The sequence below is a fragment of the Gossypium hirsutum genome, chromosome A11 (assembly GCF_007990345.1).
Source record: "Gossypium hirsutum isolate 1008001.06 chromosome A11, Gossypium_hirsutum_v2.1, whole genome shotgun sequence".
NCBI lineage: Eukaryota > Viridiplantae > Streptophyta > Magnoliopsida > Malvales > Malvaceae > Gossypium > Gossypium hirsutum.
This window is the reverse complement of record NC_053434.1, coordinates 122,863,149-122,935,237: the sequence shown is the minus strand read 5'-3', so window position 1 is coordinate 122,935,237 and position 72,089 is coordinate 122,863,149. Positions and strand designations below refer to the sequence as shown.

General features: G+C 34.3%; 5 protein-coding genes and 1 long non-coding RNA gene across 12 annotated transcripts; 4 read left to right on the top strand and 2 right to left on the bottom strand.

The window, feature by feature from the left end:
- The first annotated feature begins 20,383 nt into the window (after positions 1-20,383).
- LOC107935777 (putative disease resistance protein RGA3) lies at positions 20,384-25,234 on the top strand. 2 transcript variants are annotated; one of them, XM_016868397.2, is made up of 4 exons: positions 20,385-24,011; positions 24,174-24,229; positions 24,468-24,594; positions 24,781-25,234. In XM_016868397.2, exon 1 carries the CDS (start codon positions 20,720-20,722, stop codon positions 24,005-24,007), a length of 3,288 nt encoding a protein of 1,095 aa, XP_016723886.2. In that variant the 5' UTR covers positions 20,385-20,719; the 3' UTR covers positions 24,008-24,011; positions 24,174-24,229; positions 24,468-24,594; positions 24,781-25,234. The 2 variants fall into 2 exon arrangements, with proteins under 2 accessions (XP_016723887.2, XP_016723886.2); XM_016868398.2 differs by lacking the exon at positions 24,174-24,229 and having other exon boundaries at positions 20,384-24,011.
- Positions 25,235-25,597: 363 nt separating this feature from the next.
- On the bottom strand, positions 25,598-28,622 carry LOC121209511 (secreted RxLR effector protein 161-like). The gene is made up of 2 exons (XM_041080288.1): positions 28,293-28,622; positions 25,598-26,949 (listed from the first exon to the last, which is right to left on the bottom strand). The coding sequence occupies exon 2, from the start codon at positions 26,670-26,672 to the stop codon at positions 25,908-25,910; it is 765 nt and encodes a 254-aa protein (XP_040936222.1). The 5' UTR covers positions 26,673-26,949; positions 28,293-28,622; the 3' UTR covers positions 25,598-25,907.
- A 7,618-nt stretch (positions 28,623-36,240) lies between these two features.
- On the top strand, positions 36,241-44,714 carry LOC107935744 (putative disease resistance protein RGA3). The gene is made up of 3 exons (XM_041082238.1): positions 36,241-37,789; positions 42,872-44,253; positions 44,325-44,714. The coding sequence occupies exons 1-3, from the start codon at positions 36,241-36,243 to the stop codon at positions 44,712-44,714; spliced, it is 3,321 nt and encodes a 1,106-aa protein (XP_040938172.1).
- A 550-nt stretch (positions 44,715-45,264) lies between these two features.
- LOC121209512 (uncharacterized) lies at positions 45,265-48,170 on the bottom strand. The gene is made up of 6 exons (XR_005904634.1): positions 47,839-48,170; positions 47,592-47,644; positions 47,453-47,503; positions 47,298-47,347; positions 47,144-47,209; positions 45,265-47,053 (listed from the first exon to the last, which is right to left on the bottom strand). It is a non-coding gene; the product is annotated as an uncharacterized lncRNA (long non-coding RNA).
- Positions 48,171-52,491: 4,321 nt separating this feature from the next.
- On the top strand, positions 52,492-57,698 carry LOC107935765 (putative disease resistance protein RGA3). 5 transcript variants are annotated; one of them, XM_041080287.1, is made up of 7 exons: positions 52,492-56,232; positions 56,305-56,381; positions 56,477-56,544; positions 56,638-56,746; positions 56,830-56,879; positions 57,089-57,185; positions 57,269-57,698. In XM_041080287.1, exon 1 carries the CDS (start codon positions 52,801-52,803, stop codon positions 55,705-55,707), a length of 2,907 nt encoding a protein of 968 aa, XP_040936221.1. In that variant the 5' UTR covers positions 52,492-52,800; the 3' UTR covers positions 55,708-56,232; positions 56,305-56,381; positions 56,477-56,544; positions 56,638-56,746; positions 56,830-56,879; positions 57,089-57,185; positions 57,269-57,698. The 5 variants fall into 5 exon arrangements, with proteins under 5 accessions (XP_040936221.1, XP_016723866.2, XP_040936220.1 ...); XM_016868377.2 differs by having other exon boundaries at positions 56,999-57,185; XM_041080286.1 differs by having other exon boundaries at positions 56,968-57,185.
- A 3,906-nt stretch (positions 57,699-61,604) lies between these two features.
- Positions 61,605-66,798, top strand: LOC107935764 (putative disease resistance protein RGA1). 2 transcript variants are annotated; one of them, XM_016868372.2, is made up of 5 exons: positions 61,605-65,392; positions 65,466-65,539; positions 65,638-65,700; positions 65,797-66,290; positions 66,374-66,798. In XM_016868372.2, the coding sequence occupies exons 1-2, from the start codon at positions 61,957-61,959 to the stop codon at positions 65,495-65,497; spliced, it is 3,468 nt and encodes a 1,155-aa protein (XP_016723861.2). In that variant the 5' UTR covers positions 61,605-61,956; the 3' UTR covers positions 65,498-65,539; positions 65,638-65,700; positions 65,797-66,290; positions 66,374-66,798. The 2 variants fall into 2 exon arrangements, with proteins under 2 accessions (XP_016723861.2, XP_016723862.2); XM_016868373.2 differs by having other exon boundaries at positions 65,466-65,542.
- Positions 66,799-72,089: the final 5,291 nt, after the last annotated feature.

The window sequence follows — 72,089 nt, the reverse complement described above, 5'->3', positions numbered from 1 at the left end:
TGTGGGGGTTTTCATTTTGTAACCAACGGAAAGTTGGCAGTAGCTGAATCAAGCCTGACCTAAATTCAAAATCAGTATCCATAGTAGGATACGCGATGCATAGTGGCGGTTGTTCTGTCGGTGCTTCGGCCAATTGCCGAATTGTCTGAGCCATAAGTTGAGGTGTTAAATTAGGGTTTTCGTCAACCCTAGTGTTCAGCACTTCTTCAGGGGAATCGACTTTTTCTTCTTTACTTTCTAACTTTTGAGTAGGGTTTTCGTTAACCCTAGACTCTACTTCGTCGTCGATTCTAATTTCTGGCTGTGGATTGCTTTGAGTTCCAATCACCACTGACTGCTTTTTCCTTAGTTTTGTTTCCTTTCGATTAGCTTTCGCGGTCTTTTCGATTTCTGAGTCGAACGCAATAGTACCTGGAGCAGATCTGGTCATAGAAAACAAAAAAAACAAGATTAGTATGTTGCCGATCCCCGGCAACGGCGCCAAAATTTGATGCGGTCGTTGAGAGCACCAAAAATATCCTATTCCCTGTAAAATAATGAAAAAGAAATAGTAAAGGGGAAATAGGGTCGAATCCTCAGGGACCGGATTATACGAATGCTTGTCTCTCGAAATCCTGGGCAGAATCGTGCCCAAGAAAACCTGTGTTCCTGGAAAAAAAATAAAAAACAGAATTTAAGAATTGATTTTGGAAGCGAAAATAAAAACAGAATTTAAAGTTTACTGAAATTATGATTACGAAAATAATAAAAAAAATAAAGAGAGTTTTAAGAGAAAAGAAATTCTTATGGGAAAGTTCCAGCCTCCGGTTGTCTCATTCCACATTGGGCTCAATCCTTGGCTTTTGGATGATCCTTCTCGACTCAAGTAAGCCAGTTATAGTGGAAGAGGACGCCTACGACCACCAGCTCCAAAGATTAGATTTACGATTTTTAGGGAACCTGACTCTAGCCAGTAATCTATGCTAGATCAACGCTTCTCAATGGCGAATCCCATGCCATTTTGTCTCTTTGGCTCGCCAACCTCTGACGCAGTAAGTTAACGAACCGACTATGCAGTCCTTCCAAAACATACAAAGCGGCCGCCTTTGCATATGCTGAAAAGCTTACTTCTTAAGGGCCATGGACGGAAGCGTCAGCCCGTAGTGCGGAGAAACGATGAATACTTGGCGAGAAGGCTAAGTACGGATTCTAGGCCTCAAGAACCCTTTTTGGGGAAATATTGACAACTTTTGGCTAGAAGGGTTTTTTAGTGGCTCATGATAATGGAGGGAAAGCAAATAAATAAAAATATGGAAAAAGAAATTTTATTGAAAAGAAATATGAAAGAAAAAAAGACTTTTGGGGGAGAGTGTTTACAGAAAAAGATGCCCCCAAATAGAGTCACTTCACCCCTATTTATAGTGCTAGGAAGATAGTCTAATTGAACTTAAATTCTAAAAAGATAAATACATTTAATTAAAGATAAACAAAGATAATTAAAATAAAATCCTAAATTTGAATAATCCTAATAATTATCTTAATATTAATTATCCTAATAGAATAAAATAAAATAGAGTCTTCCAAAATAAAATCTCTTCTATTTGCTTTAAAGTCCTTGTGCCTTCCATGTTCGCACTTTTAGCACCATATTTGTCCCACGTTGCATATTGGCCCATTTAATCTCCAAATTGAAGCTTTTTCCCTTGAATTTACTTTTCGCCTCCAATTTAGTCCCTAAAAGATAAAAAGACATAAATAGCTCAAATTAGTAAGCTCAAGCTCAAAATAAACACATGATTAATATATAAAAACACGTCATTTTAGAGTATTATCATCTTTCAAAGAAACTGAAAATGAGTGGCTTTCTTTTAAAGATAATGAACTTGCTAGAATATCTCAGAACGAAGGTGAGATTTTACCTACACTTAGGTTGAGTTATGATCATCTCCCAACCCATTTGAAGCATTGTTTTGCTTATTGTTGACTATATCCAAAAGATCATCAAATTGATATACAAACGCTTGTTCAATTTTGGATTGCACAAGGTTTCTTAAAGCAATTGAATCCAAGTCAATCTCTTGAGGAGATTGGATTTGGATATTTTAAAGATTTAGTTGAAAGAAGTTTCTTTCAAGAGGTAGTAGAATATGAAATTTGGGGTATGAGATGCAAAACGCATGATTTAATGCATGATCTAGCTGAATCAGTAGTAGGAATGGAGAGTAGTATTATAGATTCAAATAAAATTGCAAGTGATGTTGGTGAAAAATGTCGACACATATCAATTAATCCTTCATTAATTCCTTTGTTTAAGGGAAAAAAGTTGCGAACCTTGTTACAGTCTCCAAACATGGGAACTCAAAATTTGAGCGAAGAAACTTGGGATTTTATAATTGCAAATTGTAGATGCTTGCGTGTATTGGAACTGAATAATTTAAATCTTAAGACAATTTCACCTTCCATTTACAAGTTGAAACATTTGAGGTACCTTGATCTTTCTTACAATTGCGATCTTAAGATTCTCCCAAAGAGTATTTGCAAGATTCAGAATTTGCTAGCGCTGAAACTTGATAGGTGTTATCCGCTTCAAGAATTGCCAAAGAAGATTGAAAATTTGGTGAATCTGACCCATATTGGGTGTGAAGATTGTTTTGGTTTAACTCATATGCCAAGTGGAATAGGGAAGCTAACTTCACTTGAGACGTTAAGCGCGTTTGTAGTGGATAAAGATGGGTCCCATGGCGGTGCAGATCTAAGTGAATTGAGACTGCTTAACAACTTAAGGGGACAGCTTAGAATAGAAAATCTGAGATTCGTAAAAAATGCAAAAGAGAAGTTTATGGCTGCTAATTTGAAAGAGAAGCAACATTTGAGATCGTTGGTTTTAGAATAGGATGCTGATAACGGTGATGATAATGATGAGAAGTCACTTGAAGACCTCCAGCCTCATCGTAATCTCAAGGAGCTCTGGATTGGAGGATGGAGGGGTGATGCCAAGTTTCCAAGTTGGCTTTCTTTGCTCACAAAGCTCGTCAAAATTACTATACGTGATAGTAATTTCAAACATGTCCCGTTTTTTGCTCAATTGCCTTGCCTTAAAAAGCTAGATATATCTAATTTAACTGAGCTGGAGTACATGGATGATAATAGCCCAAAAGGAAGTCAAGGAGAACCACAATCATTCTTCCCATCACTTAAGCATCTTTGGCTCTATAATTGCCGGAATATGGAGAGTTGGTGGAGGACGACAAAACCAATCGATGATGATTCCAACGAGGACGACACAACAATTACAGGAACATCGACTATGGCATTTCCTTGTCTTTCCTCTTTAACAATTTTATACTGCCCTTTGACTTCAATGCCGTTGTATCCTTCACTCGATGAAAAGCTAGTGTTGGTAAATACCAGTTCAAGGCCGTTAAAGCAGACCATGAAGATGAACATCACTAGTGCGACCCCATCGTTCAACCCCTTCTCTTCCTCTCTCCAAATTGAAATCTTTCATTATACGCAACATTGAGGGATTGGACACTTACACGCTAGATGACTCCCTGCAACATGTCATCAGCCTCAAAGATTTAAGAATTATAGATTGCAAGGAGGTTGATTTAGAGAGCTTACAATGGGAATCCATTAAGAGCCTCTCTTATTTGGAGATTGATAAGATCCCGCAGCTGGTGTCTCTCCCCCGTGGGCTTCAACATCTTGTTCAATTGAAAATATTAAAAATTCATGAATGCCATGGATTGAGGTCACTTTTTCCTGTGTTCCAGCATCTCACTTCCCTTGAAGACTTTTCAGTAAGCAACTGCAAGGAGCTAGAGTTATCTGCAGCTGGCATTCAAATATTCCAAAATTATACAAGCCTATGCTCTCTATCGCTGGAAAATATTCCAGAGTGTCGGCATCTTCCGGAGTGGCTTCAACATCTAACAAATCTGCAAAAGCTTGATCTCATTGATTTTCCCAACTTAAAATCGCTTCCGGACGAGATGCGTTGCCTAACCAATTTGCAAATTTTAGAAATAGTAAGAGTTCTTTAGTTGGAAGAAAGATGTCGGAAGGACATTGGCGCTGATTGGCATAAGATTGCTCACATCCCCGAGATTCTGTTGATTCAGGTTGGTCCGTCCTTGTTATTTATTTATTTTTCTGACCATATCTTTTTTTGAAGAAAAATAAGAGTGGTATATAGAATCTCCAAGACAGGGGTTTGATGCCATTTTTCATTGAAGTTGGATACTGTTAATTTCCTTGTTAAAATATTATTCATTTTGAAATCCCTTTGTTTTAATCCTACTTTTTACTTATCATCTTTCATAATATTTTGCTGATTTGTGCAGTAGTAAGGCATTGGAGAAAGGCATTTGTGAACTTCAATAATTTTATATGCATAAAAGAGGTGCTAATTTATCTATTTGCTTTTTACTTTTAAATCATAATAATAACTTGACAATTGCAATTTAATTCTAAAAAATCATTGATGTGGAGAGAGAGGCCTATGAAGCTTGCATGCGACCCTTCAAAATGGTTGTGCTATATGCTCTGCTTTGTTCGTTTAAGCACTTATCTATGCTATTGAAGGCATTCAAATTACAATATTCATTGATGCATGGCACTCTTTTAGCCGTTTGATTTATTTTATGGGTGATGTGTGAATTTAAAGAAGCACACATGTTCATAGAAGGAACTATTATTGAGTGACATTGTTATACACCACCATCTGAATGTCGAATGTTGATTGTCACTTGCATAGTTCATAGTGTATTCATTTTTGGGCAAAACCTCGCAGACGTAGGACAAGTTCCGAACTGCGTAAACATCTTGATTGTACTCTTTATTTTCTTTATTGCATAATACGTGTCAATTCAGGAAAAACCCCATTTATGTTCTTTTAGTGCTCCAAACAGTATTCAAATGAAGGGATGACAATTGATTAGGACTTGTGTGTTGATGCTTATGTTGGCACACATCAAATTACAAGTTGAATAACACACCTTGTAATTTGTTCCTGTCGTTTAAACAAAACATAAGGCTTTTCCTTTGGAATATTGATGCAACGAGATACTAATGGACCCATTTCGTACAAACAACAAGATTGATCCAATGATTATCATCACGATGCACCAATTCTACACATCTACATTTAGTAAGGCTGCTTTTTCAATTTTGATATGTAAAACACTAATGACTAATTAAGCAACTCAGATAAAGAAAAGGATGTTGTTAATGTGCATATATAACTAGATTAGATGGACTAGAATTCCGATGCCGATACTTTCTATTTCTACAACTAAACCTATCCTTCATCATCAATTAGACTTATTTCAAAAGAAGGGAGTAACACCTGACTAGGTAAACATCAATCGGGCCCATTGTGCTTCGAAGGGTTATCTTGTATCTCCTTTGTCGATAATCAACATCCTGTAATATATAGGAGCAATGCCACAATGCGTTTAAATTATGAAAGTGGAAAATGGTACTAACTCATTAAAATTGAAATAATATACTAGTAATTACATGATAGCCACCATTTTCAAAAGAGAATTTTTGAACTCACCGGAGATCTCACAACAATTGCTTCAACTTCTTGATCTGCAACGGTTCCATGACTATTACTGGATGAAAATCTGTGATAATCATCGAGATGAACAAATCGTGGCTTTGTCGAAGCGAAGGCCAGGTGACGATGTATTGGCGGAACAACCAGAGGAACCGTCGAAGCTGGTGCTATTGAAGCCGTAGGAGGAGGTTGAAACAGCAGCGTGGGACCATAAGAGGCTCGAGCACCACCGGATAAATGTGGAGGGAAGCATTTTGTATATAGTTACAAGTTAATGAGCTAATTCCATTTGTTTTTACCTTTTTCAATTGTTCAATTTCATCCCGAAATTACGATTCAAATACATATAAGGGTGAAAGTGTCTGTATTATAGGGACTGCATCAAATTAGCCACTCTATTATTAAATGATCAATTTAGTTCATGTACTATTAAAAATGATCAAATAAGGTCAAATTATAACAGAGTTAACATTTATTGTATTAAAAATATATTAAAAATTGTTCTATGTTAATGTTAAATTTGTTACAGTAAATGTTAACTTCGTTATAATTTGACCTTATTTGGTTCTTTTTAATAGTACAGGAACAAATTTGATCCATTTCATAACAGAAAGATTAATTTAGTTAGGGTACAATTCAAATAAGGCATTCCTAAATACAGAGAGAATATTTTTCAATTTATATCTAAATAAGTTTTTACCTTTTTACTTGTGTTTAGATAGGCCTATGACTTTCTTTAGATGGACAATTCGATCAACACTAGTGAAATTAAAAATAGCAGCGCCGGTGGGATTAGTTGTTGTAATAGTGAGCTTGAATACCATAGTGATGTGATTGAAATTAGTGTTGGATATCTGTTTGGATTCAATAACAGTTGTAGTAGTGAGGTGAGGTTAAAAATGGGAAAAAACACCTATTCTGTTCCTCTCAAATTCAACATTATGCAAATTGGTCCCTCTAAAAAAAGAGTAATTTAATCCCTATCAATTTTGGAAGTGAACTAAGGACAATTAATCACAATGTTAATATTTTTTATTACTCGTACATAATTCTGATTGGTATAATAACAAATCGAGCTCATACATAATATGTAAACGTTGCGAGCTAATTTTGTTAAACTAGAATCAAATTGACAAAATGTGTAAATATTATGGGCTAAATTTATTAAATCAAAACTAAATTATCAGAATATGTAAACTTTGAGTGCACTGGAAAAGCATAGACAATGGGTTTGTGGTAAGCCACCATTTATGCACATGATATAAACTTGCGTTTAGTAACCGTAAGTGTTTCTACATAGGTCCAGTGATATTGCATTTGAAAATTTTGTTATTTCATTCTACATGGAGTTTATGTAAAGCTTGATCTATCTTGGAGTTTAAATATAGATGATTTGTTTCGTGGATGATGTGTGAATTTAAAGGAGTACATTTGTTTATAATGAGGAATTATTATTGATTGTCATTGTTATACACCTTTCGAGTGTTAATTTTCAATTGCATAGCTAAAATGAATTTGGAGAGAGTTTACTTCATTGTACAAAGGTGAGGTCACACCAAATGTTTGAGGGGTTGGGCATAAATCATTTCTTTGTACAGTAAAGTATATAGTGGATTTATCTCTAAACAAAGAGCTGCAAATGTAGAACAAGTTTCAAACTACATAAACATCTTGGTTGTATTCTTTAGTTTTACTTATGTATGTGTCCACTCAGGGAAAAAAATATTTTTCTCTTTCGATGTTTCAAATAGCATTCATTCACAAGAAAGCACAACTAAATATCAAGCAATTTTATGTACATTATGTAGACTATCATTTAATGAAAGGGCTTCACGCAAGAACCATTAAGCAATTTCAAGATTGAGTTGTACTAACTTGAAGACATTCCTAGATTGAGTAATGAATCCCATATCTTCATCTTATGATTGGTTGAATGCTTAGCTTCACTCCAGTCGATTATCAAATATTGAGGATATAAGAATGTGGAAGCCCTGCAGCAATTACGACCCTTTTTAGCTTGTTACAAAACAACTATACTTATATCCAATGTCTTATTTTATCTTCCACTAATTTTAATATTTTTAAAATTTTATTTTCTTTGTGCATTAATTTCTATATTGAAGAAGAAAATTTTGCATGAAATTAATATTTTATAAGAATAAATTAGCTCAATAGCTTAAATTTGCATGGAAATCAGATGTTTACACACATTTAATTTTGGTTTCGTGAGGTATTTTCAATTTTTTTTATACAATATAATTTAGAACTCACACACTAGCATACACATCCACCTTAACCATAACATAGGCAAAGCTTACAAATCTATCTCATGACTTAGGGAATGGGATGAATATCTTTGGCTAATGAATCATAGGTCAAAGTCGACTAGCGCGAGGTAATTTGTAGGAAAATACACTTACAGTACATAATCGAGGTCTGACTTTTGATGTAGTAAGTGTTGAAAGGTCAACAAAGGTAGGAAGCAACTTGTTAAAAAGGTTGAGCAAGTTGCACCGAATGTTGAAAAGTTGAATGGCATAATTGCAATTTTGGTCCCTAATTTTTTAGGCCATTTGCAAGTTAGTCCCTGAACTTCAACTATAAATAGGCCTTTTCATTTTTCATTTCAACCATCCCAACCAATCTTTCTCTCTTAGTTTTCTCTCTTCTCCCATTTTTTAAGGAATTATATTTGTTTGTAATACTTTGAAGATAGTAAAGTTATCATCTGGTGTTAGTGCCCGAGGACGTAGGTATAATTTACCGAACCTCGTTAAAACTCTTGTGTTCTTTCTTGTCCTATTTTTCTTTCAATATTTGAGGGTATAATAGTAGTATTTAATTGTGCTATTAAATTACTATAGAAGGGATATTCTGTCTAAGGAAAGACTTGGTATTTAAGAGATCCATGTGATCCACCTCTCTTTCCTGGGAATTGAACTTTGTGTGATTTTTTAGTACAATAATTTACACGCTTTCGACCCTATTGGAACAACAAGTGGTATTAAGAGTCGAAGGTTAATCGTAGTATGCTCTGTGGTTGCAGTTTAAACTGATCTTCCACATCAGAAAAGATTTCCTTAGGTATATTGAAAGATTATGGAGAAAACGGTCGGTGTAGGAGCTTCAACATCGTCCATGTGGACAAGACCGACAATTGCAAATGCAATATTGGCCGTGGAGATCTTTGATGGCACGGGCCATTTTGGTATGTGGCAAAGTGAGGTTCTAGATGCCCTTTTTCAGCAGGGTCTAGACATTGCCATTGATGAAGAGAAACCAGATGATGTACAGGAGAAAGATTGGAAGGCGATCAATCGGTTGGCATGTGGCACAATTCGATCATGCCTTTCTCGAGAGTAGAGGTATGCTTTTTCAAAGGAGACTTCTGCAAATAAGTTGTGGGTGGCACTTGAAGAAAATTTTTTGAAGAAAAACAGTCAAAATAAGCTCCACTTGTAGAAAAGACTGTTTCGCTTCACATACGTCCCAAGTACCACAATGAATGATCACATCACCAAATTTAATCAGTTAGTCACTGATTTGCTGAATATGGATGAGACATTCAAAGATGAAGATTTGGCTTTGACGCTGTTGGGGTCACTTCCTAAGGAGTTTGAGTTCCTAGAAACTACTCTACTTCATGGCAGGAGTGATATATCTCTGAGCGAAGTCTGTGCGGCCTTATGCAGTTATGAACAGAGAAAGAAGGACAAACAGAAAAACTCAATCAGAGATACAGAAGCTTTAGTAGTCCGAGGTCGTTCATACACTCGGAAGAAAACTCAAAAGGGGAGATCAAAGTCAAAGTCCAGACTCGGGAAAGATGAATGTGCTTTTTATCATGAGAAAGGCCACTGGAAGAAAAATTGTCCAAAGCTGAAGAATAAGGGAAAAGCTATTGTAGATGCTTGTGTTGCTAAGCATGATACTAGTGACTCTGAACTATCACTGGTTGCATCATCATTGTCGTTCCATTCAGATGAGTGGATATTGGATTCGGGTTGTACCTATCATATGTCCCCTAACCGGGAGTGGTTCTCTGATTTAGTAGAACTAAATGGAGGAGTTGTTTATATGGGCAATGACAATGCCTGTAAAACTGTTGGGATAGGTTCAATCCAATTAAAGAATCAAGATGGATCAACCAGAGTTTTGACTGATGTTCGGTACGTGCCCAGTTTGAAGAAAAATCTCATCTCATTGGGAGCCTTGGAATCCAATGGTTCAGTTGTTACTATGAGAGATGGGATTTTGAAAGTGACATCTGGCGCACTTGTGATATTGAAGGGCATCAGGAAAAATAACTTGTATTACTACCAAGGTAGTACAGTTATTGGAGCAGTTGCTACAGCTTCCGGTAACAAAGAATTGGACTCAATGCAGTTGTGGCATATGAAGTTGGGACATGCCAGCGAAAAATCCTTGCAAATTCTGGCAAAGCAAGGATTGTTGAAAGGTGCAAAGGCTTACAAATTAAAATTTTGCGAGCATTGTGTTCTAGGAAAGCAAAAGAGAGTGAAATTCGGTACTGCTATCCATAATACAAAAGGTATTTTGGAATATGTTCACTCAGATGTGTGGGGGCCTTCCAAGACACCTTCATTGGGAGGAAAACACTACTTTGTTACTTTTGTTGATGACTTTTCCAAAAGAGTTTGGGTGTATACCATGAGAACTAAGGATGAAGTGCTTAGATTTTTTCTTAAATGGAAAACTATGATTGAAAACCAGACTGGCAAGAAAATCAAGCGGCTTAGGACGGACAATGGAGGGGAATATAAAAGTGATCCGTTCTTCGATGTGTGCCAAGAGTATGGTATTGTTCGACACTTCATAGTTAGGGATACACCACAGCAGAATGGATTGGCAGAGCGTATGAATCGAACATTGCTGGAGAAAGTTCGATGTATGTTGTCCAATGCTGGGTTGGGCAAGCAATTTTGGGCTGAGGCTGTGACATACGCTGGCCATCTTGTTAATCGTTTGCCATCATCTGCATTAGAAAGAAAAACTCCTATGGAGGTATGGTCTGGAAAACCGGCTACAGATTATGATTCCTTACATGTGTTTGGATCCACTGCATATTACCATGTGAAGGAGTCAAAGTTAGATCCGAGGGCAAAGAAAGCTCTCTTTATGGGAATCACTTCTGGAGTGAAGGGATTTTGTCTTTGGTGCTTAAGCACAAAGAAAATGATCTGTAGCAGAGATGTTACCTTTGATGAATCTGCCACATTGAAAAAGGTAGCAGATAAAGATATTCAAACGAGCAATACTCCACAACAGGTGGAGTGTACTCCAAAACAGGTGGAGTTTGAGCAGATGGGGATTTGCCCAGTTAATAAGTCTAATTCTCCAGCCACAATGGAGGAATTAGAGGTTGAAGAGGTTCTGACCCAAGAAGCACTAAGTACACCAGAACCAGTTGCAGTTGCAAGGCCACGGAGAGAAATTCGTAAACCTGCTCGATTTACTGATATGGTGGCCTACGCCCTTCCCATTGTTGATGATATTCCTATCACTTATCAAGAAGCAATGCAAAGCTTAGAAAGTGATAAATGGAAAAGCGCCATGGATGAAGAAATGCAGTCTCTCCTGAAGAATAATACTTGGGAATTGGCGCAATTACCGAAAGGTAAAAGGGCAATCGGATGCAAGTGGGTATTCGCAAAGAAAGATGGATCTCCTAGCAAGAAGGATATTCGCTACAAGGCAAGATTGGTAGCTAAAGGCTACGCTCAGAAGGAGGGAATTGACTACAATGATGTATTTTCCCCTGTTGTGAAGCATTCATCCATTAGAATTTTGTTGGCCTTGGTAGCACAGTTGAATTTGGAGCTAGCTCAACTTGATGTTAAGACGGCTTTCTTGCATGGTGAGTTAGAAGAGGAGATCTATATGACTCAGCTCGAAGGATACACAGATGCTGGTGGTAGAAATTGGGTTTGTAAGCTGAACAAATCGCTATATGGATTGAAGCAATCCCCGAGGCAGTGGTACAAGCGATTTGATAGCTTTATGAGAAGGCAGAAGTACACAAGAAACAAATATGACAATTGTGTGTATTTGCAGAAGCTGCATGACGGATCTTTCATTTATCTACTCTTGTATGTTGATGATATGTTAATCGCTTCGAAGAGCCAAAAAGAGATAGATAAGCTGAAGGCTCAGTTGAATCAAGAGTTCGAGATGAAAGATCTAGGTGAGGCCAAGAAGATTCTCGGCATGGAGATAAGTAGAGATAGACAAAGAGGCAAGCTTTGTTTGAATCAGAAGCAATATCTGAAAAAGGTATTACAATGTTTTGGTGTAAATGAAAACACAAAACATGTAAGTACCCCACTTGCTTCTCATTTGAAACTTAATGCTCAATTATCTCCGAAAACTGAAGAAGAAAGAGAATATATGGAAAAAGTCCCATATGCTAATGCAGTTGGGAGTTTGATGTATGCGATGGTGTGTACGAGGCCTGACATTTCACAAGCTGTTGGAGTTGTGAGTAGGTATATGCATGATCCTGGAAAAGGACATTGGCAAGCTGTGAAATGGATTCTACGGTATCTTCGAAAAACCGTAGATGTTGGTTTAATTTTTGAACAGGATGAAGCACTTGGTCAGTTTGTAGTTGGATATGTTGATTCCGACTTTGCTGGTGATTTAGATAAACGTCGTTCAACTACGGGGTATCTGTTTACTCTTGCAAAAGCCCCAGTGAGTTGGAAGTCTACCTTACAGTCTACAGTAGCTGTGTCTACTACAGAGGCAGAATATATGGCAGTTACAGAAGCTGTTAAGGAGGCTATTTGGCTTAATGGATTATTGAAAGACTTGGGAGTTGTTCAAAGTCACATTAGTCTATATTGTGACAGTCAGAGTGCTATTCATTTAGCGAAAAATCAAGTCTATCATTCAAGAACCAAGCATATCGACGTAAAATATCACTTTGTGCGGGAAGTCTTTGAAAAAGGAAAAATTCTACTTCAGACGATTCCGACAGCAGATAATCCCGCAGATATGATGACCAAAGTGGTAACAACAATCAAGTTTAATCATTGTTTGAACTTGATTAACATCCTGAGAATTTGAGCACCTATAGGTGTATGGCGCTCGAGAGCGCATTTAGAGGCACTACAAAAGATAACTTTATCGAATTTGGGGAGTTGAAGGAAGTGTGTGAAGATGTGATTATCCTAATCAAATCTTCAAGGTGGAGATTGTTGAAAGGTCAACAAAGGTAGGAAGCAACTTGTTAAAAAGGTTGAGCAAGTTGCACCGAATGTTGAAAAGTTGAATGGCATAATTGCAATTTTGGTCCCTAATTTTTTAGGCCATTTGCAAGTTAGTCCCTGAACTTCAACTATAAATAGGTCTTTTCATTTTTCATTTCAACCATCCCAACCAATCTTTCTCTCTTAGTTTTCTCTCTTCTCCCATTTGAGAATTCTTAAGGAATTCTATTTGTTTGTAATACTTTGAAGATAGTAAAGTTATCATCTGGTGTTAGTGCCCGAGGACGTAGGTATAATTTACCGAACCTCGTTAAAACTCTTGTGTTCTTTCTTGTCCTATTTTTCTTTCAATATTTGAGGGTATAATAGTAGTATTTAATTGTGCTATTAAATTACTATAGAAGGGATATTCTGTCTAAGGAAAGACTTGGTATTTAAGAGATCCATGTGATCCACCTCTCTTTCCTGGGAATTGAACTTTGTGTGATTTTTTAGTACAATAATTTGCACGCTTCCGACCCTATTGGAACAACAGTAAGCAGCTCAATTGCGAACAAGCATAATCAAAGATAAATTATGACTTTTATTGAAGCATACAATATTCTTTTAAACAAGTTCTAACAAAGTAGAATAACATATTCAATGTATGAAAATAATTAGAAATCAGATTCTATTAACATTTTAGATGCTTCAAAATTTAGATTTATTAAATAAACAATATTAAACAAACAAGAAACTAAATTTACATATTGATGTTGTTCTGGTCAAGGTTTTTAAAGCCAGATTGATTGTCCAACCAGTCATATCAAATGATTTCCGGTTAAATTTGTTGGTCCAATTCAATTAAAATGATTTAATTTTATTTAATTTAAGATTTTTAGATATGAAATTTATATTATAATGATTGAAATTTGGAATTCTTTTATAGACTTTTATATTTCATATATTAATTTATTTAAAATGTTTTTAAACTTAACTAATCATAATTAGACACGTATCATGTATTAATAGAAATTGTTAACTCAGATCTTAATTGTCCTTATTTATTCAGCTTAGCAAAGAGTACATGGTCTCCTTTAATCTGTTTACCTTGGAGAGGGACTAATTTGTTGACTTTCAAAAAGTACAGGGACTTTAAGGGGCATTTACACCAAAAAAGAGTTTGCATTGGTTGTCAAAGTTTACAGTATAAATTACCAAATAAAAGACATTTAAAGGTGTCTAAATTAATAAAGAAAGACCATCCCTCAAACCTTGTCTATTTTTTTTTCCCCAAGAAGACAATAATATGTTAGCTCTGACATGTACTATATAATAAGCTAATGATACCCATGAAATTTGTTTACATCTAAGAGTTTTATTCATTTTTAATTCTGAAATTTCCTTCAGTTTTGACTGCTGTGTAATTGGGTTTGCTTTTTTTTTAATTAAAAATATATGAAATTTTCTATAAAAGAAATATTTTTATACTTTTCTGTATTGGCATTATAATTTGCAGGTTCATTTTTGCTACAAAGAGAAAATTGATGGGCTACAATCCTCCTTGGAGACCTACATTTCCATAGCTCGCTAAGAAACACCCTGCCATTGCCCGAGTTCCTTCTTTCTTTCTTTTTTTTCATTCATCTGTATTAAGTGCCATTGTTATACACCATCTGAGTTTTGAGAGTTGAATTCACTTGCATAGCTAAAATTAGTTGGGAGAGAGTCGACATATGTGCAGATATAAGGCTGGTGATGGTGTCCATTTTAATGAAAAAATTAAATTACTTTTGCAGAAGGTTTTGAGGTGTAAACAGTATTACAGATGATGCCCAATGTTTGGCCCTTTCTTAAACTTGCACTGGAAAAGCATAGACAGTGGCTCAGTGGTTGGCCACCACTCATGCACAGAATATGAAATTACGTTTAGTAACGGTAAGTATTTTTACATTAGGACATTGCTCAGTCTAAATGACATAAATTTTAACATAATGTGTTTTGACATTTATTATTTACAGGTTCATTGTTACTATACAGAGAAAATTGATGGCCTAGAATCCACCTTGGAAACCTTGATATCCTTAGCTCGCTAAGAAACACCCTGCCATTACCTAAATTCTGCCTTTCTTTCTTTCGAGGATTGCAATGTCTCATCGCATTGAGATTCCACAAGAAATGCTTGTGTAAAAAAGATTGTGAGTGATGTGTGAGTAACTATTATCGAGTGCCACCTTTCGGGTGTTGATTTTCACTTGCGTAGTCAAAATGAGTTGGGAAGGAGTTTACTTAATTGTACAAAGGTGAGGTTGCAACAAATGTTTTGAGGGGTTGGGCATAAATCATTTCTTTCAACCGTGAAGTATATAATTGGATTCATCTCTAGTTAAGGTTCCGCAGATGTAAGATAAGTTCCAAACTGCGTAAACAACTTGAATGTGTGAGTAATTTTTTTCATGTTCATTACCCAATAACATGAGTCATACTGTAGTTTGAAATTTCTTTTGAACTCTTTCACTCAAGAGTAGTCAGATAAATCTTCGTCAAAAGTTGAGGTATCGAAAGCTTTTCCTAAGCTCTCTTCAAAATTAAGTGATAAAATCTTGAGGGTGCCTCTCTGTTCAGTACAAGGACAGCAAAAAAAGGCTAATTCTTGGTTTGTGAGTGATGTTTCGTGCACTAACAAGCGTATAAAATTTATTTATTTATATATATTGTGTTGTGTTTTAATTATTTTTTAGTACTGTCTTGTTGAGATTAAAATTACTAAATCTATTAAGACTAGTTGGAAGATTGTAATTCACATTGAAGATTTCCATCTTAGAGATCTTCAACAAAAACCCATAACTCTACCTACATCGATTGTTTTCTTTACGTTCCATTAACATTAGAATAAAGAGTCTGGGAAGATGTTGTTATAAGAAAATCTGGTAAACATGGACAATTTCGACAGTGGGAGCCAGTTCTGACCCTATAATGGATCCATATGTTGTGCCTGTTGTTGGGGTCGTATTGCTTGCCCATTTTTAAGTGTAGGATAAAAATCGTACGGTTAAAAAGAAAATCATGTTATGATACAAATGGAACAAAGTTTTTCATTCTTAATATAATTTTTTCAGCGATTCTAATATACCAAACAGAAAAAAGATTTCACAATAAATTTACACATTAATATATATTTGATACATTGTTTTTTAGACTCTACAAGTAAAATTAAAGTGATAAATGATAATAAATGTTTCATAGACATGGTGATCATTTTTTAAGGGAAAAAGACAGAGTGAAATTAAATTACCAAAGCTTGATCACAAGGTGGGAATGGTTCCATGCCTTTTATTTTTATCTTTTAACAAAAACGATGAGCCTTTTCAGTTCGTGACGTATTATTAAAACATTTAGAAGAAAACAATCATCAACCTTAAAAAATGTTGCATATTATTAAAGAAAACGCTACTTGAGAAATTTGAAGTATTCAAAATTTTATTTGTGAAGCTAAAACAGCATAAATTAAGTTCCAATATTGGTCAAAGTGTGTTAATTGCTGCCATGGTTGGATTGTTTTGTTTTGAAATTTTTGTTTATGATTGTGGACTCGACGAAAATATATAATTTAACTTACTGAAGTCAAATAAAAAAATTTAGATCTATTTTTTTTCATAGTACGAGTTAAACTGTAGTTTGATTCTCTTTAACCCTTTTACTTGATTATAACTTTAACATCTATAAGTGTTGAAATCTATTTTTTTTAGGCCATTAATTTTTAGTCATTAATTTTTAGGTCATTTGCAAAGTTGGTCCTTAAACCTCAACTATAAATAGGCTTAACTATTTCACTTCCAAACCATCCAAAAATCATTCTTTCTCAAGTCATTCTACTACTAGGAAATTTTAGAGAGTTTTTAAATATTTGTTTCTCCTTTTTATCGAGAGAGAATTTTTAATTGTTTTCTCCTTGTTAAATTGAGAGAGGTTGTAACTCCTAATTTTCTTATAGTGAAATTCTTCTATCTTTGCCCGTGATTTTTTACTCTATATTAGTTAGGGGTTTTTTACGTAAAAAAATCTGAGTCTTCTTTATCTTCATTATTATTTTCTCAAATTATTAGTTGCAATTCTGCTCTATTCGCCAACCGCATTCCGCAATAGAAGAAACTCTTAGAAGCTTGAGAAAATTTGTGAAAGCTTACCCTTTAAATTTATAGAAGAAAAAATGACCATAAAAATATCTACAATTTTTAAGTTTACACCAATGAAAATTATTGATACGAGCTTCACTCTCTAGCTTCTTTTTTTCTCAGCCTGAATCTCTAGTTGCAGCTAACCATATTGAATGAACAAGAAACTAAATTCACATATTGATGTTGTCTCCATCAAGGTTGTCAAAATTAGATCGATGGTTGAACCAATCATATCAATTATTTTTCGGTCTAATTTATTTGTTCAATTCAATTGGATTAATTTAATTTAATTTAGGGTTTTAGATATGAAAGATTTATATTAAAATATTTAAATTTTGGAATTTTTATAGATTTTTTATATCATATATGTAGCGACATAAAAATTTTAGCTTGGTCACTAATTAGGGTGTTTGATTGAAAATTTAAAGACCAAGGTTTGATTTTAAAAAAAAGGGAAGTCGCCACCGATCTTTTTCTAGGTGTGATCTGACACCTATTAGATTTCTTTTTAAAACAAAAAAAGAGAAGGCCGGGTTTAGGTCTACGTCAAAAGCCAAATAAAAATTAGGATTCGGGAGTCAGTTGCGCACGAGGAAGGTATTAGCACCCTTGCGACGCCCAAAATTGGTATCTTATAAAAACGTGTTGTCTTGATTTTCAAAAATACGAGTTCAATGTAAGATTTAACCGTGATCCAATTGAAAAGACGAGAAATTTTAATTTTTATGTTTTTGAGAAGGACATACCGTTTTAACACGAGTCACTTGAGATTCACCCAACATAGCGATAAAATCGATGACATAGTGTTTAAATCGGTATGTTGCCTTGCTTATTGAAATAAATAAAGACACGAATCAACATTTTAAAATAATGAACAACGAGGTAATATATAAAAATGGGCGGGAAGCGAAAGATAATAGTTGGAAATGCATCAAGGCACATAATACATATGACAATAATATTAAAGACAATGACAATGCACGCGATATTAAATGTAACAATAGTATCAAATACGAGAACACAATGAGAACACAATGAATATACATATGTAAAAAAAAATGACATTAAGAGTATGTACATAATATATACTTATACATATATATATAATTAGTAATAATGTTGGAAATATACTACATATAATATTTGAAATATACATGAAGTGATAAAAAATATACATAACTATTAATGTTAAAGTATATACATATGAAAAATGAATGTACATAGGGATGAAAGATATTTACATAATAATACTAAATATAGGTACTGATATATATATACATGTACATAATATATTTAAAATGAACATATACAATATACATATATAATAAAATACATGAATACTATGATATTTTAAAAGAATATATATATGTAACACGTATAATAAAAATAATAATATACATAATATAAGAATACAGGAGTATTAAAAATATAAATAAAATAATGAAGAAATGAATAAAAATAATATGCACAATAATATAATAAGAAAATATTATAATAAGTATTAAGAAATATTTATATATATACATGTATAATAATGAATAATATGATATACGAAAATAATACTAATAAAAAGTATATATATACGTGTAATAAAATATATGTACTAATATTAATAATAAATATAAATAATATATACATAGTATGGTATTAAAAAACATAGATATATAAAACATAATACTAAAATATACATATAATATGTAAGAATATATATATGTAATAAAGTATTAAAAATTTGTACATGATATATATAATATGATGTTAAGAGTATACATATGAAATATGATATTAAAAGTATGTATACGTAGTATAAAGAATGTATATATATAATATAGTATTAAAATATATGCATAATATATTAAAGAATAATAATGTTATAAACAACTAGTAATGATACTTCATAAATATATATACATACTAAAAATATACATAATAATAATATAGACATACAAAGTACACTAATATTTAAAAATAATAATAGTAAATATAATATTAATATTAAATAAAATTAATATTACAAATTTAATTTGAGAGCAAAAATGACAAAAAGGACTAAATTCGAATTAAAAACAAAGTTTAGGGAAAATCTGAAATAAAAAAAAGAAAAGAGAACAACCTATTTCAACGTGCACAAATAGTGGGGGGACTAAAAACGAAATAAACCCCTTCGATCAAAATGCACAGTATTATTGGGACTAAATTGAAAACCATGGAAAATTATGGGGCCGAATTAAAAAATAACAAAAGACTTAATTGCAAAACGTTTAAAAAGCGGAGGGGTTAAACGCGAAAATAACCCCTCCCTTAAAAAACACGCGGATCCTGCTCGGAGCGGGTCGGGTCGACCCGACCCGGGGTCAAAACGACGTCGTTTTTGTTTAAAGGGGGGACCAAAACGGTGCGTTTTGGTCCCCTATAAAAGATAAAAAATTTTGAAAAAAATTCATTTGGAAGGGGAGAAAGAAAAAAAAGAGAGAAAGAAGAGAGAAGGGAGGGGGAGGGGATTCCCGGCCAGGGGGCCGGTCACCGGCCAATCGTCGGCCGCTGTCTGTCGCCGAAGCCGGCCATCGTACACGGTGGTCGAAAAGGTAAAAAAATTTAATTTTTTTTGGTATTTTTATTATATTTTCTTTTATATGTTTTTTTAGTATAGATAGGAGAGAAAATAGATTTAAAACGAAACTAAAATAAGAGAAAAAAAAAAAAAAGAAATCACCTTAGATTTTAGCTTTCGATTTTTGTTATTTCTGATCTTCTGATTTGGTATTATCTATGTTTTGATATCACTGGAATTTATTGTGTGAGATGGCCGAATCTGTTGTTTCATTTATCAAAAATTCATCCCCCTATTTTACAACTTTGATTCGGGTTTTCTACCATTTCTCATCTAATTTCCTATTGATTCTATCTTGTCTCTTTGCAGGGGATGGGCACGATGGAGGTGACAGAGGCATGGGGTGCAGAGGGCAGGTGGCCGGTGCTGTAGGGTTGGTGGCGCAAGTGGGGGTAGGTTCGGCTGAACTTAGGGGACTAGGGTTTGGTGGGATTTGGGCTGTTAGTTGATGGGTTTGGGCTTCTATTGGGTTAGATTTTAGGGTAGTATTGGACTTGGGGTATTTGGGTTTTGTAATGGGTTTTGGGTAAGGGTTATTGTTTGGGTTTGTGGGTTAGTGGGGTTTAGGTAGTTGGTATTAGTTTGTTTCTGATTTGTGTAATGGGATGTTAGTTTAGTGGGCTGGTGGGCTGGTGGGTTTTGGGTTTAGTGTAATGTAAGTGGTTCAAATTGGCCTATAACAATATATATTAATTTATTTAAAGTGTTTTCAAATTTAATAGTTAGACACGTATCATGTATTAGTAGAAAATTGTTAACATGGATCTTAATTGTCCTTATTTTTTTCACCTCTGAAGAAAAGCTGAAGCACATGATGGCAGGCAGTGATTCCAATGCATCGTCTCGTTTTTTTCTAGTACAAAAAATAAAGTGTAAATTGAAAAGTGCGCACCACTTGTGCTTCTTTATTCATTGCATCATGTGCTATGCTCATTATCAAGACAATATTTATTTAATTATTTCTTAATCAGTGGGTGGTGAGACCCTATATGTATGTATACATTAACACCTGCCTGCCTTTCATCTTCTTCCAATCCTCCTCTTTCACTGATCAAACACTTTTCGACTGAACCAACAATGCCCGAAGCAATTGCTTTCGACTTTGCCAAACTGCTCATTACTAAGTCGAGCTGTCCTGCTCTCTCTCAAATTGGACTGTGGTGGAATCTCAAACATGACATCCACGACCTCAAACGCAGTCTGTCAAATCAAAGCTGTGCTTCTTGACGCAGAAGAGCGATCCGTGAACGACAATCTCGTCAAAAATTGGCTTGAAGAGCTGAAAGATGTACTCTATGATGCTGATGACTTGCTCGATGATTTCTCCACTGAAGCTTTGCGGAAAGATGTTTTGGGCGGGAACAAGCTGACGAAAGAGGTACGCCTTTTCTTCTCAAGCTCAAACCAATTTGCTTATGGTCTCAAAATGGGTCGGAAAATTAAGGCCATTAAGGCGAGATTAGCTTCAATTGAAAGTGAGGCCAACACTTTCCGCTTCATTCCGCGTGATCGCACCGCGGAAACCTCTTTCATGACTAAAAAGAGGCAGCAAACGCACTCTTTTGAGCGTGAAGATGACATAATAGGGACGGATGATGATAAAGCAGCTCTTCTAAAACTCGTGATAGAGTTTCAAAGTGAAGAGAATGTTTATATCATTCCAATTGTGGGGTTTGGAGGCTTAGGGAAGACTGCTTTGGCCCAACTCGTCTATAACCATGAAATGGTCAAAAATCATTTTGACTTAACGATGTTTGCCTGTGTTTCAAATGATTTTGATGTGAAAGTTATTGTAGCAAACATTATCAAATCTGATCAAAATCTTGAAATGGATGAATTGCAAAAACAACTTCGACATAAAATTGATGGGAAAAAATATTTGCTTGTTTTGGATGACATTTGGAATGAGGACCCAGGAAAGTGGTCTAGTCTAAAGAAGTTATTGATGGGTGGGGCTAAAGGGAGTAGGATAATAGTAACTACTCGATCTCTAAAGGTAGCGGAGATTGCTAATAAATGTGAATCCCATGTCTTGAAACTAAAAGGCTTGTCTGATGATGATGCTTGGTCTTTGTTCAAAAAGATAGCATTTGAGCAAAGATATGCAGACTCAACAAATTTAGCCTTTGTGGAAGTAGGGAAACTGATTTCGAAAAGGTGTGGTGGTGTTCCCCTAGCCATAAGGACGATAGCTGGTACGTTATCTTTGAAAAAAACTGCAAAGGAGTGTCATTCTTTCAATGATAATGAACTTGTTAAAATATCACAAATTGAAGGAGATATTCTACCTACACTTAAGTTGAGTTATGATCATCTCCCGTCCCATTTGAAGCATTGCTTTGCTTATTGCCGATTGTATCCAAAAGATTATGAAATTACTGTAAAAACGCTTGTTCAATTTTGGATTGCACAAGGTTTTGTAAAGCAATTGAATCCAAATCAATCTCTTGAGGAGATTGGGTTTGGGTATTTTAATGATTTAGTTGAAAGAAGTTTCTTCCAAGAAGTAGAAGACAAATTTTTGTGGGACGGACTAGCATGTAAAATGCATGATTTAATGCATGATCTAGCTGAATTAGTAGCAGGGATGGAGAGTAGTATTGTAGATTCAAATGAAATTGCAAGTAAGTTTGGTGAAAAATGTCGCCACATATCAATTACACCTTCATTAATTCCTTTGTTAAAGGGAAAGAAGTTGCGAACCTTATTACATTTTCAAGATAGAAGAAATCAAAGTTTCAACTATGAAACTTGGGATTTGATAATTGCAAATTATAGATGCTTACGTGTATTGAAATTGAATAGTTTAGATATTCAGAAGGTTTCACCCTCCATTTATAAGTTAAAACATCTGAGGTACCTTGATCTTTCTGGGAATGAGGATGTTGAGATTCTCCCAAAGAGTATTTGCAGGATTCAGAATTTGCTAGCGCTGAAACTTGATTGGTTTTTTCGGCTTCAAAAATTGCCAAAGAAGATTGAAAAATTGGTGAATCTTACCCATCTTGCGTGTCATAATTGTAATCGCTTAACTCATATGCCTCGTGGAATAGGAAAGCTGAGTTCCCTTGAGACGCTAAGCATGTTTGTAGTGGATAAAGATGGGTCCCATGACGGTGCAGATCTAAGTGAATTGAGAGGGCTTAACAACTTAAGGGGACACCTAAGAATAAGAAATTTGGGATTCGTAAAAAATGCAAAAGAGAAGTTTAAGGCTGCTAATTTGAAAGAGAAGCAACATTTGAGATCGTTGGCTTTAGAATGGTGTGATGATGATGATGATGATGATGATGATGATGATGGTCATGTTGATGATAAATCACTTGAAGACCTCCGGCCCCATCCTAATCTCAAGGAGCTCCGTATTGGAGGATGGAGGGGTGATGCCAAGTTTCCAAGTTGGCTTTCTTTGCTCACAAATCTCGTTTCTATTAGTATACATCGGGGCAATTTCAAACAAATCCCATCCTTCGTGCAATTTGCTTGTCTTAAATGGCTGGTGATTTCAAATTTAACTGAGCTGGAGTACATGGATGATAATAGCCCAAAAGGAAGTCAAGGAGAACCACAATCATTCTTCCCATCGCTCAAGTATCTTTACTTACGAGATTGCCCCAATATGAAGAGTTGGTGGAGGACGACAAAACTAATCGGTGATGATTCCAACGAGGACAACACAACAGTTATGGGAACATCAACCATGGCATTTCCTTGTCTTTCCACTTTAAAAATTAAAAATTGCCCTTTGACTTCAATGCCGTTGTATCCTTCACTAGATGATGAGCTAGAGTTGGTGAATACCAGTTCAAGGCCCTTAAAGCAGACTACCAAGATGAACATCAATGCTAAGACCCCATCAAGTTCAACCTCTTCTCTTCCACTCTCCAAATTGAAATCTTTCCATGTAAACAATATTGAGGGATTGGACACTCACACGCTAGACGATTGCCTGCAACATCTCACCAGTCTCAAAGATTTAACAATATGGGATTGCAAGGAGGTTGATTTAGAGGGCATGCAATGGGAAGCCCTTAAGAATCTCTCTGGTTTGGTTATTAATAATATTCCACAACTGGTGTCTCTCCCCCTTGGGCTTCAACATCTTGTTCAATTGAAAACATTAGTAATCAGAAAATGCAGTGGATTGAGGTCACTCTTTCCTGTGTTCCAACATCTCACTTCCCTTGAAGAGTTTGATGTAAAGGACTGCAAGAAGCTGGAGCTAGCAGCAGCTGGCTTCCAAATATCCCAAGATTATACAAGCCTACGCTATCTAACAAATCTGCAAAAGCTTCATCTCATTGATTTGCCCAATTTATCATCGCTTCCAGACGAGATGTGTTGCCTAACCAATTTGCAAATTTTACAAATAGCAAGAATTCCTCAGTTCGGGGAAAGATGTCGGAAGGACATTGGCGCTGATTGGCATAAGATTGCTCACATCCCCAACATTCGGTTGTAAACAGGTTTGTTAACTCTGGTCTCTCATGCCAATTTTCATTCTAATATCATTCAAGTTGGATACTCACTGCTAGTTTCTTTGTTAAAATATTTTTAATTTGAAATTCCTTTGTTTTAATCCTACTTTTTACTTACCATCTTTCATAATATTTTGCTAACTTGTGCAGTAACCCATTGGGGAAAGGCATTTGTCAACTTCAATCATATATATGCATAAAAAGAGGTCCTAATTTATCTAATTGCTTTATACTTTAAAATCATAATAATTTCACAATTGGTTAGCGCTTCTTTTCATATCTGTCATTTCATAGACTTCAATTGAAGGACTTCTAGTAATTGAATTCTAAAAAATGGTAATATATGTCATGAATTTTATTCAAATTTTATTGATCTCATAAAGATTATATTAATACTGCATTCTAAGAGTTGTAATATATATGTCAACTGATTGCTATTCACAGGCTATTGGAGGCGGTCAAATTCACAATATTCATTGACGCTGGGCACCCTTTTAGCTGTTTGGAATCAGCCAAATTTTGAATGAAGTTCCAAACAAGAAAAAAGGAAGTTGGTTCAGAATATTTGGAGGTGAGGTTGACAAAATGTTTTATTGTTTATATATGAACAGCGACACACATATTTGCAAATATAAGGCTGATAATGGTGAGCATTTTAGTAAAAAAAAACAATTAAATCTCTTTTGCAAAAGGTTTTGAGGTGTAAATAAATAATGGGGATTGTAACGTATTCTATGTTGGCATTTATAATTTTCAGGTTCATTGTTGCTTTTGGAAGAGTCGTTGTTCAAGCATGACAATTGCCAGACATATTGCATTTGGAAATGTATTATTCCACTTTACATGGAGCTTATGAATAGCTTGACTGAACCTGAAACTTATATATAGATGATTTATTTCATGGGTGATGTGTGAATTTAAAAAACACACATGTTCATAGTAGGAACCATTATTGAGTGCCATTGTTATACACCATCTAAGCGTTGAATGTTGATTTTCACTTGCATAGCTAAAATGAGTTGGGAGAAAGTTTACTTCATTGTACAAAAGGCACATTGCATCAAGTGTTCAAGGGATTAAGCTTAAATCATTTTTCTTTGTACTATGAAGTTAACAGTGTATTCATCTTTGGGCAAGGCCCCATAGATGTAGGTCGAGTTCCAAACTGTGTAAATATCTTGATTATGATATTTATTTTTCTTGTTGTATAATACGTGCCAACTCAAGAAAAAATACATTTATGGTTTTTTAGTATTCCAAACAATATTCAAGTGCAGGGATGCACAATTAATTATGAGACAACAATTTCTTTTAGACAGTATTCCAAGGCAATGTTCAATTAAATGTCGATTTCCTTGCTGTATATACAAATGACTGGTGTGTTGATGCTTCTGTTGGCACACATTAAACTACAAGTTTTTTTTGTAACAATTTATCCGGATGAAGTATGAAGTTCTATCTGAAGATAAAGCAACAAAGTAATAAACCTGGATGAAGAATGAGAGAAGCTTGAGCTTCAAAGATTGGAGACTTGCAGGAGAAAACAACCAACAAAAAACAAAAGCAAAACAAAATTGTTGAAGAAGAAAATGAAGATTACTTCTCATTCATTTCATCTTTCAAGAGTGACATATGTTACAATAAAAATGACAGTTACCTAATGTATAACTGCTCCCATAAATGCTTGACTAAAGCTTAGCTAAAATTACAAACAAAATGTAGCTGACATACTAGCTATCACATTCAAATCTTGACCAAATCCTACTAACTTGAAGTACATTACAAAAACGAAATCAAGTTATAAATGAACAAAAGTGGCTGCTATATTGGTTTGACTTCCATGTTGCTTCCACGCTGGTCTGATGTTGCATTGCAGGCCAAAGTTTAACACTCCTCCTTGGACTGTATGCAACAAACTCCAATGTTTCTTCTTAAAATATCCAACCTAGTAGCGACCAGAGACTTGGTTAAAATATCAGCAAACTGATTTTCTGAGCTGCAATGAACCAGATTTACTTTCTTCAATTGCTCAGCCTCTCGAACAAAATGAAATTTAATCTTCAAATGTTTAGTTTTGCCATGAAAAACAAGAATTTTAGCTATGGCAACTGCTGACTGATTATTAACCCTGATCTCAGTAGCTTGAATATATTCATTCAAATCACACAGCAACTTTCTAAGCCAAATTGTTTGATTAACAGCTGCATTAGCTGCAATGTACTCTGCTTCAGCTGTCAATTGAGCAACAATTTGTTGCTTCTCTGAGCTGCAACAAAAGACACCTGAGCCAAGAGTAAAGAAATAGCCAGAAGTGCTCTTCATATCATTGATGGACCCTACCCAATCACTATCAGAATATCCTGTCAGCTTGAGCTTTTTTCCCTTCTCAAACTTTACTCCAAAATTCAAAGTCCCCTTCACATATCTGAGAACTCTCTTAGCTGCTTTGAAATGAACAACATCACAGCAATGCATAAACCTAGATAGTAAGCTAACATCATACATGATATTAGGCCTAGTAGCTGTTAAGTAAAGCAAAAAACCTACCAAGCTTCGATACTCCTTCTCATCAACTCTTTCATGAATGATATTGCTTGTTAATTTCTCACCTTGAGCAACTGGTGTGCTGACAGTTTTGCAATTGGACATACAAAACTTTTTTAAAATCTTCAATGCAAAAGCTTGCTAACTTATAAAGATGGCTTGGTCAGTTTGAATCACTTCCATGCTAAGAAAATATGTCATTTCTCCCAAGTCAGTCATCTCAAAAATATTCTACATTTGTATTTTGAACTCATCAATCAGCTCTCCCTTGCTTCCAGTTACAAGTAAGTCATCCACATAAAGTGAGACAATCAGAAGAGTTTCATGTTCTGACTTCTTTATAAAAAGTGTAGGTTCACTAACACTTTTCTCGAATCTCAGCCTAGACACATGAAAAACACATTTATGTTTTTTTAGTGTTCCAAACAGTATTCAAATGCAGGGATGCACAATTGATTATGAGACAACCATTTTTTTAGACAGTATTCCATGGCTATGTTCAATTATGATTCTTGGATTAGGACTCTTCCAAAAGACGTCGATTTCCTAGCTGTATATACGTATGACTTGTGTGTTGATGCTTATGTTGGCACACATGAAACTACAAGTTGAATAACACATCTTGTATTATGTTGGCTAGACTCAACTTCATTTTTGTCTGCTGCGCTCTTCCTCTTTATTGCTGAGAAAAATCAGCAATATTTCAGAGTAGTTCCAATGGCAGGCAAAATTACAAGGTCCCTTAGTATTAGTATTTGTGCATGGTTATATCAAGATTAACAACCAACTGAAATGAAGAAAATAAAATAAAAAAGAGCATAAGTTTAACAAATGCATATATGTAGGAGAGCTTGTATAAGAAAACTTATTGTTAGTCACAAGAACCATCAGAAATGCTTCACTACTTGATTCAAAAGTTAATTCAGAAAGGCCAAAACTCAAAGAGATAAATGGCATGAAAAAATCAAGTAAAGTAACTAGTAATTCACTTGTTATCGTGTTGAAGACAAGAACATAATTTTGCCTGACAAACTAGTAGTCATATTACATAAGGGGGAAACTATAGTGATAGACATTATGGATACAACTGAATCATTTTTCAAACATCCATCAAAGACAAAACATCAAAAGAACCAACACCTATCAACCTTTCTTCATATAGAGCACGACATTAAATGTTCGGCTTTAAACTCTCTTACTATGGCATTTATATCACATAAAACTAACATACTATCAATTGCAATTATATTTGATCACTACATCTTTGCCTCATCTGCATTCTGAGAAAATTTTATAATACTAAAACTTAACCTTCTCAAATTAAGGCATCAAAATGTTGAAGTCATCAAGTTTCGGACATTGGATGAGGCCAGCATTCCTTCAATTTCAAATCAGTTCAGCAAACAAGCACTTTAATCTACCAAAACTCCACTACATCATCAAATACGGAAATAGCTCACATATTAAAATACAGACATCACAATTTCACTGCAGAAACAAATAATGCTATTCATAATTTATCCCCTAAGAAACTTAGCCACCATGAGAAAGTTAGCCACCATGGAACATTCTATTTATGAACAGATCAAAAGATCACACGCCAAAAAAAAAATTAAGCAAACGACATTAAGCGTTAAGTGAGAGTACAATTCTCATCAAAATTGAAATAATATACTGCTAATTACATGATAGCCATCATTTTCAAAAGAGAATTTTTGAACTCACTGGAGATCTCACAACAATTGCTTCAACTTCTTGATCGGCGACGGTTCCACGACTCTTACTGGATGAAAATCTGTGATAATCATCGAGATGAGCAAACCGCGGCTTTGTACGTATTGGCTGAACAACTGGAGGAACCGTCGAAGCTGGCGCTGTTGAAGCCGTAGGAGGAGGTTGATACAGCAGCGTGGGGCCATCAGAGGCTCGAGCACCGCCGGATAAATGTGGAGGGAAGCATTTTATAGATAATTACAAGTTAATGAGCTAATTTCATTTGTTTTTACATTTTTCAATTGTTCAATTTCATCTCGAAATTACGATTCAAATACATATATAAGGGTGAAAGTACCTGTATTACAGGGACTGCATCAAATTAATCCTGATCAATTTAGTATACATACTATTAAAAATAATTAAATAAGGTGAAATTATAACAGAGTTAATATTTATTATATAAAATATATATTAAAAATTGTTAACTCTGTTAATGTTAATTTTATTGCAATTTAACTTTATTTAGTTGTTTTTAAGAGTACACAAACAAATTTGATCTATTTAGTAACAGAGAAATTAATTTAATTAGGGTACAATTCAAATAAGGACTTTTTAAGTACTTTAACCATTATATAAGCTAAAATAGTATTTAAAAAATTTACTCAATAGACTTCTACATAATTTGGTTAGGGTACAATTCAGATTTTTTTCCTTAATGCTGACCCTATTTCATTATTCATTTAATATTAAAAATTAATATTTTAGTAATATTTATATATTTTTATAATTAAATATAAATAACATTTTTTAATTAATGAATAGTAAATCAAGTTGTATTAAGTTGGCCCAAAGTAAATAATAATAATATAATAAATCTTATCCAATAATAACCTTCAATCTGAGCAAATTGAACGTGCTACATTACTTTTGAACAACTGTATCAATCAAGCAAGTAATTATATTTTAATTGTGTCAAATAATAAAATTTATTTTTCAATTTATATCTAAATAAGTTTTTATCTTTTTATTTGTGTTTAGATAGGTCTATGACTTTCATTGGATGGACAATTCAATCAACTCTAGTGAAATTAAAAATAGCAACAGTGGTGGGATTAGTTGTTGTAACAGTGAGCTTGAATACCATAGTGATGTGATTAAAATTAGTGTTGGATACCTGTTTGGATTCGATAACAGTTGTAGTAGTGAGGTGAGATTAAAAATGGGTAGAAACACCTTTTCTGTTCCTCTCAAATTCAATATTATGTAAATTGGCCCCTCTTAAAAAATAAGTAATTTAATTCCTATCAATTTCGGAAGTGAACTAAGGACAATTAATCACAATGTTAATATTTTTTTATCACTCGTACATAAATTTGATTTGTATAATAACAAATTGAGCCCATACATAATGTGTAAATGTTGCAAGCTAATTTTGTTAAACTAGAACCAAATTGACAAAATGTGTAAATATTGTGGTCTAAATTTGTTAAATCAAAACCAAATTGATAGAATATGTAAACTTTGAGTGACCAAGAAAAGAATAGACAATGGGTTTGTGGTTAGCCACCATTTATGCACATGATATAAAGTTGTGTTTAGTACCAGTAAGTGTTTCTACATAGGTCCAGTGACATTGCATCTGAAAATTTGTTATTTCACTTTACATGGAGCTTATGTAAAGCTTGATCCATCTTGGAGCTTACATATAGATGATTTGTTTCATGGATGATGTGTGGATTTAAAGGAGTACATATGTTTTTAGTGAGGCATTATTATTGAGTGTCATTGTTATACACCTTTTGAGTGTTAATTTTCAATAATTGCATAGCTAAAATGAATTGGGAGAGAGTTTACTTCATTGTACAAAGGTGAAGTCACACCAAATGTTTGAGGGGTTGGGCATAAATCATTTCTTTGTACTGTAAAGAATATAGTGGATTTATCTTTGAACAAGGCACTGCAAACGTAAGATAAGTTTCGAACTCCGTAAACATTTTAATTGTGTTCTTTAGTTTTACTTATGTATGTGTCCACTTAGGAAAAAAACATTTTTTTCTCTTTCGATGTTTCAAATAGCGTTCCATCACAAGAAAGCACAACTAATTATCAAGCAATTTTGTGTACCTTATGTAGACTATCATTTAATGAAAGGGTACGCAAGAACCATTAAGCAATTTCAAGATAGAGTTGTACTAACCTGAAGACATTGCTAGATTGAGTAATGAATCCCATATCTTCATCTTATGATTGGTTGAATGCTGAGCTTAGCTCCATTTGATTATCAAATATTGAGGATATGAGAATGTGGAAGCCCTGCAGCAATTGCGACCCTTTTTAGGTTGTTACAAAACAACTCTACCTATATCCAATGTCTTCTTTTTATCTTCCACTAATTTTAGTTTCTATATTAAAGAAGAAAATTTTGGGTAAAATTAATATTTACACACATTTAATTTTGGTCTTGTGAGGTATTTTCAATTTTTTGATACAATATAATTTAGAACTCACACACTGAATACACATCCACCTTAACTATAACATAGGCAAAGCTTACAAATCTATCTCATGACTTTGGAGATGGGATGAATACATTTGGCTAATGAATCATAGGGCAAAGTTGACTAGCGCGAGGTTTGTAGGAAAATGCACTTACAGTATAAGCTGCTCAGTTGCGAACAAGCATGACCAAAGATAATTGTGACTTTCATTGAAGCATACAATATTCTTTTAAACAAGTTCTAACAAAGTAGAATAACATATTCAATGTATGAAAATAATTAGAAATAAGATTCTATTAACATTTTAGATGCTTCAAAATTTAGATTTATTAAATAAACAATATTAAACAAACAAGAAACTAAATTCACATATTGATGTTGTCCTTGTTAAGGTTTTTAAAACCAGATTGGTTGTCCAACCAATCATATCAAATGATTTCCGGTCGAATTTATTTGTCCAATTCAATTGAATTAATTTAATTTAATTTAATTTCAGATTTTTAGATATGAAATTTATATTATAATAATTGACTTTTGGAATTTTTTATAGATGTTTATATTATATATATTAATTTATCTAAAATGTTTTCAAATTTAACTAATCATAATTAGACACGTGTCATGTATTAATAGAAATTGTTAACTCTGATCTTAATTTTCCTTATTTATTCACCTTTGAAATGAATACATGGTCTCCTTTAATCTGTTTTCCTTAGAGAGGGACTAATTTGTTGACTTGCAAAAAGTACAGGGACTTTAAGGGGCATTTACACCAAAAAAGAGTTTGCATTGGTTGTCAAAGTTTACAGTATAAATTACCAAATAAAAGACATTTAAAGGTGTCTAAATTAATAAAGAAAGACCATCCCTCAAACCTTGTCTAATTTTTTTTCCCAAGAAGACAATAATATGTTAGCTCTGACATATACTATATAATAAGCTAATGATACCCATGAAATTTGTTTACATCTATTGGTTTTATTCATTTTTAATTCTGAAAATTCCTTCAGTTTTGACTGTTGTGCAATTGGGTTTGCTTTTTTCTTTTTAATTAAAAATATATAAAATTTTCTATAAAAGATTTATACTTTTCTGTATTGGCATTTATAATTTGCAGGTTCATTGTTGCTACACAGAGAAAATTGATGGGCTATAATCCTCCTTGGAGATCTACATTTCCATAGCTCGCTAAGAAACACCCTGCCATTGCCCGAGTTCTTTCTTTCTTTTTTTAATTTTTTCATTCATCTCTATTGAGTGCCATTGTTATGCACCATCTAAATGTTGAGCGTTGGTTTTCAGTTGCATAGCTAAAATTAGTTGGGAGAGAGTCTACATATGTGCAGATATAAGGCTGGTGATGGTGTGCATTTTAATGAAAAAATTAAATTACTTTTGCAGAAGGTTTTGAGGTGTAAACAGTAATGGGAATGTGAATTTTTTACTATTACAGATGATGCCCAATGTTTGGCCCTTTCTTAAACTTGCACTGGTAAAGCATAGACAGTGGCTCTGTGGTTGGCCACCACTCATGCACAGAATATGAAATTACGTTTAGTAAGAGTAAGTATTTTTACATTAGGACATTGCTCAGTCTAAATGACATAAATTTTAACATAATGTGTATTGGCATTTATTATTTACAGGTTCATTGTTACTATACAGAGAAAATTGATGGGCTAGAATCCACATTGGAAACCTTGATATCCTTAGCTCGTTAAGAAACACCCTGCCATTACCTAAATTCTTCCTTTCTTTCTTTCGAGGATTGCAATGTCTCGTGGCATTGAGATTCCAAAAGAAATGCTTGTGTAAAAGAGCTTGTGAGTGATGTGTGATTAACTATTATTGAGTGCCACCTTTCGGGTGTTGATTTTCACTTGCATAGTCAAAATGAGTTGGGAAGGAGTTTACTTAATTGTACAAAGGCGAGGTTGCAACAGATATTTGAGGGGTTGGGCATAAATCATTTCTTTCAACCGTAAAGTATATAATGAATTCATTTCTAAATAAGGTCCCGCAGATGCAGGACAAGTTCCGAACTGTGTAAACAACTTGAATGTGTGAGTAATTTTTGTCATGTTCATTGCCCAATAACATGAGTCATAGTTTGAAATTTCTTTTGAACTCTTTCACTCAAGAGTAGTCGGATAAAATCTTCGTCCAAAGTGGAGGCATCGAAAGCTTTTCCTAAGCTCTCTTCAAAATTAAGTGATAAACTCTTGAGGGTGCCTCTCTCTTCAATGGTAACTCTTCGGATAAAATCTTCGTCAAAAATTGAGGCATCGAAAGCTTTTCCTAAGCTCTCTCCAAAATTAAGTGATAAAATCTTGAGGGTGCCTCTCTCTTCAGTACAAGGACAGCCAAAAAACGCTAATTCTTGGTTTGTGTGTTGTTTCGTGCACTAACAAGCTTATAAAATTTATTTATTTATATATATTGTGTTTTAATTATTTTTTAGTACTGTCTTGTTGAGATTAAAATGACTAAATCTATCAAGAGTAGTTGGAAGATTGTAATTCACATTGAAGATTTCCATCTTGGAGATCTTAAATAAAAACCCATAACTCTACCTACATCGATTGTTTTGTTTATGTTCCATTAACATTAGAACAAAGAGTCTGGGAAGATGTTCTTAAAAGAAAATCTGGTAAACATGGACTATTTCGACAGTGGGAACCGGTTGTGACACTGTAATGGATCCATATGTTGTGCCTGTTGTTGGGGTAGTATTGCTTGCCCATTTTTAAGTATAGAATAAAAATTGTATGGTTGAAAAGAATAAATTTACACATTAATATATATATATTTAGTAGATTATTTTTTAAACTCTACAAGTAGAGTTAAAGTGATAAATGATGATAAGTGTTTTATAGACACGGTGATTTTTTTTTAAGGGAAGTAGACACCAAAGCATGATCACATGGTGGGAATGATTTCATGCCTTTTATTTTATCTTTTAACAAAAACGATGAGCCTTTTCAGAAATTTGTACTAAACTTCGTGACGTATTATTAAAACATTTAGAGAAATTTAAAAACATTTAGAAAACATTAACTTGAGAAAACATTTAGAAAAAAACAATCACCAACCTTAAAAAATCTTGCATATTATTAAAGAAAGCGCTACTTGAGAAATTTGAATAGCTAAAATATCATAAATTAAGTTCCAAAATTGGTCAAAGTCTGTTAATTGCTGCCATAGTTGGATTGTTTTGCTTTGAAATTTTTGTTTATGATTGTCGACTTGATGCAAATATATAATTTTACTTATTGAAGTCAAATAAAAAATTTAGATTAACATTTTAGATGTTACAAAATTTAGATTTAATTTTTTTTTCATAGCACGAGTTAAATTGTAGTTTGATTTTTTTAACCCTTTTACTTGATTATAACTTTAACATCTATAAGTGTTGAAATATATTACTTTTTCTTTTTTCTTTTTTTGTATTTCTTTCTTTCTCATATATATATATTATAAATTCTCTGATGGCATTGCTTCAATAGAAGGAACTCTTAGAAGCTTGAGAAAATTAGTGAAAGCTTACCCTTATATATTTATAGACGAAAATATGATTATCTCCGTCAAGATTGTCAAAACCAGATCAGTGGTTGAACCAATCATATCAATTGATTTTTGGTCCAATTTGTTTGTTCAATTCAATTGAATTAATTTAATTTAATTTAGAGTTTTAGATATGAAAGCTTTATATTAAAATATCTGAATTTTGGAATTTTTTTTATAAATTCTTTATATTATACATATTGATTTATTTAAAGCGCTTTCAAATTTAATAGTTAGACACGTAGCATGTATTAGTAAAAATAGTTAACATTGATCTTAATTGTCCTTATTTATTCACCTTTAGAAGAGTACATAGTCTCCATTATTCTGTTTTCTTTAGAGAGGAACTAATTTGTTGACTTCCAAAAAGTCCAGGGACTTTAAGGGGCATTTACACACACAAAAAAAAGTTTGCATTTTAGTAATTACCAAATAAAAGACATTTAAAGGTGTCTGAATTTACGAAGAAAGGCAGTAATGTATTAGCGCTGAGACAAGCTAATGATACCCATGAAATTTGTTTACGTCTATCAGTTTTATTCATTTCTAATAAAGAAATTAAGAAATTGGATATATTTATTATTAGGTAGAAAGCATTTATTATATGGGCATAAAAATTTGTCCAAGCTCAGCTCGAAATAAAATTGTTAAGCCGAGCCCGAGTCGGCCCGGCCCATATTAATTTTTTTAGCTTATTTTATTAAATTAAAATTTAAAAATGTAATAAATAAAATACATTTAAAAATATAAAAATAAATATTAAAACAAGAAATAAATAAAAAATAATACTAAAATAATTTTTAAAACAATACACAAATTAAAAATATAACAAAAAGTGGTTATATTAAAATTGAAAATAAAATGTAAATATGATTAAATATATATATTTAGTATATAATTCGGGCCGGACTAGGATAAAAAAGTTTTAATCGAGGCCCGGCCCGTTTTCTAAACGGGCCTCATTTTTTACCCAAGTCCATATTTTGGGCCTATATTTTTACCCGAACCTCTCATTTTTCGGGCCGGGTTGGGTAGTCCGACTCATGCACACCTCTATTTTAGATTTACTGGGTTTAGTAAAAGGATAATTTTTTTAAATATATGTATGCATTGTAGAACCATGAAGATATATAAATAATAATACTATGGTAATATATATATCATCAACGGTTACCAATGATCCATATAAACCTTTAAAATAGCTTTATACATCATGTTACGATAATATTTAATCTCAAGCACATGATGATAATAATATTCACAAATGAAAATATAATTGTAGTGATAAAATATAGACACCCAGGGGCGAAGTTAGAACAAATTTTTAGGGGGGCCGAATGAAATTTTAATTTTTTATAGTTTATATATTTATAATTTTTAAAGGATTAAATAGAATTTTTATAATTTTAAGGGGGGTCAAAGTAAAATTTTACCTTTACTAATTTAAAATTTTAAAAAAAATTCAAAGACCTAAACATAAATTTTCCAATTTAGGGGGTGCCAGGGACAATGCCAGCCCTGTATTTGCCACTGTAGACACCATTGTAATTGTCACCAAAAAGTTAAATTAGCAAAGATCAAGCATATGATGGCAGTGATTCTAATGCATCGTCTTTTTTTTTTAGTATAAAAAATAAAGTTTAAATTGAAAATTGCGCACAACTTGTGATTCTTTATTTATTGCATCATGTGCTATGTTCATTATCAAGACAATTTTTACTTATAAATAAAGAGCAACATCATGAGATTTTTATTTAATTATTTCTTAATGAGTGGGTGCTGAGACCCTATGTGTACGTATGTATGTATGCATTAACACATGCCTTTCATCTTCTTCCAATCCTCCTCTTTCACTAATCAAACAATTTTTGTCTTGATTTCAGTGTGAACCAACAATGGCCGAAGCAATTGCTTTCGACATTGCCGCAGAGCTCATTATTAAGTTGAGCTCTCGTGCTCTCTCTCAAGTTGGGCTCTGGTGGTATCTAGAACATGATCTCGACGACCTCAAACACACTGTCTATCAAATCAAAGCTGTGCTTCTTGACGCAGAAGAGAAATCGATGACTGACAATCTCGTCAAAGTTTGGCTTGAAGACCTGAAAGATGTACTTTATGATGCCGATGACTTGCTCGATGATTTCTCTACTGAAGCTTTGCGGAAAGATCTATTGGGTGGGAACAAGCTGACGAAAGAGGTACGCCTTTTCTTCTCAACCTCAAACCAATTTGCTTACAGTCTCAAAATGGGTCGAAAAATTAAGGCCATTAAGGCGAGATTAGCTTCAATTCAAAGCGAGGCCAACACTTTTCGCTTCATTCCGCGTGATCGCCCAGCGGAAATCTCTTTCATGACTAAAAAGAGGCAGCAAACGCACTCTTTTGAGCGTGAAGATGAAATAATAGGGAGGGATGATGATAAAGCAGCTCTTCTAAAACTCGTGTTAGAGTTTCAAAGTGAAGAGAATGTTTATGTCATTCCAATTGTGGGGTTTGGAGGGTTAGGGAAGACTGCTTTGGTCCAACTTGTCTATAACGATGAAATGGTCAAAAATCATTTTGAGTTAACGATGTTTGCTTGTGTTTCAGATGATTTTGATGTGAAAGTTATTGTAGCAAACATTATCAAATCTGTGACTAATCAAGCACCTGATCAAAATCTTGAAATGGATCAATTGCAAAAACAACTTCGAGATAAAATTGATGGGAAAAAATATTTGCTTGTTTTGGATGACATTTGGAATGAGGACCCAGAAACATGGTCTAGGATAAAGAAGTTATTGATAGGTGGGGCTAAAGGAAGTAGGATAATAGTAACTACTCGATCTCTAAAGGTAGTGGAGATTATTAATAAATGTGAATCCCATGTTTTGAAATTGAAAGGCTTGTCTGATGATGATGCTTGGTCTTTGTTCAAAAAGATAGCATTTGAGCAAGGATATGCAGACTCGACAAATTCAGCCTTTGTGGAAGTAGGGAAACAGATTTCGAAAAAGTGTGGTGGGGTTCCCTTAGCAATAAGAACGATAGCTGGTACATTATCTTTGAAGAAAACTGCAAATGAGTGGTATTCTTTCAAAGAAAATGAACTTGCTAAAATATCTCAAATTGAAGGAGAAATTCTACCTACACTTAAATTGAGTTATGATCATCTCCCGTCCCATTTGAAGCATTGCTTTGCTTATTGCCGACTGTATCCAAAAGATTATAAAATTGAAGTACAAGCGCTTGTTCAATTTTGGATTGCACAAGGTTTCATAAAGCAATTGAATCAAAGTCAATCTCTGGAGGAGATCGGGTTTGGGTATTTTAAAGATTTAGTTGAAAGAAGTTTCTTCCAGGAAGTAGGAGAAAGATATTCGTGGGAAGGACTAACATGTAAAATGCATGATTTAATGCATGATCTAGCTGAATCAGTAGCAGGGATGGAGAGTAGTATTGTAGATTCTGTTGAAAGCTGGACTGCAATGCAACATGGAGCCAGAAGCAAGCTACTATCGAGACCAGCAGCTATCGAGCTCAACTCATTTTGCTTGGTGTGCACGAATGGTTTTCAGACCAAATGAAGCAACTGATATTGCTGTTTTGTTTTGATGTAACTTAGTTCAGTTTAATTGTAACTAGCTTTAATAGTTAGTTGGATTAAGTTTGTGATTGGATTGATGATGTAAAAGCTGATATGTCAGCTTATTTTGTATTTGACTCAAGCATGTATTAGTTTAGTCTAAGTGGGAGTAGTTATGTCATTAGGTATCTGTCAAATGAACCAAAAATTTGTAGCTCTTTTATATATTCAAATCTTGAATGAAAAATGTAATGTTCAGTTACAACTTTGCTGAGTATTCATTTTTGATCAATTTTTGCTTTGCTTTTCTCTTTCTTTGCTTCGATTCTTCTTGCTTCAGTCTTGCAAACACTGTGTTGCAACTTTGTTTGATGTTTGCTGCTGCCATTGTTCCAACAAATGGTATCATGAGCCCGAGTCTTTGAGGGGCCTTTGTATGCAATCTATTGTGTTCGAATCAAAACCAACAGCAAGTTCAAAATTTGGTAAGATTGAAGCACTTAAAATCAGTTTAACAGAATGAGTTTCACTCCACCACCTCACCAGTGTTCACTGGAGAAAACTATCACATTTGGATAGTTAAAATGAAGACTTATCTCCAGGCACATGATCTTTGGAGTGTGATTGAGAATGATGCTGAACCACCTCCATTGAGAGCCAATCCCACCATTGCACAGATGAGGCAGCATGCTGATGAGCGAGCCAAGAAGCATAAGGCTATGGCCTGCTTGCAAAATGGAGTCTCTGATGTGATATTTACTCGCATCATGGCCTGTGACTCACCAAAGCAGGCTTGGGAGAAGCTGAAGGAGGAGTTCATGGGGACTGATAAGACAAGGCAACAGCAAGTGATCAACCTCAGGAGAGACTTTGAAAATTTGAGGATGAAGGAGTCTGAGACCATCAAGCAGTACTCAGACAGGATAATGGCCATTGTCAACAGCATTAGGCTCCTGGGAGTGGACTTCACAGAGAGCAGAGTTGTTGAAAAGGTTATTACAACTCTCCCTGAGAAATTTGAGTCTAAAATCTCTTCACTTGAGGACTCGAGGGACTTATCAGCCATTTCATTGTCTGAGCTGATAAACTCCCTGTATGCACTTGAGCAAAGGAGGGCAAATAGGCAGGAGGAGAATCCTGAAGCTGCTTTCCAGGCTAAAGCCAGTGAAGGCTCGAGTGTGACTGCAAAAGGCAAGAAGCCTTGGCACAATAGAAGGGTCAAGTCAGGTAGAGATGAAGCAAAAAGGGTGTTCCCACCATGTGTTCATTGCAAGAAGACAACACATTCAGAAAAGTATTGCTGGTTTAGGCCAGATATTCAGTGTAGAAAATGCAAGCAGTTTGGCCATGTGGAGAAGGTATGCAAGGGCAAACCAAGGGAGGCTGCTCTGCAACAAGCTAGACCTGCTGAGGACATTCAAGCTCAGGAGGAGCAAGTGTTCACAGCAACTTGTTTTGTTGGTACAACCAAGGCCAGCAATGATTGGCTACTAGACAGTGGCTGCTCACACCATATGGCAGCAGATGAGAAGCTGTTCAAAGGCCTAGATAGAAGTTTCCACTCGAGGATTAGAATTGGAGATGGTAGGCTGATTGAGGCTAAAGGCAAGGGCAGTGTGTTGATTAGCACTGGTTCAGGTAACAAACTGATCTCAGATGTGTTTTTTGTACCTGACTTAGACCAGAATTTGCTTAGTGTAGGCCAATTAGTTGAAAAGGGCTATACATTGGTTTTTAAGGATGGTTGCTGTATTGTTCAACACATGAATGGTCTGGAGTTAGTCACAGTCTCTATGACTGATAGGTGCTTCATGCTGGATGTTAGACAAATAGAAAGAAAGGCATACACCAGCCTTGTTGAAAGCACTGACTTGTGGCATAGGAGACTAGGCCATGCAAATTTTAGATCCATCGATCTGTTACATAGGATGAATTTGGTTGATGACATTTCAAAAATTGAAGTTAGTGGGAATGTTTGTGAGGTTTGTCAGCTTGGTAAGCAGGCTAGACTGCCTTTTCCTGCTGACAGTGCTTGGAGAGCTTAAAATAAGCTCGAATTGGTGCACTCTGATGTTTGTGGCCCTATGAGAACACCTTCAATCAGTGAGAACAGGTACTTTGCCCTGTTTATAGATGATTTAACAAGGTTGTGCTGGGTCTACTTCTTGAAGCAAAAGTCAGAAGTGTTTGAAGCCTTCTGCAAATTCAAGGCTTATGCTGAAAATCAGTCAGGCTGCAAAATTAGGGCCTTGAGGACTGATAATGGCTCTGAATATGTGTCTGAGAAATTTCAGAAGCTTTGTGACAGTGCTGGGATTCACCATCAGCTCACAACAGTCTATACTCCTCAACAGAATGGAGTCTGTGAGAGAAAGAATAGGACTGTACTGAACATGGCCAGGTGCCTCTTGTTTCAAGGCAAGCTTCCAAGTTAGTTTTGGGCTGAGGCAGTCAACACCTCAGTGTATCTGCTCAACAGACTGCCAACTAGAGCAGTCAAGGATAAGACTCCTTTTGAGGCTTGGCATGGAGTCAAACCTGTGGTAACACACTTAAAAGTGTTTGGCTGTGTATGTTATGCACTTATTCCAGTAGAGAAAAGGACCAAGCTTGAGAGCAGAGCAACTCCAGGAATCTTTGTTAGCTACAGCAGCAACAAGAAGGGCTATAGAGTGTATGATCCTACAGCAAAGAAGGTTTTAGTCAGCAGGGATGTAAAGTTTGATGAGGAAAAGGTGTGGAATTGGAATAGTGTTGAGGCTGACTTGTCTGAATTGGACCAGTTAGACTTGGTTGTTGAACCTGCAGAAGAAGGACTAAGTAATGATGCTGTCGATGATATACCAGTGAGGGGCACCAGAACTTTGGCTGATGTCTATCAAAGGTGCAATGTTGCTGTGATTGAGCCCTCAGACTTTGAGGAGGCTGCTAAGAACAGAAGCTGGATGAAAGCTATGGAAGCTGAGTTGGAAATGATCAACAAAAATCAGACTTGGGAGTTGGTGTGCAGACCAGAACACAAGAGGGTCATAGGAGTTAAATGGGTGTACCGGGCCAAGTACAATGCTGATGGCTCACTGAACAAGCACAAGGCCAGGCTTGTGGTGAAGGGCTACAGTCAACAGTATGGTGTTGACTACCTAGAAACTTTTGCTCCAGTGGCAAGACTGGATATAATTAAGCTGCTGTTTGCTTTAGCAGCTCAGAAGCAATGGAGAGTTCACCAATTGGATGTCAAATCAGCATTCCTGAATGGTTTTCTCAAGGAGGAGATCTTCATCGAGCAACCTGAAGGTTTTGAAGTTGCTAGACATGAAGACAAAGTGTATAAGTTGAGAAAGGCCCTCTATGGCCTGAAACAGGCACCAAGGGCCTGGTATGACAGAGTTGATGCTTACCTGACCAAACTTGGATTTGTAAAGGGCCTTAGTGAGCCTACTCTATATGTTAAAAGGTCAGAACATGAAACCTTGCTGATTGTTTCCTTGTATGTGGATGATTTGCTTGTGACAGGGAGCAAAATTGAGCTCATTGATCAGTTCAAGGTCCAAATGCAGCAAGTGTTTGAGATGACAGATTTGGGGATCATGACTTACTTCCTTGGCATGGAAGTACACCAGTCTGATCGAGGTATCTTCATCAGCCAACACTCATTTGCTTTGAAGATCCTAGACAAATTTTGCATGCATAACTGTAAAGCAGTCAGCACACTTGTGGCTCAAGGAGAAAAGCTGACTAGCAATGGTGATCAGCAGAGGGTTGATGAGAGGCACTATCGAAGCCTAGTTGGTTGTCTGTTGTATCTAACAGCAACCAGGCCAGACATCATGTTTGGTGTCAGCCTGTTATCGAGATTTATGCATTGTTGCAATGAGGCACATTTGAAGGCAGCAAAGAGGGTCCTTAGATACATCAAGGGCACTACTAGTTTTGGTGTAATGTTTGAAAGTGGGAACCAACTGAAACTAGAAGGCTACTCTGATAGTGACTGGGCAGGATCTCTCGATGACATGAAGAGTACCTCTGGATACTTCTTCACACTTGGATCGGGCATGTTTTGCTGGAGTTCAAAGAAGCAACAAACTGTTGCTCAGTCCACAACTGAAGCAGAGTACATTGCTGCAGCAGGAGCAGTCAATCAGGCCATTTGGCTAAGGAAGCTGCTTCATGACCTTAATGAAACTCAAGGTGAAGCAACTGAAATTTGGGTGGATAATCAGTCTGCAGTTGCAATAGCCAAGAACCCTGTGTTCCATGGTAAGACTAAGCATTTTAAAATCAAACTGCACTTTGTTAGAGAGGCTGAACAAGCAAAGGAAGTCAGCCTTGTGCATTGCAGCTCGGGAGCACAATTGGCTGACATAATGACCAAGCCCTTAGGGGCTGCTCGATTTGAATCTTTGAGAAGTGCAATTGGAGTGTGTTGTATACAGTCCAAGGAGGAGTGTTGAAAGCTGGACTGCAATGCAACATGGAGCCAGAAGCAAGCTACTATCGAGACCAGCAGCTATCGAGCTCAACTCATTTTGCTTGGTGTGCACGAATGGTTTTCAGACCAAATGAAGCAACTGATATTGCTGTTTTGTTTTGATGTAACTTAGTTCAGTTTAATTGTAACTAGCTTTAATAGTTAGTTGGATTAAGTTTGTGATTGGATTGATGATGTAAAAGCTGATATGTCAGCTTATTTTGTATTTGACTCAAGCATGTATTAGTTTAGTCTAAGTGGGAGTAGTTATGTCATTAGGTATCTGTCAAATGAACCAAAAATTTGTAGCTCTTTTATATATTCAAATCTTGAATGAAAAATGTAATGTTCAGTTACAACTTTGCTGAGTATTCATTTTTGATCAATTTTTGCTTTGCTTTGCTCTTTCTTTGCTTCGATTCTTCTTGCTTCAGTCTTGCAAACACTGTGTTGCAACTTTGTTTGATGTTTGCTGCTGCCATTGTTCCAACAGATTCAAATAAAATTGCAAGTGATGTTGGTGAAAAATGTCGCCACATATCAATTAAACCTGCATTAATTCCTTTGTTTAAGGGAAAGAAGTTGCGAACCTTGTTACATTTTCAAGATAGAAGAACTAAAGATTTCAGCTATGAAACTTGGGATTTGATAATTGCAAATTGTAGACGCTTGCGTGTATTGAAATTGAATTTTTTAGGTATTCAAAAGATTTCACCCTCCATTTACAAGTTGAAACATTTGAGGTACCTTGATCTTTCTATCAATATGGATCTTGAGCTTCTCTCAAAGAGTATTTGCAAGATTCAGAATTTGCTAGCGCTGAAACTTGATCTGTGTTTTAGGCTTCAAGAATTGCCAAAGAAGATTGAAAAATTGGTGAATCTTACCCATCTTGCGTGTCATGATTGTAATCGCTTAACTCATATGCCATGTGGAATAGGAAAGCTGAGTTCCCTTGAGATGTTAAGCATGTTTGTAGTGGATAAAGATGGGTCCCATAACGGTGCAGATCTAAGTGAATTGAGAGGGCTTAACAACTTAAGGGGACACCTAAGAATAAGAAATTTGGGATTTGTAAAAAATGCAAAAGAGAAGTTTAAGGCTGCTAATTTGAAAGAGAAGCAACATTTGAGATCGTTGGATTTAGAATGGTACGATGATAATGATGATGATGATGATGATGTTGAGGATAAGTCACTTGAAGACCTCCAGCCCCATCCTAATCTCAAGGAGCTCTATATTGAAGGATGGAGGGGTGATGCCAAGTTTCCAAGTTGGCTTTCTTTCCTCACAAATCTCGTCTATATTAGAATACAACGGGGTAATTTCAAACAAATCCCGTCCTTTGCGCAATTTCCTCGTCTTAAAGGGCTGGTGATTTCTAATTTAACTGAGCTGGAGTACATGGATGATAATAGCCCAAAAGGAAGTCAAGGAGAACCACAATCATTCTTCCCATTGCTCAAGTTTCTTTGCCTACGGGATTGCCCAAATATGAAGAGTTGGTGGAGGATGACAAAACTAATCGATGATGATTCCAACGAGGACGACACAACAGTTATGGGAACATCAACCATGGCATTTCCTTGTCTTTCCTCTTTAACAATTTCAAATTGCCCTTTGACTTCAATGCCATTGTATCCTACACTCGATGATGAGCTAAAGTTGGTGAATACCAGTTCAAGGCCGTTAAAGCAGACTATCAAGATGAACATGAATGCTAAGACCCCATCAAGTTCAACCTCTTCTCTTCCTCTGTCCAAATTGAAATCTTTCCATGCAGTCAACATTGAGGAACTGGATACTCACACGCTAGATGAGTGCCTGCAACATCTCACCAGTCTCAAAGATTTAAGAATATGGAATTGCGAGAAGGTTGATTTAGAGGGCATGCAATGGGAAGCCCTTAAGAATCTGTCTCATTTGAATATTCATAAAATTCACAGCTGGTGTCTCTCCCCCTTGGGCTTCAACATCTTGTTCAATTGAAAACATTAGAAATTCGTAATTGCAGTGGATTGAGGTCACTCTTTCCTGTGTTCCAACATCTCACTTCCCCTGAAGAGTTTGAAGTGAAGGACTGGAAGAAGCCGGAGCTATCAGCAGCTGGCTTCCAAATATTCCAAGATTATACAAGCCTACTCTATCTAACAAATCTGCAAAAGCTTCATCTCGTTGATTTGCCCAATTTAACATCGCTTCCGGAGGAGATGCGTTGCCTAACTAATTTGCAAATTTTAGAAATAAAAAGAATTCTTCAGTTGGAGGAAAGATGTCGGAAGGACATTGGCGCTGATTGGCATAAGATTGCTCACATCCCCAACATTCGGTTGTAATCAGGTTGGTCCGTCCTTGTTATTTATTTTTATGACCTTATCTTTTTTTCAAGGAAAATTTGGTAGTTACCTTCTTTCATAATATTTTGCTAATTTGTGCAGTAAGTCATTGAAGAGTAGTTTGGGGAAAGGCATTTGTCAACTTTAATACTTTATATGCATAAAAAGAGGTTAGTGCTTCTTTCATTTCATGGACTTCAATTTAATGGAACTAGTAATTGAATTCCAAAAAATGTTTAAAATAGAGATTGATGTAGAGAGGCCTATGAAGCTTGCAAGCTACCTTTCAAAATGGTTGTACTATATGCTCTGCTTTCTACATTTAAGCACTTACCTATCCTATGTTTATGTTTTCTCTTAATTTTGGTTATTTACTCTACAATTGATCTGCCCAAATATTCCATCAAAATATATGTCCTAAATTTCATTCAAATTTCCAATTGATCTGATAAAGATTATATATATGCCAACTGATTGCTATTGACAGGCTCTTGGAGGCGTTCAAATTCACAATATTCATCTGTTTGGAATTTCAGCCAAATTTGTTTTTGAAGGTCCAAACAGGAAAAAAGGAAATTGCTTTTAGGAATTATTATTGTAATTGTTATACACCATCTGATCTGAGTGTCGTGTGTTGAATTTCACTTGCATACCTAAAATGAGTTAGGAAAGAGTTTACTTCATTGTACAAAGGTGAGGTTGCATCAAGTGTTTGAGGAGTTAAGTTTCAATCTCTTCTTTGTACTATGAAGCTCATAGTGTATTCATATTTAGACTCCTCCAAAAGATGTCGATTTCCTGGCTGTATATACATATGACTTGAGTGTTGATGCTTCTGTTCGCACACATCAAACTACAAGTTGAATAACACACCTTGTAATTTGTTCTTGTAACCCCCCACCTTGTCGGAATCTTGATGTGACGAGATACTGCAATCGTCGAAAGGAAGGAAGAACATGGGCAATGGCAGGGGTGTTTCTTGGTGAGCTAAGGAAATCAAGGTCTCCTAGGAGGATTCTAGCCCATCAATTTCCTCTATATAGTAACAATGAACCTTGAAATTATAAATATCAATATGATAAAATTGATCTCGTATAGACTGAGCAGTGTCCAAATGTAGAAGAATACTAAAACATAACTCCATATTTTGTACACAAATGGTGGCCAAACACAAATCTGTTGAATATGCTTTTTGAGTGCAAGTTTAAGAACGGGCTCGGCATCATCATCATCTTAATAGTAACAAATTCACATTCACATTAGTGTTTACACCTCAAAACCCAATTCGAACTTGATCAAGTGTACTTTCAGAAGTTAACTTGATTCGAGATAAAAATAAACTCGGACTTCTTTACCTAGCAAAAGATGAACATGATTCTCAAACTAAACCCAAGGTTTTTGAAACCAGACTGATAGTCGAGCTGATCAGGCACAGATTCATTGGTCCAACCGGTCCAATTAAAGAAAATATTAAAAAATTCATAAAAATAAATAAAAAAATAAAAATCTGATTCAACCCTAAATTCAACTAGTTTTTCGCCAAGTACAATCATCTGTACCAATTTCCAGGTCAATCGATTCTTTGCCCTTCTTTAAACTGGTATCCTGATCCGATTCAAACAACCTTAATTAAAATTAAAAAACTACTTATGTTCAAGTCCGGCTTTCAATTGGTATTTTCAATACTAGTTCAAAGAAAAAAAAAACCCTTAAACTAGCTAGACTTACAAACCACTCTAAGTCAGACATTAAGGTATTCACATTTGGCTTACTCAATAGCTCAAGCTCGGCTAACCAATAATTAAACTGAATTCCGCTAGCATTAGCAAAACAAAACACGAAAATCTCAACTATAAATATGTCAAGAGATCAAATTCAACCACAAAGTGAAAAAACTTGAAGGAAGCAATAGACCTATAGTCATATGATTATTTAAAGATGCCATGGTCACAACCTCCAATATACAATGGATCGATTTCGTAGAAAGATTATCATCTCGATGCACCAATTCTACACATCTACATTTAGTAAGGCTGCTTTTTCGATTTTGATATGTAAAAAACTAATGACTAATTAAGCAACTCAGATCAAGAAAAGGATGTTGTTAATATGCATATATAACCAGATTTGATAGACCAGAATTACGATGCGGACACTTTTTATTTCCACAACTAAACCTATCCTGTCATCATCAATTAGACTTATTTCCAAACGAACATGTACGGATAAATGGTTTAATATATGTAAAGAAGGGAGTAACGCCTGACTAGGTAAACATCAATGGGACCCATTGTGCTTCTAAGGATTATCCTGTATCTCCTTTGTCGAAAATCAACATCCTGTAATATATAGGAGCAATGCCACAATGCGTTTAAATCATGAAAGTGGAAAATGGTACTAACTGATTAAAGTTCTCTATGCCATCTTACTTCATCAGGATCAGGTACTTCGAGAGTTGTTCCATGTGGAGCTTTAATTGCTATCAGGGTTTCATTCTGCCAAAACCAGGGTGTCTTGAAGATTAGTATCAAATGCAGAATATCATTACAGAAGTGTTAGTTTAGTGGCATGAAATAAACGAACCTGAAAACAAAGTATACCCTCGATGTCCCTCTTGAGTCACAAAAAGCAACCTGAAACAGTGTGAAGATGCGTAAATGTATAATTTTTTTGCAAATAATTAGCAGTTAAACTTCAATTAATTGGATCACAGTGCAAGGCAGACAAGAAAATCTTACTTCTGATTGTTCTCATTCTCACTCAAATCCCTCAACCTTTCTGGCATTTCTCTGCAATATTTTAGAAGCATCAGCTTTCCTAAACAGGTTCAAGATAGTAACAGTTGCCACTTTAACAAGAGAATAAGCCATGCACAACCTTATTTAACCATCGAATCTCCTCTCTCTCATGGAAAGGTTCTCAATTTCCCCCTGCATTAAAGAATGAAATTAAGCTCATATGTAAGAGAAATAGACAGCACAAATAAGTCAATCAGCAGTGATTGAAAACTCTCTTGAAAGTCATTACCAAACATAAAGGAACAGAAAACATTCTAATGAACCATAACAAGAAAATTTGTTGGCTGGATGTCAAAAAAAAGAAAATTGACATTACTTTCACGTACCTGTATTACAGAGACATCGCCATCTGTTTCTCCTGGCTTTGAAGCACCAACACCCCAAGTAAATTTGATTAATCCTCAAATAAGTCTCACATTTTTCAAAGGTTAACCCGAATGACAAACCAAATTAAGACATCAAATTCTTGAAAAATGATTAACATCATCAATAATTACTTCCACTCTATTCTGTTTTTGAACTTCTTTTTGATATGACCAATGCCTTCCAAGACATTTGTTATATCATATATCCTCCTCTTCTGGACCTGTTACAACATTTACAGGGGAAAAGAATAGACAAAAGAACAAAAGAACCCTTTAAGTAAACTTGAACTCTTAAAAGCTTGAAAAAATATGATTAAAAAAAAATCTAATATTGGTCAAGGGTTTTCAAAATCAAATAAGTAGTCGAACCAATCATATTAATTGCTTTCTGGCCCAATTTGTTTGTTTGATTCAATTGAAATAGTTTAATTTATTTTAGGGTTTTTAGATATGAAAATTTTATATTACAATAATTGAATTTTGAAAATTTGTATAAAATTTTTTAAAGTAAATATATTAATTTATTTAAAATGTTTTCAAATTTAACTAATCATAGTTAGACATGTATCATATATTAGTAGAAATTGTTAACACTGATCTTAATTGCCTTTATTTATTCACTTTTGAAGAGTACGTTATCTCCATTAATCTATTTTCTTTAGAGAAGGACTAATTTGTTCAATTGCAAAAAGTGCAGGGACTTTAAGGGGCATTTACACCAAAAGAAAAGTTTGCATAGCCTAATTTGTTCACTAATAGGATGGTGCTTGTGTAGATGCCCTCGTCCTAGTATCCATCTTATGAGTAGATGCGCAGTGCATACTCCAATTGCAACTTCATCTAATTATTTCATCAACACTCAACGAGAAACCTTAAAAAAATAAAAATAAAAAATTATTTTTCCAAATGCACGAAGCAATTAACCTAAAGAAACACAACCAGTCTATATCCCTAAAAGTAAAATTATGTTGATTATCCAACTTATAAAGGAGCCACTCCTGCGTATCTCTAGAAGAGAACTAGTCTTGCATGTCTTTTGGAATGATATGTGACCAAACTCCTTTAGCTGCTGAACAATCTCTAATGACATGAAGGACATCCTCCGTGATATGTCCGCATACCAAGCAATGCTCATCCTTTGCAATTCAACGCCTCACCCGCTCCACTCGTGTGAGTAAACGTTGCTTAAGAACAAACCAAATAAACATTCGAATCCTTTGTGGACCCGAATATTTCCAGGCCAATTTTCAACATTCCTCTTTCTGATTCCACGAACCCTCCCTAAGCATCGTATAGGCATTCTTAATAGAGAACGACCTGAATCGAGACCTAGCCCAATCAATTTTATCTTGACCAGCAGAAGGAGGTGGATGAAAAATACTCACGATGTGCTTAATAATATTATCCGGTGACAATCCATATTAAGATTAACGTGGGCACCAGAGGACTAAATTTCGAGATCCAGTTATCCTTCCAAGAACGAACACTGTTTCCATCGCCCACAGACCAAAAAACATTATCTAGTAGCAAGGTCCAAACTTTTGAAAGGGAACATTTTCTGTTAGATATGGCTTTTAAATTTTAATTATTTGTACGGATCGAGACTGACAAATTTTGCCAGAGTGGATGTAATTGTGCACAGCACCGCAAATGTCATCATCCCGACTTTGTCTCATTGAGCAATTTATGTCGAACATTAAACATGGTGGCACCATTTCCCACCAATCATATTATTTTCATGCAATAATAAAACAGATTTCGACACAGTTCTGGTTGGAAGTCATATTTGTCAATCTCTTTTCTTTTCCCTCCCTAATATCAAAAGTACTCGAAAATTATTTATAATTCCACTTACCATAAAGGAATATATTTTTATAATTCCAGCGCCATCCAAAATTGAAAGTTGTGCACAACTTGTTATTTCTTTATTCATTGTCACTTATAATTCCATAGCCATCCGAATTTGAAAATTCTGCACAACTCTTTCTTTCTTTCTTTATACATTGCATCATCAAGACACATATCTAACTATACGATGGGACCATTTCCCACCAATCAACATTATTTTCATTTAATTATATACTACTTGCTGGGTGGATGGTAACATCTATAACTATACTTATAGTCTTTGCATTTATGGATCCACATCCGTGTTTCATCTTCTTCCAATCATTTTCATTTTCTCCTCTTGCAGTAATCAAACACTTTCTGCCTTGATTTCAGTTTGAACCAACAATGGCCGAAGCAATTGCTTTTGACATCGCCGCAGAGCTCATTATTAAGTTGAGCTTTCGTTCTCTGTTGCAGTAATCAAATAGATGTAATTAAAATATCGAGAGAAGTAATCAAAATTCCCAACAATAAATAATTTTATGTATATTAAAGTAATTAAAATGCAGTCCTAATCAAATAGATGTAAGCAGTATTGATGATGATATAAGTAAAGATTTTCCATTCAACTCCACAATAGCCTAATGACAACACATCCCTATGACCACATGTTCTTTGCAAAATTAAAGCCAAAAAATAAGTGATTATGTAACTCCTCAATAGCTCTCTGTGCCACATTTGTAGTCACCCTTGATATTAAGTCCAAAAGAAATTAACTTTTTCTTTTATAGGCAACTTCTCCCTGGGATATGCCAAATCAACCTCTCTCAATTTATTTTATATATATTGCATACACAAATAATTATATTAATCTAATTTAATATATATGTATTAATTTTTTTAAATGTATACGATTGAATTAAAATCAAAGTTTATGTATATATATGAACCAGAATTCAAGTTTCATGTGTATAATTGCACCAAATCAAAATTCATGTATCAAATTGTACATTAAACCAAAGTTTATGTATAAATTTGATATTTATCCTTAATAATAAAAAAATCAAAAACTTCGACCCTTTCCTAATAAATATATGTATATTTTAAGGAAAAACTAAATGCAATTATTATTAATAGCAATAATGTCTTGACTTATATATATTTGGAAAATTTTCAAATATGTATGGTGTCCCAATAAGTATAAATGAATGAGTATAATTAATCAAAAGTTATATCTTTGGATTATTGATCAAGAATTATAACTATTCAAGCAAACTTAAATAGTTATGTTTATTTAAGATATTAATCGAATAATTATATATCTTTTGAAAATATGATTATTCAGAAAAAAGCATCTATTGAAAGTTATGTCTCTCGAATTCCTATAAATAGGAGTAGAATTTCATTTGGAAAATATACCCAAAAAAAATTCTCAAAGATTCTTTCTACTATTCTTCCATATTTTACCATTCTTAGATTGTTCTATAAAATAATACTGCTCAAATTTTTTTTTATAGAAATTGATTTTCTTCTTACACTCTTTTTAGTTCTTAGTGGACTATTTTCGTTAATGTAAAATGCTCATAGCCACTAGGGTTCATGTATCTTCAAGGTTCATTTACTTGAAACTCATTTGCACATAGAGTAGGAGGTGAATAGAACCTTAAAGATAATTGAGCCTTGTCCTATTGCTTCTTTTCTCTGTTCAAATTGTTGTTCATGTGTTCAAGATTTTCGTCATCTAAGTTCCACACTAATAGTATGGAGAGATGGTTAAAGCTTTTATTAGACACTTATTTGACACGAATTCAAACCATATTACCTTATTTTTATTCTTAATATTGTATAAAAAATTAATAACAAATATAATTAAACTCATTGTTAGGATTTCGACCCGATTAAGCAACGAACAAGAAAATAGCGGAATAAATTGAGAAATTAAACACACAAATTTAACGTTGAAAAATCCCTCCAAAGAGGATAAAAACCACTGTCAAAGATAATTTTACTATAATGGCAAAAGGACGAAGAGTACAAAAAGATGGAGATAAAAACTAAACCTCGAAAATCCGAAAACAAAGAACCCACAAAACGTAAACACAAAATTCTCTAAATGTGTTATGAGTTCTAATCTCTAATGGGTATATTTTGTAAAGTTGTAAAAGAGCCTATTTATAGGCTAAATTCATAGTCAAATAATAATAAAATAATCTAAACTAATCAATGTTTGATTGAAATAAGTAAATAGAGTTTAACTGAAAAATTATTTTTCAAATTTTACTGAAAATAGGAATCATATTTAACACTCATCAATATAAAAAACATTATTAATAAGAGTATAGTATAATAGTAATGGATAGTAACAATTGTCATTATATATAATTATAGATATGATAATAATTCTTACCAAGTTACCAAAAAAGAAAAATTGAAGCTAAATTTCATGGGTGGGAGAGGCCTAAATGAGATTGTAATGTTAATAAGTTAACTGAATTAGACTAAAAATAAATTAAAATTCAAATCGATAATTATTGAGTTGAGTTTGAATTATTGATCTAACTAAATTTAAATTTAATAATATATAATATATATTTTATCATATTAAATTAAATTACGAACTTAAGTCCAACTCAAATAGAAATAAAATATTCAATTTAACCTCAACCGAGTATTCAAACTCAGCTGGATTACACTAAGCAAGTGGGAAAAGTTACAAACACTCGAATGCATGTGCCTCAATCTAAACACCTTGGATTCCATGGGATTTCTCTCTTTCTTCTCTTTTCTTTCATAGCTTTTTCATTATAATTTCAATTATTTGTAGGGACCGAGACTGACAAATTTTGCCCAAGTTGATGTAATTGTGCAGAGCACCAAAGTGTCATCATCGCAACTTTGTCTCCATCCCACTAATCAACATTATTTTCATTTAATTATACTACTTGCTGGGTGTGGATGGGAATATCTATAAAAATTCTTAGTCTCCGCCAGTTTGGATCCACACCTGTGTCTCCTCTTGTTCCAATCGTTTTCATTTTAGTCCACCTCTTGCAATAACCAAACACTTTTGCTTGATTTCAGTTTGAACCGGCAATGGCCGAAGCAATTGCATTCGACCTCGCTGTAGAGCTTATTACTAAATTGAGCTCCTTTACTCTCTCTCAAATTGGACTGTGTTGGAATGTCAAAGATGACCTTGACGACCTCAAAAGCACCGTCTCCACAATCAAATCTGTGCTTCTTGACGCAGAACAGCGATCTGTGACCAGCCATCTCGTCAAAGATTGGCTTGAAAAGCTGAAAGATGTACTTTATGATGCCGACGACCTGCTCGATGATTTCTCTACCGAAGCTTTGCGGAAAGATCTATTGGGTGGGAACAAGTTGACGAAAGAGGTACGCCTTTTCTTCTCAAGCTCAAACCAGTTTGCTTACGGTCTCAAAATGGGTCGTCAAATTAAGGCCATTAAGGCGAGGCTAACTTCGATTGGAAGTGAGGCCGAGATGTTCAAGTTGGTAGAGCGTGACCGCCCCATGGAAACCTCTTTCATGACTAAAAGGAGGCATCAAACGCACTCTTTTAAAGATAACATAATAGGGAGGGACGATGATAAAGCAGCTCTTTTAAAACTCATGTTAGAGTTTGAAAGTGAAGAGAATGTTTCCATCATTCCAATTGTGGGGTTAGGAGGGTTAGGAAAGACTGCTTTGGCGCAATTTGTCTATAATGATGAAATGGTCAAAAATCATTTTGAGTTGATGATGTTTGTGTGCGTTTCAGATGTTTTTGATGTCAAAATAATTGTAGAAAATATGATCAAATCTGCAACTGGTGAAGCACCAAATCAAAAACTCGAAATGGATCAATTGCAAACCCAACTTCGAGGAAAAATTGGTGGGAAAAAATATTTGCTTGTTTTGGATGACATTTGGAATGAGGAGTGGGAAGAATGGGTTAGTTTAAAAGAGTTATTAGTAGGTGGGGCTAAAGGAAGTAGGATAATAGTAACTACTCGCTCTTTGAGAGTAGCAAAGATTACTAGTAAATGTCAACCTTATGTTCTGAAAGGCTTGTCCGATGACGATGCTTGGTCTTTGTTCAAAGAAATAGCATTTGAGCAAAGATATGCAGACTCAACAAATGCAGCATTTGTAGAAATAGGGAAACAGATTTTGGGAGGGTGTGGTGGGGTTCCTTTGGTCATAAGGACGATAGCAAGTACATTATCTTTCAAAGAAACTGAAAAGGAGTGGCGTTCTTTCAAAGATAATGAATTTACTAGAATATGTCAAAACGAAGGTAAAATTCTAGATACACTTAAGTTGAGCTACGATCATCTCCCATCCCATTTGAAGCATTGCTTTGCTTACTGCCGACTGTATCCAAAAGATCATGAAATTCGTGTACGAACTCTTGTTCAGTTTTGGATTGCACAAGGCTTCGTAAAGCAATTGAATTCAAGTCAATCTCTTGAGGAGATCGGGTTGGGGTATTTTACAGATTTAGTTGAAAGAAGTTTCTTTCAAGAAGTAGGAGAAAGATATTCGTGGGAAGGTCTAACATGTAAAATGCATGATTTAATGCATGATCTAGCTGAATCAGTATCAGGGACGGAGAGTAGTATTGTAGATTCAAATGAAATTGCAATCCAGGTTGGTGAAAAATGTCGCCACATATCAATTGATCCTTCATTAATTCCTTTGTTTAAAGGAAAGAAGTTGCGAACTATGTTACAATTTCCAAATAAGAGAAATCACAATATGAACGAAGAAATTTGGAATTTTATGATTTCAAATTATAGATGCTTGCGTGTATTGGAATTGAATGGTTTAGATTTTAAGATGATTCCACGCTCCATTTGTAAGTTGAAACATTTGAGGTACCTTGATCTTTCTGGGAATTTGAATATTAAGAGCCTCCCAAAGAGCATTTGCAAGATACAAAATTTGCAAGCTTTGAAACTTAACTTATGTTGGCAGCTTGAAGAATTGCCGAAGAAGATTGAAAAATTGGTGAATCTTACCCATCTGTCGTGTAGTGATTGTGTTAGTTTAACTCATATGCCACGTGGAATAGGGAAGCTGACTTCCCTTGAGACGTTAAGCATGTTTGTAGTGGATAAAGATGGCTCACATGACGGTGCAGATCTAAGTGAATTGAGTGGGCTTAACAACTTAAGGGGAGAGCTAAAAATAACAAATTTGGAATTCGTAAAAAATGCAAAAGAGAAGTTTAAAGCGGCTAATTTGAAAGAGAAGCAACATTTGAGATTGTTGGTTTTAGTATGGAATTATGATGATGATGATAATGATGATGGTAATGATGATGATGACGACGACAAGTCACTTGAAGACCTCCGGCCCCATCCCAATCTCAAGGAGCTCTTTATTGGAGGATGGGGGGGTGATGCCAAGTTTCCAAGTTGGCTTTCTTTGCTCACAAATCTTACCGTGATTAGAATATGGGGTCCTAGTAATTTCAAACAAATCCCGTCCTTTGCTCAATTGCTTTGTCTTCAAAAGCTGTCAATTGTTGATTTAACTGAGCTGGAGTACATGGACGATAATAGCCCAAAAGGAAGTCAGGGAGAACCGGAGTCATTCTTCCCATCGCTTAAGTCTCTTTGCCTCGAGAATTGCCCAAATATGAAGAGTTGGTGGAGGAAAAGGTCCATTGATGATGATAACGAGGATGACACAACAGTTATAGGAACATCAATGATGGTATTTCCTTGTCTTTCCTCTTTAGAAATTGTAAATTGCCCTTTGACTTCAATGCCATTGTATCCTTCACTCGATGATGATCTAAGGTTGGTGAAGAGCAGTTCAAGGCCGTTAAAGCAGACCATGAAGATGAACATCACTAGTACGACCCCATCAACTTCAACATCTTCTCTTCCTCTCTCCAAATTGAAATCTTTCCATGTACACAAAATTGAGGGATTGGGCACTCACATGCTAGATGAGTACTTGAAACATTTCACCGGCCTCAAAAATTGACAATAGGAGATTGCAAGGAGGTTGATTTAGAGGGAATGCAATGGGAAGCCCTTAAGAATCTCTCTCATTTGGAGATTATTAATATTCCACAGCTGGTGTCTCTCCCCCTTGGGCTTCAACATCTTGTTCAATTGAAAAGATTAGAAATTTGGAATTGCAGCGGATTGAGGTCACTCTTTCCTGTGTTCCAACATCTCACTTTCCTTGAAGTGCTTGTAGTAACGAACTGCAAGGAGCTGGAGCTATCAGCAGCTGGCTTCCAGATATTCCAAGATCATACAAGACTACGCTCCCTATCACTGGAAAATATTCCAAAGTGTGGACATCTTCCGGAGTGGATTCAACATCTAACAAATCTGCAAATTCTTTCTCTTGTTGATTGGCCCAATCTAATGTCGCTTCCGGATGAGATGCGCTGCCTAACCAATTTGCAACAGTTAAATATACATGAGGTTCCTCAGTTGGAAGAAAGGTGTCAGAAGGACATTGGTGCCGATTGGTATAAGATTGCTCACATTCCTTCAGGTAAGTCTTTTCATTAATTTCCTTATTGAAATACTACTCATTTTTCACAATATTTTTTCTAATTTTGCGCAGTAACCCATTGGTCTAGTGCTGGATATTTGTGAAAGGCATTTGACAACTTTAAGAAATTAGATGCACAAAAAGATGTGGTAATTACGTAATTGGTTTACATTTTTAAATCATAAAAATCTCACAATTTCAAATGATCTAATATAACCCCCTAACTAAGCTTCTTCTTTTTCAGCATGTGTTCAATGGAAGAGCCAAAAAGCAGGACATGCATTCTTCATCAGCTGACCTGTCCATGGCATTGTACTCCCATGAAATCCTCCTCTCTATGCACATGTGTTCTTTCTTTTCTTGGTTGAAGAGTCCCACTGTTGATCTAATCCTAATTTTTGCTAGATTTTTGCTCTCTTCTTCGGGAGAGCATAGCATATATTACAAGAAGCAGAGGCTATACTTTCAACTACGATTTTTTCATCTGCCAAAATATTCCAACTCAAGAAAAATGGTAATATATGTCATCAGTATTTCAAGAGTTGCAATTTATATGTCAAGAAAAATGGTAATATATGGTTCCTATGCTGTTGACAGATTCTTGGAGTCGTGTTGGAGAGAGTTTAAACACGCAATGTGGTTGTCAAGTAAGTAAATTGAATAGGGGGTAGGGGTTAAGGGTTGATGAAAATGGCGGGGGAAGATGGGGATATTTCACAATATTCTTTGATGCAGGGCACCCCTTTTAAGTATTTGAATTTTGAAGGTTAAATCATGGAAGGATCTTGCTTCAGAATATTTGGTGGTGAGGATGAGGTTGATGCTGTATGTTAATGGGAATTTGTTACTATTACAGATTACGATGCCCTATGTTTGGCCCTTTGTTGAACTTGAACTGAAAAAGCATAGAAAATGGCCATTCATGCACATAAATAAAGTTCTGTTTAGCAACAGTAAGTGTTTCTATATTTGGACACTGCTCAGTCTAAATGACATCAATTTTAACATATTCCATGTTCACATTTATAATTTCCAGGTTCATTGTTGCTTTTGGAACGGTCTCGTTGTTGAAGCATGATAATTGTCGGAGATATTGCATTTGGAAATTTATTATGCCACTTTATACGGAGCTTATGAAGAGTTTCACCAATCCTAGAGGTTATATATAGATGATTTATTTTATGGATGATGTGTGAATTTAAAGAAGCACATATCTTCATAATAGGAACTATTATTGAGTGACATTGTTATATACCATCCGAGTGTTTATTTTCACTTGCATAGTTGAAATGAATTGGAAGAGAAATTACTTAACTATACAAAGGTGAGGTTGTATCAAGTGTTTGAGGGGTAAAGTTAAATCACTCCTTTGTACTATGAAGTTTATACTATATTTATATCTGGGCAAGGCCTCGCAGATGTAAGAAGAGTTCTGAAGTATATAAACATCTTGATTATACTTTTTATGTTATTTTGTTACATGATACCGGCAAAAAAAACAACACCACATTTTTTAATGTTCCAACACGTATGTACAGGAGGATTTCAATAGAACAGTGGCAGAGATGGATCAGCTCGTGAAGAATGCAGGTCTTATTTTGCATCTTCCATTTAACTAATGCTGACAAGAATAAGCATTAATTATGCGGTTCTAATACATCAGTTTATTACATCAGAAAATTTACTAAATTTGTTTAGATTCATGAATTTTCCAAATTCGTTTCACTAAAAATTTTCAAGGTAACCCATATTGATAATCCTGAGGCAGTTAAGATTATTTAGGAGAAATTTATAGGTGGATCCAATTCTGTTTAAGTTAGAAGGATTCGTTAGTTGCTGACGCAGCTTGATCATTGAAATATTTTCGTATACTTCTAGAATGAATAATCGGGAGGCTGATATTTGGCGAAACTCGTACATGAAGGTAGACATAGTTTGCGAGTTTTTGTAACATCTCTATTAAAGGGATCGGTTACTGCACAAATTAGCAAAAGAAAATGATAAATGAAGTAACAAAGTAACTTCAATTTACAAAATATGGTATTCATGGGACCAAAAACCTTATGCCAATCGGCACCAATGTCCTTCCGACATCAATATATAAGATAGAAATACGTGAAAGTATTTGGGAGTTCCTATATTATAGGGACTGTATCAAATTAGTCCCTCAATAATTAAATGGTTAATTTAGTCTCTATACTGTTAAAAAGGATCAAATAAGGCCAATTTATAACAGAATTAATATTTATTGTATGAAAATTGTATTAAAAATTGTTAACTCTTTTACAATTTGATCCTATTTAATTCTTTTTAATAATATAGGAACTAAATTGATTCATTTAATAACAAAGAGACTAATTTGATACAATCTATGACACGGGACTTATCAGATGCCTTAACCCATAATGTGTGAAATGTTTTAAAAAATCTGCAATTAAGCCCATGTAAGTTGTTGCACCATATCAATTAAAAAAATTGATGTTTGTGAACCTTAATTTTGTATTTTCTTTTAACTTTAAGAAAAAAAGGATTTTTGAGCCTATTTTTTGAATATATAAATCATGCACTAACTACTGGACCAAGTGGTAGAATGCTACATTTATTTACTCATTATTATGAAATTATTAATTTTTTACTTTGTTTTTAAAGAAAAAGGAAAATATAATATCTAGGTGAAATAAATCATACATTAGATTGCCACGTAAGCAGTTAATTATTTTTTAATTTAAAATTTCAATAATATATAAAAATATTTTAAAAAGTATTTAAATTATAAAATTATATAAAAACATATTTACAATACCTTTTAATTTTTAAAAATTTATTAATTGCTAACGTGACATACATATAGTAATCCACATGTATATACCATATGTATGTCACGTCAGTAAAGTTAATAAACGTTAACTTTTCCAACCATTTTAGGGTGACTTGACAAAAAATATAAATTTAAAGGTTAAAAGAGATAATAAAAAATTTTGTAAAGTTAGAAAGTTAAAAGGTCATTATTCTTTTTTTTTAAATAATAAATTTTCTATTGATGGTACTTTATACCTAAGTGCATATACATTTGCCCCATGATTGTTATTTTTATAAATTCGCCATAAAAATTTAATTTAGTGTATAAATTTTTTTGTCATATTTGAGGTTGGCTATTATAGTGATGAGATTAAAACTAATTGTGGAATATATATTTGAACTCAAATGTAGACGTTGTGGTAGGACGTGTATAAAAAATAACTAAAGACATTAAGTTCAAATTCATCTATATGTAAAATAAATAATTAAGGATATATTTAAAAATAAAACATCTTAAATAATAATTGAAAATATCAATGTTATGTTTATATTAAAAAAATAATTAAAATTATATTTTATATTAAATTATAAAATATACATAAAAATTGTATGTTTTAATTTTTTTATTAAATTAGTAGTTAAAATGACTTAAAATTTTTATTTCATTATTATTTTCTTTCAAACTTTTATTTTTGAATTTTTTATCCCTGCAGTATTTTAATTATGTTCCAAAATTTGAATAATATTTATTACATAAAATAAAAATATATAAAATCATGTTTTAGTATATAAAAAATAATTGGGTTGTTTCTTCAAAATTATTAATATATATATATCTCGAAGTGAAAAAAAATGGAAACTACATAAGAGCTTATGTGTGCTATCTTTTTCTTTATCATACTTGAAATAGAGTCGAAGTCAGGAAATCTTTTTAGGAGTTAAAATTAAATTGTAATTTTTGCAATAGTAAAAGTATAATTTCACCATTTTATTAACTTATATCTTTATAATTTTTAAAAAATTAAATCTAACTTTTATCATTTTTAGGAGGCTAAAGTACAATTTTACATTTATTAATTTAAAATTTTAAAATTTTTAAAGGGCCTAGATGAAAAAAAATCTATTTTTGAAAAGGTCGGGGCCCTGTCAACCCCTAATTACGCCCTTGACTTGAAAGTACTTATAAAGGTCTATCATGGCACAAGGCAAAATTCCAAGCATCTAATTGTTATTTCTCCCTTTGTTTTCCTTATAACAAGAGTATAGTAAAATAGTAATAGAGACGGTAACAATTATCATAATATATAATTATAGACATGATAATCGTTACCAAAAATACCAAAAGTTAAATTTTGTAGGTGAGAGAGGTGTAAATGAGATATTAGTGCTTACAAATTAAGTGAATTCGACTTAAAAGAAAAATTCAAATTCCATTCGGTAATTATTGAGTCAAGTTTAAGCTATTAATTTAGTCGAATTCAAACTTAATAATACTTTATTCTAATGACTCACTAATCTTATTGAATTTTTTTATTTTTAATATATATTTTATATAATTTTATCTTATTAAATTACATTACAAGCTTAACTAATTTAAATATTCATTTATATCTTGAACTGAAATCAAACTCGACCCTAAAAATAGATATTTAATTTTAACTCAAAAAATTCCGACTCAGCTCAAAGAAGCTTTAGAAAGACTTGAATGCATGTGCCTGAACCTAAACGCCTTGAATTCCATGGGATTTGTCTCTGTTCTTCTCTATTCTTTCATAGCTTTTTCATTAATTCGGACAAATTTTGCCCAAGTTGATGTAATTGTGCAGAGCGCCCCAAATGTCATCGTCCCAACATGGTGGACCATTCCCCTTCGGCGGCTGGTAGGGCCTGCCAGAAAAATTTTCTATCTAGATTATTTGAAATTTTTAAAATTTTAAATTAATAAAATTAAAATTATATTTTAATTTTTTAAATAATAAAAATTAAATTTAATCTTTTAAATTCATTATTTAATTTCGGTCAATCAACATTATTGTGATTTAATTATACTACTAAGTGGGTGGATGGTAACATTTATAAAATACTGTCTCTGCGTGTATGGATCCACATCTGTGTCTCGTCTTGTTGGAATCATTCTCATTTTAGTCCTCCTCTTGCAATAATCAAACACCTTTTTGCTTGATTTCAGTTTGTGACAATTTCTTTTAAAGTAGAATTTAAAAAAGATAATAATTGTTACCAAGTTACCAAAAAAGAAAAATTGAAGCTAAATTTCATGGGTGGGAGAGGCCTAAATGAGATTGTAATGTCAATAAATTAACTGAATTAGACTAAAAATAAATTAAAATTCAAATCGATAATTATTGAGTTGAGTTTAAATTATTAATCTAACTAAATTTAAGTTTAGTAATATAATATATATTTTATCATATTAAATTAAATTACGAACTTAAGTCCAACTCAAATAGAAATAAAATATTCAATTTAACCTCAACCGAGTATTCAAACTCAGCTGGATTACACTAAGCAAGTGGGAAAAGTTACAAACACTCGAATGCATGTGCCTCAATCTAAACACCTTGGATTCCATGGGATTTCTCTCTTTCTTCTCTTTTCTTTCATAGCTTTTTCATTATAATTTCAATTATTTGTAGGGATCAAGACTGACAAATTTTGCCCAAGTTGATGTAATTGTGCAGAGCACCGAAGTGTCATCATCGCAACTTTGTCTCCATCCCACCAATCAACATTATTTTCATTTAATTATACTACTTGCTGGGTGTGGATGGGAATATCTATAAAAATTCTTAGTCTCCGCCAGTTTGGATCCACACCCGTGTCTCCTCTTGTTCCAATCGTTTTCATTTTAGTCCACCTCTTGCAATAACCAAACACTCTTTTGCTTGATTTCAGTTTGAACCGGCAATGGCCGAAGCAATTGCATTCGACCTCGCTGTAGAGCTTATTACTAAATTGAGCTCCTTTACTCTCTCTCAAATTGGACTGTGTTGGAATGTCAAAGATGACCTCGACGACCTCAAAAGCACCGTCTCCACAATCAAAGCTGTGCTTCTTGACGCAGAACAGCGATCTGTGACCAGCCATCTCGTCAAAGATTGGCTTGAAAAGCTGAAAGATGTACTTTATGATGCCGATGACCTGCTCGATGATTTCTCTACCGAAGCTTTGCGGAAAGATCTATTGGGTGGGAACAAGTTGACGAAAGAGGTACGCCTTTTCTTCTCAAGCTCAAACCAGTTTGCTTACGGTCTCAAAATGGGTCGTCAAATTAAGGCCATTAAGGCGAGGCTAACTTCGATTGGAAGTGAGGCCAAGATTTTCAATTTGGTAGAGCGTGACCGCCCCATGGAAACCTCTTTCATGACTAAAAGGAGGCATCAAACGCACTCTTTTAAAGATAACATAATAGGGAGGGACGATGATAAAGCAGCTCTTTTAAAACTCATGTTAGAGTTTGAAAGTGAAGAGAATGTTTCCATCATTCCAATTGTGGGGTTAGGAGGGTTAGGAAAGACTGCTTTGGCGCAATTTGTCTATAATGATGAAATGGTCAAAAATCATTTTGAGTTGATGATGTTTGTGTGCGTTTCAGATGTTTTTGATGTCAAAATAATTGTAGAAAATATGATCAAATCTGCAACTGGTGAAGCACCAAATCAAAAACTCGAAATGGATCAATTGCAAACCCAACTTCGAGGAAAAATTGGTGGGAAAAAATATTTGCTTGTTTTGGATGACATTTGGAATGAGGAGTGGGAAGAATGGGTTAGTTTAAAAGAGTTATTAGTAGGTGGGGCTAAAGGAAGTAGGATAATAGTAACTACTCGCTCTTTGAGAGTAGCAAAGATTACAAGTAAATGTCAACCTTATGTTCTGAAAGGCTTATCTGATGACGATGCTTGGTCTTTGTTCAAAGAAATAGCATTTGAGCAAAGATATGCAGACTCAACAAATGCAGCCTTTGTAGAAATAGGGAAACAGATTTTGGAAGGGTGTGGTGGGGTTCCTTTGGTCATAAGGACGATAGCAAGTACATTATCTTTCAAAGAAACTGAAAAGGAGTGGCGTTCTTTCAAAGATAATGAATTTACTAGAATATGTCAAAACGAAGGTAAAATTCTAGATACACTTAAGTTGAGCTACGATCATCTCCCATCCCATTTGAAGCATTGCTTTGCTTACTGCCGACTGTATCCAAAAGATCATGAAATTCGTGTACAAACTCTTGTTCAGTTTTGGATTGCACAAGGCTTCGTAAAGCAATTGAATTCAAGTCAATCTCTTGAGGAGATCGGGTTGGGGTATTTTATAGATTTAGTTGAAAGAAGTTTCTTTCAAGAAGTAGGAGAAAGATATTCGTGGGAAGGTCTAACATGTAAAATGCATGATTTCATTCATGATCTAGCTGAATCAGTAGCGGGGACGGAGATTAATATTGTAGATTCAAATGAAATTGTAAGTAAGGTTGGTGAAAAATGTCGCCACATATCAATTAATCTTTCATTAATACCTTTGTTTAAGGGAAAAAAGTTGCGAACCTTGTTACAGTTTTCAAATAAGATAGATCAAAATTTGAGCAATGAAACTTGGGATTTGATAATTGCAAATTGCAGATGCTTGCGTGTATTGGAAATGAATGATTTAGATTTTGAGATGATTCCACGCTCCATTCATAAGTTGAAACATTTGAGGTACCTTGATCTTTCTAGGAATTTCAATATTAAGAGCCTCCCAAAGAGTATTTGCAGGATACACAATTTGCAAGCTTTGAAACTTGACTTATGTTTTCAGCTTGAAGAATTGCCGAAGAAGATTGAAAAATTGGTGAATCTTACCCATCTGTCGTGTAGTGATTGTGTTAGTTTAACTCATATGCCACGTGGAATAGGGAAGCTGACTTCCCTTGAGACGTTAAGCATGTTTGCAGTGGATAAAGATGGCTCACATGACGGTGCAGATCTAAGTGAATTGAGTGGGCTTAACAACTTAAGGGGACAGCTAGAAATAACAAATTTGGGATTCGTAAAAAATGCAAAAGAGAAGTTTAAAGCGGCTAATTTGAAAGAGAAGCAACATTTGAGATTGTTGGTTTTAGTATGGAATGATGATGATGATGATGATAATGATGATGGTAATGATGATGATGATGACGACAAGTCACTTGAAGACCTCCGGCCCCATCCCAATCTCAAGGAGCTCTTTATTGGAGGTTGGAGGGGTGATGCCAAGTTTCCAAGTTGGCTTTCTTTGCTCACAAATCTTACCGTGATTAGAATATGGGGTCCTAGTAATTTCAAACAAATCCCGTCCTTTGCGCAATTGCTTTGTCTTCAAAAGCTGTCAATTGTTGATTTAACTGAGCTGGAGTACATGGACGATAATAGCCCAAAAGGAAGTCAGGGAGAACCGGAGTCATTCTTCCCATCGCTTAAGTCTCTTTGCCTCGAGAATTGCCCAAATATGAAGAGTTGGTGGAGGAAAAGGTCCATTGATGATGATAACGAGGATGACACAACAGTTATAGGAACATCAATGATGGTATTTCCTTGTCTTTCCTCTTTAGAAATTGTAAATTGCCCTTTGACTTCAATGCCATTGTATCCTTCACTCGATGATGATCTAAGGTTGGTGAAGAGCAGTTCAAGGCCGTTAAAGCAGACCATGAAGATGAACATCACTAGTACGACCCCATCAACTTCAACATCTTCTCTTCCTCTCTCCAAATTGAAATCTTTCCATGTGCACAAAATTGAGGGATTGGGCACTCACATGCTAGATGAGTACTTGAAACATTTCACCGGCCTCAAAAAATTGACAATAGGAGATTGCAAGGAGGTTGATTTAGAGGGAATGCAATGGGAAGCCCTTAAGAATCTCTCTCATTTGGAGATTATTAATATTCCACAGCTGGTGTCTCTCCCCCTTGGGCTTCAACATCTTGTTCAATTGAAAAGATTAGAAATTTGGAATTGCAGCGGATTGAGGTCACTCTTTCCTGTGTTCCAACATCTCACTTTCCTTGAAGTGCTTGTAGTAACGAACTGCAAGGAGCTGGAGCTATCAGCAGCTGGCTTCCAGATATTCCAAGATCATACAAGACTACGCTCCCTATCACTGGAAAATATTCCAAAGTGTGGACATCTTCCGGAGTGGATTCAACATCTAACAAATCTGCAAATTCTTTCTCTTGTTGATTGGCCCAATCTAACGTCGCTTCCGGATGAGATGCGCTGCCTAACCAATTTGCAACAGTTAAATATACATGAGGTTCCTCAGTTGGAAGAAAGGTGTCAGAAGGACATTGGTGCCGATTGGTATAAGATTGCTCACATTCCTTCAGGTTAGTCTTTTCATTAATTTCCTTATTGAAATACCACTCATTTTTCATAATATTTTTTTCTAATTTTGTGCAGTAACCCATTGGTCTAGTGCTGGATATTTGTGAAAGGCATTTGACAACTTTAAGAAATTAGATGCAGAAAAAGAGGTGGTAATTACTTAATTGGTTTACATTTTTAAATCATAAAAATCTCACAATTTCAAATGATCTAATATAACTCCCTAACTAAGCTTCTTCTTTTTCAGCATGAGTTCAATGGAAGAGCCAAAAAACAGGACATGCATTCTTCTTCAGCTGACCTGTCCATGGTATTGTACTCCCATGAAATCCTCCTCTCTATGCACGTGTTCTTTCTTTTCTTCGTTGAAGAGTCCCTCTGATTATCTAATCCTAATTTCTGCTAGATGTTGGCTCTCTTCTTCGGCAGAGCATAGCATATATTACAAGCAGCAGAGCCCATACTTTCAACTACGATTTTTTCATCTGCCAAAATATTCCAACTGAAGAAAAATGGTAATATATGGTTCCCATGCTATTGACAGATTCTTGGAGTTGTGCTGGAGAGAGCTTAAACACGCAATGTTGTTGTCAAGTAGATTGAATAGGGGGTAGGGGTTAAGGGTTGATGAAAATGGAGGGGGAAGTGGGGGATATTTCACAATATTCTTTGATGCAGGGCACCCCTTTTAGCTGTTTGAATTTTGAAGGTTAAATCATGGAAGGATCTTGCTTCAGAATATTTGGTGGTGAGGATGAGGTTGATGCTCTATGTTTGGGAATGGGAATTTGTTACTATTACAAATGAGGATGCCCTATGTTTGGCCCTTTGTTGAACTTGAACTGGAAAAGCATGGAAAATGGCCATTCATGCACATAAATGAAGTTCTGTTTAGCAACAGTAAGTGTTTCTACATTTGGGCACTGCTCAATCTAAATGACATCAATTTTAACATGTTCCATGTTGGTATTTATAATTTCCAGGTTCATTGTTGCTTTTGGAACAGTCTCGTTGTTGAAGCATGATAATTATCGGAGATATTGCATTTGGAAATTTATTGTTCCACTTTACACGGAGCTTATGAAGAGTTTGACCAATCCTGGAGCTTATATATAGATGATTTATTTCATGGATGATGTGTGAATTTAAAGAAGCACACATGTTCATAATAGGAACTATTATTGAGTGCCATTGTTATACACTATCTGGATGTTGATTTTCACTTGCATAGCTAAAATGAGTTGGAAGAAAAGTTAATTATATAAAGGTGAGGTTGCATCAAGTGTTTGAGGGGTAAAGCTTAAATCACTTCTTTGTACTATAAAGTTTATAGTGTATTCATCTCTGAGCAAAGCCTTGCAGATGTAGGACGAGTTCTGAACTGCATAAATATATTGATTATACTCTATATTTTACTTGTTGCATGATACGTACCAAATCAGGAAGAAAAACACATTTATGTCCTTTTAATGTTCCAAACAGTATTCCAATGTGTATAGAGGAAGATTTCAATAGAGTGGCGTGGATAGATGAGCTCATGAAGAATGCATCTCTCATTTTGCATCTTCCATTTAACTAACGCCGACGAAACTAAGCATTAATTATTCGGTTCTAATACAACAGATTATTACATCAGAAAAATTACCAAATTCGTTTAGATTCATGCATTTGCCAAATTCGTTTCACTAAAAATCTCCGATGGTTACTGCACAAATTAGCAATAGAAAATGATAAATGAAGTAACAAAGTAACTTCAATTTACAAAAGATGGTATTCATGGGACGAAAAAGCTTGTTCTACATTGGCAAAAAAAGCGGTAGTAGGAGAGTAAGGGTGAGTTTAGATGGGCGGTGCGTTTATCTGCTGTTAGTGTAAAAATAGCGGTGGTCGTGAGATTAGATACGGTAGTAATACTGTAACGTGAGATAAAAAGTAAGCTAAACGCACTGCACCGCACCCAATCGCCCATCCAAACTAAGCCTAAATATACCAACCGGTAGCGATACAAGCAATCTTATGCCACTCGCTACCAATGTCCTTCCGACATCCATATATAAAATTGAAATACATATACAAGGGTGAAAGTACTTGGGAAGTCCCTGTATTATAGGGACTGTATCAGATTAGTCCCTCAATAATTAAATAATTAATTTAGTCCCTCTACTATTAAAAAGAATCAAATAAGTTTAATTTTGTAACAAAGCTAACATTTATTGTATGAAAGTTGTAACTCTATTACAATTTGATCTTATTCAATTCTTTTTAATAGTATATAGACTAAATTAATCCATTTAATAACAAAGGGACTAATTTGATGCAGTCTATAACATGTGAAATGTTTTTAATAAAATTACAATTAAACCCATATAATTTGTTGCACCATATCAATTTAAAATTTTGATGTTTGTGAACCTTGATTTTTGTATTTTCTTTTAACTTCAAAAAAATATGATTTTTGAGGCTCACTTTTTTAATAAATAAATCATGCACTAACTAGTGGATCAAGTGCTCGAATGCTACATTTATTTACTCATTATTATGAGATTAATAATTTTTTTATTTTATTTTTAAAGAAAAAGGAAAATATAATACTCAGGTAAAAAAAATTTAAGCTTAGTGTTGTCTAAATGCACACTTTAAAAACATAACAAATATAACATATATATTATTACATGTAATTTCACGCCATTTTAATATGTAGACATAATAAAAGACCACATTATTTTAATTAATAAATTAAATGGTATAGCACTGAAATTTCAAGATTTATACATAATAGATTTAACTACGATTATTTTAATTAAGATTGAAAATTTATAATTTAAAATGTATAGTGTTAAAATTATTTTTTTTTGTAAACGGAGATCGACTTTGGTTTTGAAAATGAAAACGAACATGGGAGTCGCCACTAATCCTTTTTATTTAGGTGTGATCGGATCACCTAGTAGTTTAATTGTTTTAAAATGTTTTGTTTTACTAAAACAACGATTTAGGTCTACGAAAATCGAGAAGACGGGTTCGGGAGTCAATTACGTACGAGGAAGGATTAGCACCCTCGTAACGCCCAAAATTGGTACCAAATTGATTAATTAATGTCTTAATGTCTAACATTTTAAAATATTTTGAAATATGGTTCCTTTTTAAAACATTTGTGTGGTTCAAGTTGGTTGTCAAAATTCTCTCGTTTCGAAGGTATATAGCATCACATCCAGCACGATTGGACACGATTCTTCATACCTTTGAAAATACGATTAATTTTTGATCCCCGAAAGCTTGCATGTTGAAAATTACAAAAGGATGTCCCATGATTTAGTCTAACGAAGAATCGAAACCCAGCATGGTAGGGCAAGATTTCTTCGAATTTCCAAAATATTGAACATTGCCTTATTTGAAAATCTTTAAATAAACCATTATAAGCTAGCTCAAAACGCTTTAATTTTACTTGAAATAAAATGAAACGATTGCTTTTAAAAAGTTGAAAATTATAATGCAACATTTGTAGACTAAAAGTAAAACTAAAAAACATGAAATAATGTGCACACATACAATACTTGGTGCATGAATATAATATAACCTTATTTAGCCGACCAACAAAACAAACAATTAAATATAATTAATCTAAGAAAAATGATATTAAATTTTCAAGCATGGATAGAGAACAATTGATATAACAATACAAAAAAATGAATAAACAATATGCAATAGTGATATACATGATATAATATAAAACAATCAACGCAAAATGTATAAGACAAAATAGAAATTAGAAGCCAATGTGATATAAGACAATTTTAAAATAATGATGAATCGAGGAACATATAATATACATAATACATGAATTGATGAATTGATGAATTTGATATAACTTATGTGAATATAAAACTAACAGAATATGAATGATTATTAAAATATATGTTATGTGAAAAGAAATCTGGAATAAATAATTTATATAACATAATTTCAAATAAAACAAATTAATTTAATTAATGATATGTACAGATAATATATATAAAGATACTAATTTATGAAAGTATTTAAAGTAAATAAAATATACCATTTTAAGCAGAATCCTTAATGGAGACAAATTATAAATAAATAAATTTAAAGGAAAATATACATATAAATATATATCATAAATTTTTAAAAATAATAATAATACGAAATCAATAATGCATACTTAGAGTAAACATAATTTAATATAAATATGTATAATAACATTAAATTAAATATTATGTAAATCTCTAAAAAAAATATATATAGAGGAAGAATTTAAAATAGACAAATTATAAAGGTAAAACAATTTTTAAGAAAAATACAACTGAAAATATGCAAATAATAAACTAATCTAATGTAAAAATTAACACATAGCACGTTAACATAAAAAATTGGTGACAAATGAATTAGAAAAATAAAAGAATCACAAAAACTAAAAAGAACTTAATTGAAACAAAAACAAAATTCAGAGATTAATTTAAAAATAAATCCAATTATTAAAACAGAATTTAGAACCGTAACTAAATGCGCCCAAAAGAAAAGGGACTAAAAATGGACATATACCGAACCTCAAAACGCAGAGTTCAAATGTAGACTAAATTCCAATAACGCGCAAATTTCAGGAACAAATTAAAAAAACAAAGAAGAGCATAGAAGGCCTAATTGAAGGACCGTGCGAAAGGGAGGGGTCAATTGCGCAAATGTTCCCTTGAAGCAGAACACGCGGATCCTCTTGGGTAACCGGATCGGGTCACGGGTCAGAGGCTCAAAACGGTGTTGTTTTGGCCTCTGCGAATTCCCTTCTAAACGGCGCCGTTTTCTCTATGCTTTTTAAATTAAACTTTTATTTTAAAACCATTTTAACCTTTATTTTTTTATAAAAAAGAAAAAAGAAAAAAAACTCTAATGCTCTCAAACCCCCTATCTTTTCCTCTTCTCTTCAGCCGAAAAGGCCATTGCCTGCTCACTCAACCGCTGCCGTGGCTAGTGGCCGGCGTTGTAGGGAACGAGCTTTTAAGCTCCGTCTTCAAAGCTCCTTTCGAAGGCTAAACCTTCAGCAACCAAAGAACGAGGAGAAAAAGAGTTCTCTGTCCCTTTGTCGAACCCGATTACAACGACAGAGAAATTACTCCGACGGCGAGATTGAAGGGATTCAAGTGAGCCACTTTTCTTCCTTTTTAGTTTTTGCTTAAACAGGTTTGCAAAGAGAAAGAAAAAAAAAGGAAAAGAAAATATAGTAGACAAAAAAATAAAAATGAAAAGGACCAAGAACACCTTTTAATTTCAACATTTTTTTCGATTTGCTTGTGTGCGTTTCGATTTCTCATATGCGTAAAAAAATACAGATGAAATCTTAGGCCTTTATAGCCGGATTACACAGCTTTCTTCTTTTTTTCTTTTTGTTTCTGCTACTTTTTGTCCTTTTCCTTTTTTGTTTGTTTCGTTTGTGATGCGGTCGTTGAGAGCACAAAATATCTTATTCCCTGTAAAATAATGAAAAAGAAATAGTAAAGGGGAAGTAGGGTTGAATCATCAGGGACCAGATTATACGAATGCTTGTCTCTCGAAATCCTGGGCAGAATCGTGCCCAAGAAAACCTGCGTTCCTGGAAAAAAAATAAAAAACAAAATTTAAGAATTGATTTTGGAAGCGAAAATAAAATAAAAACAGAATTTAAAGTTACTGAAATTATGATTACGAAAATAATAAAAATAATAAAGAGAGTTTTAAGAGAAAAGAAATTCTTATGCTAAAGTTCCAGCCTCCGGTTGTCTCATTCCGCCTTGGGCTCAATCCTTGGCTTTTAGATGATCCTTCTTGACTCAAGTAAGCCAGTTATAGTGGAAGAGGACGCCTATGACCACCAGCTCCAAAGATTAGATTTACGATTTTTAGGGAACCTGACTCTAGCCAGTAATCTATGCTAGATCAACGCTTCTCAATGGTGAATCCCACGCCATTTTGTCTCTTTGGCTCGCCAACCTCTGACGCAGTAAGTTAACGAACCGACTATGCAGTCCTTCCAAAACATACAAAGCGGCCGCCTTTGCATATGCTGAAAAGCTTACTTCTTAAGGGCCATGGACGGAAGCGTCAGCCCGTAGTGCAGAGAAACGATGAATACTTGGCGAGAAGGTTAAGTACGGATTCTAGGCCTCAAGAACCCTTTTTGGGGAAATATTGACAACTTTTGGCTAGAAGGGTTTTTTAGTGGCTCATGATAATTGAGGGAAAGCAAATAAATAAAAATATGGAAAAAAGAAATTTTATTGAAAAGAAATATGAAAGAACAAAAGAATTTTGGGGGAGAGTGTTTACAGAAAAAGCTGCCCCCAAATAGAGTCACTTCACCCCCTATTGATGCGGTCGTTAAGAGCACCAAAAATAACCTATTCCCTGTAAAATAATAAAAATAGAAAAAGAACAGTAAAGGGGAAGTAGGGTCGAATCCTCAGGGACCGGATTATACGAATGCTTGTTTCTCGAAATCCTGGGCAGAATCGTGCCCAAGAAAACCTGCGTTCCTGGAAAAAATAAAAATAAAAAACAAATTTTAAGAATTGATTTTGGAAGCAGAAATAAAATAAAAACAGAGTTTAAAGTTTACTGAAATTATGATTACGAAAATAATAAAAATAATAAAGAGAGTTTTAAGTAAAAAGAAATTCTTATGGGAAAGTTCCAGCCTCCGGTTGTCTCATTCCG

Bases quoted from the DNA above. Each gene is read 5' to 3' on its own strand.
- LOC107935777 (XM_016868398.2), top strand. From the start codon at position 20,720: ATGACATCCACGACCTCAAACGCAGTCTGTCAAATCAAAGCTGTGCTT.
- LOC107935765 (XM_041080287.1), top strand. From the start codon at position 52,801: ATGGCCGAAGCAATTGCATTCGACCTCGCTGTAGAGCTTATTACTAAA.
- LOC107935764 (XM_016868372.2), top strand. From the start codon at position 61,957: ATGGCCGAAGCAATTGCATTCGACCTCGCTGTAGAGCTTATTACTAAA. The intron at 65,393-65,465 runs GTTAGTCTTTTC...AATTTTGTGCAG, and splicing joins GATTGCTCACATTCCTTCAG to TAACCCATTGGTCTAGTGCT.
- LOC107935744 (XM_041082238.1), top strand. From the start codon at position 36,241: ATGGCCGAAGCAATTGCTTTCGACATTGCCGCAGAGCTCATTATTAAG. The intron at 37,790-42,871 runs ATTCTGTTGAAA...TTGTTCCAACAG, and splicing joins GATGGAGAGTAGTATTGTAG to ATTCAAATAAAATTGCAAGT. The intron at 44,254-44,324 runs GTTGATTTAGAG...TAAAATTCACAG, and splicing joins GAATATGGAATTGCGAGAAG to CTGGTGTCTCTCCCCCTTGG.
- LOC121209511 (XM_041080288.1), bottom strand. From the start codon at position 26,672: ATGTCCAATTGCAAAACTGTCAGCACACCAGTTGCTCAAGGTGAGAAA.